At 37.9% G+C, this 72089-nt stretch overlaps 1 protein-coding gene and 1 long non-coding RNA gene across 2 annotated transcripts; both read left to right on the top strand.

Moving 5' to 3' along the window:
• Positions 1–34597: 34597 nt before the first annotated feature.
• LOC109179799 lies at positions 34598–51851 on the top strand. The gene is made up of 4 exons (XR_002053983.1): positions 34598–34676; positions 36590–36592; positions 45529–45536; positions 51841–51851. It is a non-coding gene; the product is annotated as an uncharacterized LOC109179799 (long non-coding RNA).
• Positions 51852–62098: 10247 nt separating this feature from the next.
• Positions 62099–64915, top strand: LOC109179816 (receptor like protein 30-like). Its single transcript, XM_019329296.1, has one exon. The coding sequence runs from the start codon at positions 62099–62101 to the stop codon at positions 64913–64915; it is 2817 nt and encodes a 938-aa protein (XP_019184841.1).
• The last annotated feature ends 7174 nt before the right edge of the window (positions 64916–72089 follow it).

Genomic DNA, 72089 nt, shown 5'->3' with positions numbered 1-72089 from the left:
CAGCGGCAGTGTGGGAGCAACCTCTCAAAGTGAGGGGGTTCCTTGTGCGCATTGAGTAAAAGTCTAGCCTCTGTAGTTCATGTTCAGTTGAGTTATCATGATTTACATCCTCCCAGATGCTCTGTCGGGTTGGGGTTCAGCCTTTTGAAAGAATATGACCGCATAATAATTTATTTAATAATAATTTATTTAATCAACATCTAAAAACTTAATCACTTAGAATCCAAATACTACATCACTTAGAATCAAAATATAATTAGTCTACGTTTATTAAAATTCCTACTAACCATCTACTACATACTAAAATTATTATTATTATTATTATTATTATTATTATTATTATTATTATTATTATTATTATTATTATTATTATTATTATATAGATGTTAAGAGAACATCACTGCCAATGTACTCCTCGGATTCCATCATCACTCCGGCGTCCGGTGTAGCATGCGATGTAGCCCCGGTGTCCGGGTACCACGCGGTGACCTCCGTAGCAGCGCCACGATCTCCAGCGACCGAGACGTGAGCCTGAGCCGGTGGCTGGTCAGAGTACCGTCCGTAGCTATAAATGGCGGTATGGCTGTGTGACCGGCTGAGAAATCAAACACAGTGTAGAACAAAAGGAAGAATGGAAGAAGGTCTGCCTCTCATTGCTTAACCAGACACGGTTATATACAAATTACATCCTAAAAGGAAGGAAACTCAAAGGTAATATATAACAAGAAAATATTACCAACTAAATACAAAAGGAATATTACCTAAATAAAAGATATTTACTGAATATATGTGCATGGAAATATTCTTCACAATATTCATTAATACCCTCCCTCAAGTTGGTGCATGCAGATTTTGTATGCCCAACTTGTCCACCAAGAATTTAAACTGCTTCTGCCCTAATGCCTTGGTGAATATGTCAGCGAGTTGCAATGTTGTTGAAACATAGGAGGGAGAAATAATATTCTTCATAATCTCGTCTCTTACAAAGTGACAATCGACCTCTATGTGTTTCGTACGCTCGTGAAACACGGGATTATTTGCCATATGTAACGCTGCTTGACTGTCACAATAAAGCTTAATGGGTTGAGTGTGCGAAATATCCAAACTCGACAAAATCCCTCGCAACCATTTTAACTCACAAACTGTCATAGCCATGGATCTATACTTCGCTTCAGCAGAAGAACGAGAGACTATTTGTTGCTTTTTGGTCTTCCATGAAATTGGAGACGTACCCAAGAACATCACCCATCCTGTACGTGATCGACGTGTGATAGGGCAGCTCGCCCAATCAGCTTCACACCAGCCATACAATCGTAAGTCATTATCCGCCCGCAAGAGAACACCTTGTCCCGGACTACCTTTCAAGTAGCGCACAACTCTCAAAGCTGCATCCCAATGTTCATTTCATGGTTGTTGCATAAATTGTGACAAAACATGAACAGAATATGAAATCTCAGGACGGGTGAAACATAGATAAATTAGTCGACCAACCAAACGACGATAAGGTTCCGGATCCTCCAACAACCTTCCATTAGCCAATGAGAGTTTCTGATTTTGTTCCATGGGGAAGTTGACAGGCTTCGCTCCTAAAAGTCCCACCTCTTCAAGAATATCCAAAGCGTATTTCCGTTGACATAGATAAATCCCTTTCGAACTTCTTGCAACTTCCACGCCTAAGAAATATTTTAGACATCCCAAATCCTTCATGTGAAAACATGCACTCAAGTAGTCTTTGAACACTCGTATGGCATTGCAATTATTTCCAGAGATTATTAAATCATCAACATAGACTAGTACATTGAGTCGAGTAGTACCTCGTTTTAAGGTAAACAACGAGTAGTCATTAATGATTGAATGAACCCATACCTTCACAATGCGGTTGATAGTTTCGCAAACCAACACCGAGGCGCTTCCTTAAGCCCATAGAGAGACTTCCTCAGCCTACAGACAACCCCTGACTTCTCAGTTCTAAAACCTGGAGGCATTTTCATATACACCTCTTCCTCTAGATCTCCATGAAGGAATGCATTATGGACATCCATTTGATGCAGTTCCCACCCTTTGGCAGCTGCTACTGCTAAAAACATTCTCACTGTGACCATCTTAGCTACGGGTGCAAATGTTTCTATAAAATCAACACCTTCTACTTGATGATTCCCAAGGATCACTAACCGGGCTTTATATCGCTCCACTGTGCCATCTGAATTGTATTTTATTTTGTAAACCCACTTACACCCAAGAGCTTTCTTCCCCGTAGGCAAAGTAGATAATTCCCATGTCCCATTGTTAGATAAAGCATCAATTTCTTTTCGCATGGCTTCTCTCCAACGTTTGTCTTTCATTGCAGCATTAAAAGACTCTGGTTCTTGGCCTGCAACAAGAGCTGCAAGAAACTCCCGATGTTGCAAAGAAAATTTATCACAGTTCACACTATGAGCTATTGGATAAAGCGTACCTGAGGGATGCTTTGCAACGGGTGAATCGAGAGATGGGCTCAATTTATAAGCAACGTTGGTAACAAAATCATGCAATTTCACTGAGCGATATCGAGTTCGGTGTCCACGTCCTAATTGTTCTCCAGACTCAAACATGTCCCCCGAATTATTAATTACTTCTGTGTCATCTGCAACGTCATTTGCACCCCCCCTTGCTTCTAAACTCTCATTCTCAACATCTTCCTACACTAATTCTACTTGCTGTAAATCTTGGTCAACATCTGGCTCACAATCATTTTCAGATTCTTCCACACTTAACTCTTCATGCATGGCAGTGTTCTCTCCATTAGTTCCTTCAAGTGTGCTAGGACTAAAAGGAAATTCTCCTTCACAGAAATTTACATCACGTGATATAAAATATTCCTTTGTCTCTATATCATACACTTTCCACCCTTTCTTTCCGTACGGATACCCCACAAAAATACATTTTCTACTTCGGCTAGCAAACTTATCTCCCTTCGACTTTTGGTTATGGGCATAGCACAGCGAACCAAACACCCGCAAATGATCATACCGTGGAGGTTCTCCGTACAAAGCTTCATATGGAGTCTTTCCGTTCATAAGTGGAGTTGGTGTTCTATTTATCAAGTAACAAGCACTTAACACACATTCCCCCCAAAAATCAATGGGCAAACTTCCTTGAAATCGCAAAGCACGAGCAACATTCAGGATGTGCCGGTACTTCCTTTCGACTCTCCCATTTTGTTGAGGTGTTCCTGTGCAAGAGCTTTGAAAAATAATTCCATGTTCCAAAAAATATTGCTTCAAACAAACAACCTCAGTTCCATTGTCACTCCGTACCATCTTAATCTGTTTATTAAATTGTCTTTCTACCATAGAAAAAAAAATTGAGCAACACACGAGACACTTCCTTTTTATCCACGAGCAAGAATACCCACACAGCACGAGAGTAATCATCAACCACCGTTAAAAAATAAGAAGCACCACAAGAAGATTTAATTTTGTAAGGCCCCCACAAATCACAATGTATAAGATCAAACATATTGGTTGCTTTATTATTACTCAAAGGAAATTGGTCTCTTGTTTGCTTAGCACGTTGACATACATCGCATACTTTGTGCAACAAATTATTTCCATCACTAATATCAGCTACAGGTACTAACTTTGTAACCTTTAGGGAAGGATGTCCCAAACGTTTATGCCATAGCTCCAATGAACCTCCACTATCAACTTTTGATACCCTTTGCTCGGTATTTTTCGGAAGTAATAGAGCCCATTTCTCCGTTCACCCGCTCCAATCAGCATCCTCGAAGTGCGGTCCTGTATTACACACAAATCCTTAGTAAATTGAGCAATACAATTGGAGTCATCAATCAATTGCGACACAAAAATTAAATTGCAGTTCAACTCAGGTACATATAACACATTATGCATTTTCAATCTTTCAGCAAGATTCACCAAGCCCTTCTTAGTTGCAACGGTACTACATCCGTCTGGCAACCCCACAGGACAACCAGTCATATTGCTCACATTGTGCAAAATATTCGCATTGCCCGTCATGTGATTGGATGCCCCTGTATCAATGATCCATGTATCATCTTTACCTGTCATTGTATCATTCAATCAACCTTTACATGCGTTCAAAGCTGCCAAAAGAGTCTGCCATTGTTCATTGTTCAGTCCGGTAATCCTGTTATTTTTTGCTACCACCTCGGGATTGACTTTCTGATCATTACTTCCAGAGGTGTGCATAGCATTTGCCCAAACACCGCCTCCTCTCCCACGCCCGGTAGATGCTCGCTGTGTTACTTTGCCTCGTCCACCACTTTTTCCTTCTCCTCTTGGCCTATCACCCCACCAATCTGGATACCCAATTACCTGAAAACAAGTCGAAGCTTCATGCCCTATCCTTTTACAAATTGAGCAGGTTATAGTCTTCTCCATCATGTCTCCTTTTCCTTTAAATTTATTTCCTGTCTGCACGTGTAACCCAATCGGTTCTCCTCGTTCTTCACTCACACGTGCCACAGATTTATCTTTCTCATCACGTATCACAATTCCATATGTTTTGTTTAGACTTGGGAGTGGTTCTGCCGCTAGGATATTCGAACGCACAGTACCGTACGTGATCTCATCCAAACCCATCAAAAATTTATGTAACTTCTCCTCATCTCTGCGCTTATCAAGTTTTGCTGAGATGTTGCATTTGCATCCTCCACACTCACATATAGGCATCTGTTCATAGCTAGCCAAGTCATCCCACAACCCCTTCAACTTTCCAAAGTACCCGGCTATGGTCATTCCATGTTGTTTGCATTCACTCAGCTCAGTCTTTATTTGATGTATTCGCGGTCCATTCGGGACCGAGAATCATTCGTTGATGTCATTCCATAGGTCTTTCGCATCTTCCATATGCGATATTGTAGACCTCAGTTCCGGTTCAATCGTGTTCCGAATCCATGATACAAGCATGGACTGCACAGTCCACCAATCCTCGTACTCGACAGATCCTGGTTTCAGTTCTAAAATCGTTCCCTCCACGAAACCCCATTTGCGGCGAGCTCGTAGGGAAGTTTTCATCGCCCATGCCCATTCATCATAATTTTCGTCACCTCGAAGTCGAACTTGCGTGATAACATTCCCTGGGTTGTCATTCGAGTTCAACTCGTAAGGGGAGACAACCCTTTTCAATGGTTCTGTTTTCTTTATGTCACCCTCTCTATTCTCTGTGTGTAAGTCTGACTCTGATGCCATGAGAAATCAAACACAGTGTAGAACACAAGGAAGAATGGAAGAAGGTCTGCCTCTCATTGCTTAACCAGACACGGTTATATACAAATTACATCCTAAAAGGAAGGAAACTCAAAGGTAATATATAACCAGAAAATATTACCAACTAAATACAAAAGGAATATTACCTAAATAAAAGATATTTACTGAATATATGTGCATGGAAATATTCTTCACAATATTCGTTAATACCGGCAGATCTGGCATCGCGGTGTTCCACCATGGCCGCGCCCTTGGTCGCTGCGACCTCGCTGGTTCCCGCGTCCCTAGCTGCCAAAAGATTGCTGGCCGGATCCACCATCTCCATTTTGTCGCTGCCCACGTCCAGCAAACATCGACGTAGGTGATCCACTCGGCAACACCGCTGCCCCCAATGGGAACTCATCGGAGTAGATAAACTGTTGGGCTTATAAATAATCAGACAATTGTGGGATGGAGACAGGGTTACATGAGACGGCGAGGGAGGCTGCCATGGCTCGGAACTCTAGTCGCAGCCCCCGGAAAACATAGAGATTTTACTCGTCCAGCGACATGGGGCGACCGGCGAGCGCAAGATCCTCCACTAGCAGCTGGGCTCGACTTAGGTACTTCGATGGCGTGATATCTCCTTGTCGAAGGGCTTGGAACTGCCCAAGAAGGTTGAGGCAGCGTATGCGAGTCGACGAGCCGAGAGCTGTTTCAATGGCTAGCCAGACATCTCGGGCAGTGGTTTTGCCTACCGTAAGGTACATGACTTCCTCAGATAAGGAAGAGATGAGGAGAGACAGGATTGACGCGTCCTATTGGACCTAGATAGCGAAAGTCGGATTCGTGGTCGAGGAGGCGGCTTCATCAGAGATGTCGCCGGCAGTAGCTTCAAGGATCGGCGACGAGCATGGTCGACCACCATCAACATATCCTAAAAGGCCTTGGCCACAAAGGAAGGGAATGATTTGGGTACGCCAGAAAAGGTAATTGCGGGATGTTAGCTTGATTGAGACAAAGTGGTGGGCAAAGTTGAGGGAGTTGGGGGGTGGCTGTCGGCGAAGAGATGGTGGTTGCCGTAAGAGTGCGTTTCGATGCACTAGTCGACATTGTCGAATGGAGGAGAGAGAGAGGATAGGCATGGCTAACTGATACCAGATGAGTGATGGAAGTCTGTTTCAATTGAATAATCAGAATACAAAAAGGATAATACAAAATAATAGTAACGTAGTTATTTCCTATACAATAGGCTATAGATGAGATCAACTAATCGTAACCATACATATAATCCTAACTACACTAACAATTAGGTGCACCGATGTTAAAAAGGTAAATCATTTGCTCTTAAGTAAAAATGGTTGCATTTTTAAGTGATTTTAATTACACACGTACATTAGTTACTTGCACCAGTTACTTGTGCTATATAGGAGACGGATCAAGATAGAACTAACTGCCCAAGAGAGAATTAAAAATTAATCGTAACAATTCAAGTTCACGTGTCCAGATTTAACGATTTAAATCTAACGGTTCCGATCGCCATTAGGCCAATCTAACGTGTCCAAGAAATAAGGATAATGCTGGACTAATCACCATAACGTGTCATTATTATATATAGGAATAAGGGTTAAATAGGCCATCCAACTGCACACAATAATTCAATTAGGCCACTGAACCTAAAAAAGCAACAATTAGATCCCTAAACTAATCATTTTTTTGCAATTAGTCTAATTTGTAAGTTTTCTAGGTTGTTAGCAGGTCACCTTGGATTTAAAATATTTTTTTAAATTTAAAATATTTTTTAAAATATTTATTATTTAAAATAATTATTTAAAACTTAAAAAAAAAAAAAAAAAAAAAAAAAAAAAACGAAACAGATCGTCTCCGGCCATGGATTCGTCTCCATGGCCGGAGACATCTTCGTCTCTGGCCGGCCGGAGACGAAGAGTCTCTTCGTCTCCGGCCATGGAGACGAAGAGTCTCTTTGTCTCCACTGCCGGAGACGAAGAGACTCTTCGTCTCCATGGCCGAAGACGATGAAGTTATCTTCGTCTCCATGGCCGGAGACGAAGAGTCTCTTCTCTCCGGTCATGGAGACGAAGATAACTTCTTCGTCTCCGGCCGGCCAGAGACGAAGAGGTCTCCGGCCATGGAGACGAATCCATGGCCAGAGACAAAGAGGTCTCCGGCCATGGAGACGAATCCATGGCCGGAGACGATCTTCTTTTTTTTAAAAAAAAAAATTTAAATAATTATTTTGAATAATAAAATTTTAAAAAATACTTTAAATTTAAAAAAATAATATTTTAAATTAAAAGGTGACCTGCTAGCAACCTAGAAAACTTATAAATTAGACCAATTGCAAGAAAATTGTTAGTTTAGGGATCTAATTGTTGCTTTTTTAGGTTCAGTGGCCTAATTGCATTATTGTGTGCAGTTGGATGGCCTATTTGACCCTTATTCCTTATATATATGATTTTTGTTAACCTTTGATTTAATTTTATGAACTTATCAACGTAACTGTTTAAATTTAAAGTGTTTTTTTTTTTTTTTTAAACTTATACATAAATTCAAGTTTGAAACAATTTTAGTAGGAAAAAATAATAAATTAAAATGTAGTGCAGTTACTAATATTTGTAAAAAATTAAGGTGAGATCTCCAACTGGGTGGAAATTGAGAAATGATTTGAGTTTGAACCGTGTGTACGGAAAGGAGAACTATATCCCGCAAATTTTTATGTGAAGATAATTCATATAGTTGTATGAACCATGAATATAAAATACATTTTTAATATACTAAAAATATATTATTTGTGTACTGAATATATAATATTATTTAATAATATATAAAATAATGTAATTTGAGTACCTTTTTTTAATGTTACTGACTCTATTACATTATAGTATATGTTCAAATACTTTCAGTACTTAAATAGTGCACTTTTAATATGTCAAAAATGTATTTTTTTTTATTTATAATTCATGAAATAATGATAGAAATTGTTAGGGAGGGACTAGCTGATACTGACTGTTGGACGTATTCCTCATCATTATTTCCCATGTTTTGAGACAGAATACATTCATATTTCATGTATTGTTTTGACTAAAAAGAAAAAAAATTCAAACCACAAATATCTAAGATAGAGTTTGAAGTTAAGGTGTCAAATGCCATCTCATAATTTTGGTTAAATGCACAAAACATATTAAGGGGTGTTTGGTAAATACGGAGTAACTGTTAGTCATTATATTACAAATGACTGTTTGAAAAGCTTATCGAAAAAGTTATTTTGAACAGCTTTTTGAATTTTAACATTTTAGATTAATACATTTTTTTTGAAAAGAAAAAGCTAATTAATCAAACACTCATATTGATTGTTTAACCAAATTAAACAACTAATAGTGGTCAAATACGTCAAAATTGATTGAAAAGCTAACTATTTTACCAAACATGATCAATATTAGATGTTGTTGGAAAAATAGCATTAAAATGACATTTTGAGTGATTATTTTTTGGTACAAATATATGTGGGATCCACTTCCGGTTTAGGTCGGGTCAATGTGGATTCGGGTTCTTCGTAGTGAGACGAAGAATTTGATATAATGTACGCTCAAAATGGGTAATAGGTGAATGAGAAATTGATTCTCAAAGTGAACTTATTTGAGAGAAGTCAAAATTTAAGCGTAAGCTAATCAAGATTAGCATTAGATTCGTGCTACTTATGTTTCGTTGTAGCACTTTCGTGTTGTGCCAATCAGGCATGCTAGTATTTAAATTGTTAAAACACTATGCATGTGCTGGCAGCACATCTCGTGCAACTTAAATTTGATAGGCTTGAGAAAGCTTAAATTGGGAATTAAAGCACAAATGTTGGCTTATGAGCACTGATTCGTGTTTGGAGATTTGGGCTCCTTTCGTGTGAGCTCCTTTTGTGCAGCACGAGTTGGTGCTTTATGCATTGATTCGTGCTGCATCGTTTCGGTGCTTGCGGACCACTCGGGTGTAGTTTCCGGTCTCAATTCGTTAACCTTTCGGATTTGTACAGACTTCTCGGTCACTCAGATATTTTTGAAACGGGTCGTTATGGTCGTTACGAATTAATCGGATATTAAGTTCGTGACCGTTGATATTATTTCGATAATAAGTACGATCGTTTCAAACGTTATAATTCAATTATTAAATTGAATTTATGTTGGTTAATGTGTCATGATGGTGTTTTTTTTTGAACAAAACCGGAAAACTTCATTAATAATTCACCAAATTCGAAATACAAGGCGGCGGGATAAAGTCCCACGTACTAGAGACAGTCGAAGAATCGGTTGCCCGTGCTAACTCGTGAGCTATACGATTCGCTGGTCTCTTGACATGGCAAACACGGATGTTACCTATGTCATTCGCAATACATCGACATTGCTTAATAATCAAACCTACATACGAATAATCAAAATTACACGAATTGAAAGCATTACAGAACAGACTCAAAGATAATGTTGTCATATTGAAGACTCTTGATCCATGTTAGAGCTTCCTTAGCCGCAATAGCCTCCGCCATTAGAGGATCGGTGGTGTCCGGTATATACCATTCGTCGCTGCCACAAACCGTCCACCGTGGTCTCTCAACACAGCCCCAAAGCCTGCTCTGCTCGAAAATACCGCCGCGTCCACGTTGCATTTTAGCATGGGAGTTGGAGGGGGTTTCCACATAGCCGTACTGCTTGTGTGACCATCCATTCTCGTTACCCTGCGGCATAACGTGTTCCAGCTCACAACATACTCATCAATTCGTAAACGCATACCCATTCCATTTGGCGAAATATTCCGCCACACCGCATCGTTCCTCATCTCCCATAGGACCCAGAAAATGGCAGCAAATTTACCTGCTTGATCCGCAGTAATCAGGCCGAGTCTCTGATCCATAAATTGTTGCATGCTTCTACCTTGCAAGACATCATCTTCTTCCCACGCCTCCCTCGCATACACGCACTCCCCAAATAAATGTTCAGCAGATTCGGAGACAAAGCCGCACAATGGACAGCCTCCGCCAATCCACACTTGCTTTACTTTCAAGTTCTCGCGCACTGGCAACACCCCGCGAGCGCAACGCCAAAGCAGGTTCTTTACCTTTGGAGGGACCGGCAGCGACCATAGCTTCTTCCAGGCCGTAGAACTCATAATGGTATCTTCGTGCCCTTCCGTATCCGTGATAAGACGGTATCCATGCTTAACCGTATATATCCCCCGCAAGTCTCCTAGCCATCGCCATGCGTCTTTGAACTGTGTATTAACCGGAGTGGTTAGAATATGATGGACATCTTCGGCATGAAATAGGTCATTCACAATTTCAAAATCCCAGCAGCTGTGCTCAGTAAGTAGCCCACTCACCTTGGCTTCCTGTAAACCAGCTGCGCATGGAGTACTGATCGCCGGGTTGGAAGGATTAGCAAGCCAAGGCCATCCCCAGATTTTGGTGTCCATACCGTTGCCAATTCGTCTGGCTAATCCTAACTTCAACACTTCCTGCCCAGCGAGAATACTGCGCCAGATATAGCTTGGGTTACCTCCAATTTTTGCCTCCATGAAACCGCATTTCGGAAAATACTTGGCTTTCATTAACCTGCTCACCAATGAATCGGGTTGAATCAGAATGCGCCATCCTTGTTTCGCGAGCAGTGCGAGATTAAATTCATGCATTCTTTTGAATCCCATTCCACCACTCAGTTTCGGGCGACACAACTTTTTCCAGCTTGTCCAATGAATTCCCCTGCCACCTGTGCCTCCGCCACCCCACCAAAACCGATTGAATAACTTCTCCAGTATATCACAAGTACGGAGCGGTAACAGATAAGTGGACATAGTAAAAATGGGCATAGATTGCGCAATGCTTTTAAGCAGGACCTCCTTACCTGCTCTGGATAGAAAGTGATTCTGCCACGATCCAATGCGTTCCCGTACCTTCGCTTCGATATACCGAAACGTGGCGGTCTTATTTCTGCCAAGTACAGAAGGGAGGCCCAAATACCGGCCTAAATCAGCGGCCTGACGCACCCCAAGGCACGACGAAATTATAGATCGCATTGAATCATCCGTGTTTAAGCTGAATACTGCGGTTGATTTATCATAGTTAACCCGTTGTCCTGATGCCTCACTGTATCGGTCCAAACACTCCTTAATAACCCGAACTTCCTGTTGATTGGTCCTGAAAAATAGTAAACTGTCATCAGCAAAGAAAAGATGCGTGATGGCCGGAGCCCCCCTAGACACACGCACGCCATGAATATCCCCCCTTGCCTCCGCCTGTTGGAGGAGGATGGATAGACCCTCGGCGCATAAAATGAATAGATAAGGGGACAGCGGGTCCCCTTGTCTAATGCCCCGAGTGGGACACACCGTACCTACGGCCTCCCCATTCACCTGTATAGAATAGCTTACTGTTGATACACATAGCATCAGTAACTCTATCCAGCTGTCATCAAACCCCAGTGCCCCGAGCATCCCCTTTAGAAACACCCATTCCATGCGGTCGTACGCTTTAGCCATGTCTAGCTTAAGCGCCACCCATCCCATAGCTCCATTTGTCTTTCTCCTTAGATAATGACCAATTTCACTTGCCAAAATGACATTATCGGTTAAAAGTCTCTCTGGCACGAATGCACTTTGAGACTGAGACACGACTTGTGACAAACACCCCTTCATTCTATTGGCCAACATCTTGGCCAATATTTTGTATATCACATTGCACAGAGCAATCGGACGTAAGTCCGATACTCTTTCCAGGACTTTCTTTTTGGGCAGCAGCACTATATTGGAGTCATTAAGACCCTCCGGCAAACTCTTATGCAGCACACAATTGATAATATAAATAGCCAGATCATGTCCCAAGATAGCCCAGAAATGTTGGTAGAAGGCTGGTGACATGCCATCCGGCCCAGGAGCTTTCTCCGGGGCCATGGAAAACAGAGCTGCCTTTACCTCATCAATCGTGAACGGTTGCAGTAATGCACCATTCATTTCGTCAGTTACCCGGCGCTGGACACAGTGAAACAGCCCCGGGTTACTATTTTCGGTGCAAAAAATCTCATTAAAATACCTCAGTATTTCCGTGTGCATATCCGTTCCTTCTTTCCACGTCCCTCCCGGGTCTTTCACACGCATCAAATGGTTCCGGCGCCGACGAGCCGAGGCAGATTTATGAAAATACTTGGTGTTTGAATCACCATGCTGCATCCATAATTGCTTCGATCGTTGTCTCCAAAAGACTTCTTCCTGTTGTAAAAGCGTCTCTAACTCCCCGCGGGCCAATAAGAACTCAGCAGAGGCCTGTGGATTTCGGTCTTCTTTCAATCGTTCCATCAACCCACGCAAGTCCTTAATTCGGCTCCCGAAACGTTGATGGTGTTCCCCTCCCCAACGCCAGAGTCGCCGGCCACACAACGCAATGCACTGTCGAAAATCCATTCCCGTTGATTGTCGCCAGGCCTCGCCAACAACCTTGGCACAGCCCTCCTCTAACAGCCATGCGGATTCAAACCGAAAAGCACGCAAAGCCGCCCGAACTGGGCGAGAATCCGTATCAATGAAAATCGCAGCGTGGTCGGAATTATATGTGAATATATTACAGACCTCTGCGTCTTCATATATTTCCATCCACTCCGCCGTTGCTACCGCTCTGTCTAGGCGTTCCTCCACCCATGAATCTGTTCCCCGGCCCTTGACCCATGTGAAATTTCCACCCACCATCCCAAGATCATGTAAACGGCAATCTCCCAAAGTGTCGTTGAAGCCCTCTATCAGTGAATTCGGGTGAGGATGAACCCCCCGTTTCTCCGATGGACAGGATATGTCGTTGAAATCGCCAACAACAATCCACGGCAGCGTCGATTCTCTGCTCAGTTGTCAGAGTAAATCCCAAGTTTCCTGTCTCTGCGCCCTCTTTGGACTGCCATAAAATCTGGTGAGCCTCCATGAAATCTTACCGGGTATAGATACTTCCATATCTATGTGGTGATCCGAGTAACTCAATAAAGAAGCCGCCTCAGAATCCCTCCAGAACAATGCTAATCCGCCTCCTTGTATCCCCTGTCTGTCCACTGTAACCACTCCTTCGAACCCCAACTTCACACGCACCTCTTCCACAAGATCTCCTTTTGCCTTCGTCTCGATTAAAAAGACGAAGAAGGGTCGCTGTTTGGACACCAGGCCCAAAAGTTCCTGAACTGTCCGGGTGCCACCCAAACCCCGGCAGTTCCAGCTCAAAATGCTCATTTGGCTTGGCGAACCTGGTCCACCAGGCCCGCCGTCATTGAGTTTTTTGTGGTTTCCCCCATCATCACATCCTCCTCGTGCGTTTCTCTAGATGTACCTGTTTCCTCTCTGCGCCGTTTTAGATCTCCCTGCAATCCCCCATTCTCCTCCATAGCCATCACTGCCTGCGGAAGCGGCCCTGTAACAACAGTGGACGTTTCCATCGTTTGCAGTGAAGAGGATGCCAACAGCCATTTGGCCCCCACAGGCTTCACTTGTCTTCTCTGTCCCGCCCTCAGCCACGCACCGAACGGGAACGCCTCAGGTAGGATGCCATCTTCATAAACGCGCCTGCAGAACTTATCCGAATGCCCGATGATCCCGCAGCAGAAACAGAATGTACTGAGACGTTCGTATCGGAATTGGATCCAGTGTATCGAGCCATCCTTGCGAATCAATTTCATTCGCCTCTTCAATGGGGATGCAACATTCATACGGACCCTGATTCTCAAAAAACTTCTCCATGATCCGCCGAAGTTGAGCGGATCGATTGTAACAAAATCCCCCACATAGTTTCCAATCTGCGCCAAGAAATCTGGAGATGCATACACTGACGGCAGTCCGTGCACCTGGATCCAGAAGGGGATAAACTCCAATTTGACCTCCTCCGGCCTAGTTTCCGGAAGAACCTGCTCACAGACGAAAGTGTGATTCTCGAAGGTCCACGGGCCATCGTCCAACACGCGCTGCATATCCTTCGGATGCAGGAACTGGAATAGGAACAACTCCTCCGTCAAAGGTATCACATGCATGCCCATCACCGGCCTCCAGACGGAGGCCATCACTTGTTGCATATATTTGAATTTGATCTGCCTCTCCGGCAGAAATCATCCCACCAGATTGTGACGAATCACCGCATCAGGGATCGGCTGATGATCCGGAGCCTCCATACCCCCGGATTCCTCTTCCGCGAGCGTCAGTTCTGCACATCGATCCTCAATTTGCCGGACATCCATATCGTAGCAAGGAAATCGATTTGTGAATACTAACAGAATCGTCAATGTGTACGTCAAAGAATCCATCGCTCCACGCTTAAAAAACAACCCTAGAACGCTAGGGAGACACCCTCTTTGGCACTACCAAGAGAGAAAGCCACACTCAGATCACGATCGGCGATCACGATCGGAAAGTTGCATAGAATGCGGAGCGTTTTTTCCCTTGATCACAATTTACATATTAAATGTTCACAATTTACGTGTCATGATGGTGTTATTTAGTACCAATCTCCTATATAAACATGTTGTTGGAACAACTTTTTTTTTTTGAAGTGAACGTGAGGGAAGAACAAGAGAGACACAACACACAAAGATAAGCACATTTTCTTCTCAAAACTCTTCTCCTACTTCTTTCTAGCTACTGTGTTTTGCCCGTGCTCTTGTTCGCCGGGTTCGTTCGTTTGTGTGCTCAAACGTCGAACCGTTGTACGTTTTATCCTGGGAAACCTAGGCCACAACGCTCCTAGCACTTTTGGGAGGTGGCAAATAAGGTTTTAAGGAAAGACAGACACTTTGCCTAACTCGTACTACTCTTTCTTCCTTCTCCTTCTTTCTTGTTTTGGATTATGCTCTAAGCAAAAATCCGTTCTTTCTTGTTGACTTGGAATTATAATCTAAGAATTATAAGTTCCAATTTTGGTTAATATATACTGGTATATCTTTTTCGTAGATATATATGTATATATAACCTTTGGATCCGTTATATATATATTTGTGTGTATATATACATTTCGGATATATATCCAATAATATTTTATGTATATTTCGTGTGTATATATATAAATATTATTTTACGGATATTAAATCGATTTTGATTCATTATCACCAACAATCTTAAAACCTTATTATTTTGATAATGAACAAATCGATGGATTCCAAGTGTGTTGGATCCGTGAATGTTGCCAAAGGTGCACATTCAAATGGTCGAAACGGCAACGTTGTTGCACATTCCGTGATGCCAGTTGATGGAAGCAACGTTGGAAATGTTTTTTCCATGAGAGTTGCAAAGACACACGATGGTGCTCCAGAGAACGTTGGTTCACGAACCGGTAGACCTGTGGCTAATGGCACACAATTGGTACCTATTGTGTTGTCTAGTGGATCGACTAAAAGCCACGAAGGATCCTATGATGGTGTAATGACTACATGGTCTGAGGACTATTGTAGTGTGACCAATGACTTCAACGGTAATCAATGGAAAGGCAAGCGGAAGCTTAGCTTTCAAGAAGATTATGAGAAGAAGGAGAAATGTCACTACGAAGCGAACCATCATCCTGGTGAGAAGGTTGAGGACAACTTCGCTATGTTTAAAACATGTGGATGGTTGGACGAGTGAGGTCACAACCGAGGTACCGGATGTGTGCTATGGACCACCCTTCGTGGAGTGGACGGTTGGAAAATGGAACAAGGCACACGGGTTGAAGGACTACTACGAGATAGGAATAAGGAATTTGTTTCCAATGTAGTTTTTCCTATTTATTTATTTTGAATAAATATTGTAGTATCCTTGTAATATTTTTATTTGAATAAAAATATAATTGTTCCATTGAGTTGAGTTTTGGTACATACGAATTATTTGTTAGAATAATGTCAAATGTATGAAATAATTCAACATTGGTGCGTAATGCACCACGGAGCATTATGTGGAAAATGCTAAAATGGCTTAACGGCCGGAACAAAATGTAACAAGCGTGTTACATGTTTGAAATCTCATAAAAGGACTTCGGTTCTAGTTCATGTTGAATGATACAGATTTCAAAGTAGGATCAATTTGTCAAAAATTGGGATAACTATATAATCGTGAGCGTCACAGCTCAATTATTGAATATTTTAAATAATATTCTAAGAACGATTATATGAGTTTGATTCAACTAGTCGGAATTTTGGTTGATTTGATAATGTTAATTATGTTAAAATTAACTTGATCAAAAAATCCAAATTATACTAGTATGAAATTTAATTTGAGACAAATTGTGTTTTGGTAAATAGTGCTTTTGTAGCACTAATGGAAAGTGCAATTTAATTTGGCACTTTGAAGTGCAAATTAAAACATTGTAACAGTGCTATTAAGCACTAGGTAGAGTGCCTAATTAGGCACTTTCAGCCACTTGGTGGCTGCACCTTTAGGTGTTGAAAACTTAAGCATTTGGTGCTTTGGTAATAGCAATAAAGGTGCTAGATTATGATTGGTCTTAATGCTAATCTACTTAGCTTAAACCTTTTTGTATGTGGCTAATTAAATTTAGCATTGTAAAAGTGCAATGTGATTAGCACGAAAGGAAGTTTGGCTAATTGTGTAATTAGCTAATAATCCTAGTTCTAGGTAGCACTGAAATTATAAATTAAGCAACCGAATGTTGCTATGAGTTTATAATTTAAAGCAATATAATTTTGCTTTGGAATCGGTGCGTTAGTTTGGCAGCAATGATTCGTGCTTTATGTATCATGTTTCATGCTTCACAACTAAGCACTGATTCGTGCTTCAATTTCGGAAGCACCGATTCGGGTTTGTGGCCTTTCGGTCAAAACCGAATGGATTCGTAAGTGCTGATCTGTTCGCACCTACGAGATGTGCTAACGTGTAGCACATGTTTATTCTTTATAAGAATAAAATGAATAACCAAATTAATCATGGATTAATGCAGTTGCGAATAATCGATATGGTGAACATGAAACACCTATTGGTGATTTCAGCGCAAGCGTTGGTAGTGTACTCGAGAGTACGGTACGGTGTTCACCTCAATCGAACGTTGTTGCCGAACATAAATATCAAGACATTGATAAGTTCGGGTTTACCTCAAGGTATGTGGGGTGAGACAATACTTTGGACAAGTAGGTACCTTTTTAATAAGGTTACCCGCATGAAATTCTTACGAATTGTGGGTACATAGGAAGTTTTCCTACTAATGCCTGAAATGTGGGGGTGTCTTGCCAAATGGGTGTATTGGTTCTTAGTAAACGAGTCCTATAGTTTTGATGTACATAAGAACACAATAAATTGAATCAAGAAATTCATCGTTCCTTGAAGATGTATTTCTGTGAAGGTTCAATATCGGACCTAGCACATTGACATGAACTTTCGACGTAGCTATGGTTGGAGGGTATGAAAGAGAACCCGAGCTCAAAGCTAGACGTAGCAAGAGAGCTAGGATTGGAAAATCCTTTGGTCCAGATTTTCTGACGTACATGCTAGAATGTGACGCGCATATTCTAACTTGTTTACTAGAAAATAATTTGGATTTTCTAACATGGTTGTTAGAAAATGAGCCTCGAACGCATGTAGAAGTGGTGACTTTTACAGGTGGACCAACCCGAGAGAGGCTACCGAGAGTGAAATAGATTCTATCTTAGAGAATCATACTTGAAACTGGTTGTTCTTCCTCCGGGTTGTAAAACCTCGGGATCCTAAGTGGATCACTAGTCGGAAGACAAAACCTGTTGGTTATTGAAGTAAAATGGTCGGGCCTGTAATTGTAGATTATATGCAACACGAGTGCCACGGTTACTTTGATATATATATTCTCTCATGATGAGAATAAAATCCATTAGTATGATACTTTCCATAGCCGTTTAGCGAGACTTGGTGTAACACCCCGAAATTTTGATAAAGGTAATTGATAGGCACATTTTACACTCATATTTTAGCTACATATTTATAATAATTTTGCATTAGTTATTTAATATTATCTTATAATTAGTTCTTTTTATATATAATATTTAATATATATAATATATAATATATAATATATAATATATAATTTATATAATTTATAATACCTATTACGTACTACTACTATATATATGCATTTTATATATATATATATCTATATATTATATATTATTTAAATAAATTAAGTGACCCACGTCTTAGTAAAAAAAAAACAAAACTAAGCTATAATTATGTTATTTGTTTTGGTCTTAAAATCGTGTGGTATGCAGCAATGTAGCGGACAAATTCATGCGGCAATAGGGAAGCTTCATCGTACGTGCAGCACAAAAGTAGGAATTGGGTGGTGGAAATTGATCTAGCCTATTTTTAGAATGCTATAAATAGTAGGAGTTTCCTATTGTAAAATGTTGATTCTTCCCCTCTCGATTATTCTTTAAAGTTGTTACCAATGTCCATTCGTGGCTAATTTCTTCTTGCTTGGCTTAGTGAATTGATGCCCCGGAATTGATTATGCTGTAAGATTATTTATTTATTTTTATTATATATGTTTCTATGCATTTGAGTATTAAATATTCTGCTAAAATTATTTGAATAGTTGTATCATTTAATTGCTAGGGAGACTTACTAGTTATTTATTTGATATAATTATTTGCTATATTAGATAATGTTGTGCTACAAATTATTCTAATATTCAGTAGCAACTGAGGTTAATTATTGACGGCTTAGTGATAATTGGTCTTGGGTAGAATATTTTCCTAAATTAAATGCAACCGCTTGTGCTTGTGTTATTTAGTTTGTCGGTTTTCCTAGTTCCTATTGCTGCTATTAAATTAAATCTATAGCGCTTGTCTTAGATTATTTAGTAGTTAGAGGTAATTAAACCGCTTGTGCTTTATTTACCTACAACTAAGGGAAAACAGAAACGGAATAATTTCACGACAAATATTCAATTGCATATTAATTACTTTATTAATCAATGATCAGTGTTGAATTCCGGCGGTGGATCTTTACTAACCAAGGTCTCCTATTATAAGTGTTTTCGATATATTATTTTCATTGCTCTATTCGTTTAATTAAATTTCTTGTTTATTTAAATTCTCTTTTATTTTATCTTTATTCTCGATATATTCCAAACCCCCCTACCTTCAATTTGAGCACAAAAGTTAAACTAGTTACTCCTCGTGGGATTGATCCTTACTCCCGCTACTACGTTTGTAAGGTTTTAATTTGAGAGCCTACGACAGCTCACCAAATTTTGGCGCCGTTGCCAGGGAGCTTTTCTAGCTTATTTTGTGTTCATTTAATTATTTATTTGTTCATCTGTTTTTCTCGTTAATTTGTCCCATAAAAATTTTAAAAAAAAACATTTTCTTTCGTTACCTTTACATAATTGCAAATCAAAATATATTTTCTTTTTGTTTATGCCTATAACTCGATCTGCTAATCAAGAACTCTTGCCGTACTATCCGGAAATTGAAAGAACTATACGCAGGTGGAAGAAACAAGCTTTGAGAAAATTGGAGTTTAGTGATCTGGTTACCGATTCTACCGATTCTACCAATTCTGATTTAGAAGAGGAACCCATGGCTCAAAATCGGACTTTAAAAGAGCTTGGAGCTCCAAATTTGGATCAGCAACCTTTGTGCATTACTTTTCCCGCTCTGGATGCTAATATACAATTTGAACCAAAATCTGGGTTAATTCATCTTTTGCCTTCTTTTCATGGACTTGCAGGTGAAGATCCGCACAAACACTTAAAGGAATTTCATGTGGTGTGTTCGAGTATGAAACCCACAGGGGTTACTGAAGAATAAATCAAGTTGAGAGCCTTTCCCTTTTCGTTGAAAGATTCAGCGAAGGATTGGCTATACTATCTACCTTCTGGGAGCATCACCACATGGAATAACTTAAAGACATCATTCCTTGAAAAATATTTCCCAGCTTCAAGGGCGGCCAACATTAGGAAAGAAATCTGTGGTATAAGGCAAAACAATGGAGAGTCCCTGTATGAATATTGGGAGCGTTTCAAGAAACTATGTGCAAGCTGCCCACACCATCAAATTAGTGATCAATTACTCATTCAATACTTTTATGAAGGACTTTTTCCAATGGATAGAAGCATGATTGATGCCGCAAGCGGTGGTGCTTTAGTTAACAAGACACCGGACGCTGCAAGAACTCTAATTACAAACATGGCTGCAAATTCTCAACAGTTTGGCAATAGACTTGTCCAACCGTCTAAGCAAGTGAATGAGGTAAATATTTCTGCTCTTGAACAACAAATTACTGGTTTAACTACTCTTGTTCGTCAATTAGCAGTAGGCAATATGCAAACTGTAAAAGCATGTGGAATTTGCTCGGTAGTTGGGCATCAAACTGATGCCTGCCCAACTCTTCAAGAAGTTGAACAAGTCAACATGGCTGGAGGTTTTCCTGGACAACCTCAAGGTAAGTATGATCCATTTTCTAATAAATATAATCCTGGATGGAGGGATCACCCGAACCTTAACTATGGGAACTCACAAGGGAACCAGTTTGTTCCGAATCGTTCCAACTTTCAAACGTATAGACAACAATTTCCTTCCAGCCACCAACCAGCCCAAAGCTCTAGCTCAGGTATGAATCTAGAAGATATTGTTAAATCTCTTGCTACTAACACTTTGCAGTTTCAACAAGAAACACAACTATTCCAACAAGAGACAAGAGCTAGTATTCAAGAAACAAAGGTTAGTATTCAAAACTTAGAAAGGCAAGTGGGCCAACTAGCAACTACGGTAAGTCGGTTGGAAGCACAGAGTTCTGGCAAATTACCCTCTCAAACGATCGTTAATCCTAAAGAGAATGTAAGTGCAATTACTGTGGGAAGTATGTCGCTGGAAAAGAATGTTGATTTAGACAAGGAAATAAGTGCAGGTAACATTGCCAATAAAGAGAAGTCCCAAGGTAACCTTTCTTCTTTTTCTGATTATGAACCAGTACCCCCTTTTCCTCAAGCTCTTTTGGAACCAATAAGAGGAAACTCAAATAATGATTTATATGAGACATTTCGTGAACGTGAGGCTAATAAACCATTTTTAGATTCTATGAAAAAGATACCTCGCTATGAAAATTTTCTAAAAGAGGTATGCACATTGAAAAAGAAACAAAATAAAGGAATTGATGAAGTGAAAGTGCACGAGAATGTCTCTATGGCTAGTCAAGGCAATCTTCCTGAAAAGTGCAAAGATCCAGGTATGTTTACTATTCCGTGCATGATAAGTGGTGTGAAACTTGAAAATGTTATGTTAGATTTAGGAGCTTCTATTAATGTCATGCCATATTCTGTGTATGCTTCTTTAAATCTTGGACCCCTGAATAAATCTAGTATAGTAATTCAATTGGCTGATGGATCTACTACATATCCTAGGGGTGTGATTGAAGATTTGCTTGTTGAAGTTAATAACTTGGTTTTTCCTGCTGATTTTTATGTGCTTGATATGAAAAATAATAATCATATTTTGTTAGGAAGGCCATTCTTAAAAACTGCAAAAACAAAAATTGATATTCATAGTGGTATGCTTACTATGGAGTCTAATGGTAAACTTGTGACTTTTAATATTTATGATACCATGAAATCTCCTATTGATGATAATTTTGCAATTTTTGTTGATTCTTTGAACTTTGTTACATTTGATGAAATTGCTTCGAATGAAAAAGAAAGAAATAATAAATCATCTTTGAGTACTAGTCTGCATGACGGGACTATTTCTTTGAATACTCATAATCATCGAAGGTACTCAAAAAGACGGTGGAAATTTAAAGAAATATCATAAGTCGAGCCAACGACGATAAACAAAGGCGCTGCTTAGGAGGCAACCTAAGGTGTGTTTGTTCCATTTTTTTTTTCTTTTTTCTTTTATTCCATATTCTCATTCAATAACCCTTTTTCTGTAATTTTTATTCAACATTGGGGACAATGTTGATAATAAGTGTGGGGGAGGGGATTTAGTCTTATTATTTATTTGCTTATGTAAATAAAAAAAAGTTTTATTATTTATTTTCTTATTTCAGAATTTTCAAAAATATTTTACTACTATTTTATGTAAAAAAAAAAATATTATTTTGAAAAAAAAAAATTATTTTCCTTTCTTGAAATTCATAACATGATTGAATAAATAGTTTGGCAAGTTGTGATTAGTTTGTTAGCATTTCCTGTTTGATGTGTATTGGCTAGATTGAGTAAGCAATAAACCTGTGAGATTTTGAGCCATTGACAGACACTTCGGTCTTATTTTCTTTCTATTGTGCGATTTCTTCCATAATTTTGTTTCTCTAGAACTTGCCTTGATTCTCTTTTAAAGCTAATTAGACCATGCATGATTCAAATGTGATTAAGGCCATTATTTGACTTTGAGCCTCACTAGCCAAATAACCGGTTTGTCCTATGATTTATTTCCCTTTGTTAACCACTTTGAGCTTTATGGACATTCCTTTCTTTATTTTGGACCACATTACAAGCCTTTTATATCTAAAATAATGTCTTCACCCAGCTGAATAACTAGTGGAGCAAATTTTGGATTATTTTTGTAATCTACGTGAGGTTGGGAAGGATAAGTGTGGGGGAGATCACTTACTCTTATTAATATGATTGAGGGTGAGGTGAGTTGTATCTTCGTTGCCAATATGTCGTTGGTCTTCTATGAAAAAAAGAAAAGAGGAAGCAGTTCACGATTCAAAAAAAAAAAAAAAAAAAAGCATGAAAAATTGAAAAAAATGAAATGGAAAAATGGAGAATATACGGTTGAAAAAGAAGAATATTGCTGAAATTTTATGAGAAAATGAAAAAGAATCAGCAATTGATTTTTAGTTGAAGTTACTTCTAAATAAATGAAGTAAGGGGAAATTCTGGTAATACTGAGGAAGCATTCTGTACCTCAATGGGATGTGTTTTTGGATTGGAAATTGAGGGTGTTGGATTACTTGTATTTATTTGTTCCTCTAGTTTGAAGCTTTTGTTTAAGCTAATTTCCTAAAAATTCCCTACCTTAACCCTAGCCCCATTACAACCTGTGAAAAGTCCTTATGATTTGTGTCATGCATGACTCTTGTAGTGGTGATTGAGAAGATATGCAAGCCTATGGTAGATCAATTTTATAGGAATGAACTTGAGTGAAATTTATACCCATCAAACACTTGAGTGATGAGTGATATTCCTGTGAGGGCTTACTTATTTAGTTTTCTCCATTTTCAAACAGGGTGCTAACTTATTAATTGCAGGGTGCTTCAGATTGTTGTTCATGATATGTTATGAGTTTTGGGAATTTCATTTCTATTTACTTCGCAAATAATATTTTTGCTTGGGGACAAGCAAACGTTTTAGTGTGGGGGAGTTTGATAGGCACATTTTACACTCATATTTTAGCTACATATTTATAATAATTTTGCATTAGTTATTTAATATTATCTTATAATTAGTTCTTTTTATATATAATATTTAATATATATAATATATAATATATAATATATAATTTATATAATTTATAATACCTATTACGTACTTACTACTATATATATGCATTTTATATATATATATCTATATATATTATATATTATTTAAATAAATTAAGTGACCCACGTCTTAGTAAAAAAAAAAAACAAAACTAAGCTATAATTATGTTGTTTGTTTTGGTCTTAAAATCGTGTGGTATGCAGCAATGTAGCGGACAAATTCATGCGGCAATAGCGAAGCTTCATCGTACGTGCAGCACAAAAGTAGGAATTGGGTGGTGGAAATTGATCTAGCCTATTTTTAGAATGCTATAAATAGTAGGAGTTTCCTATTGTAAAATGTTGATTCTTCCCCTCTCGATTATTCTTTAAAGTTGTTACCAATGTCCATTCGTGGCTAATTTCTTCTAGCTTGGCTTAGTGAATTGATGCCCCGGAATTGATTATGCTGTAAGATTATTTATTTATTTTTATTATATATATTTCTATGCATTTGAGTATTAAATATTCTGCTAAAATTATTTGAATAGTTGTATCATTTAATTGCTAGGGAGGCCTACTAGTTATTTATTTGATATAATTATTTGGTATATTAGATAATGTTGTGCTACAAATTATTCTAATATTCAGTAGCAACTGAGGTTAATTATTGACGGCTTAGTGATAATTGGTCTTGGGTAGAATATTTTCCTAAATTAAATGCAACCGCTTGTGCTTGTGTTATTTAGTTTGTCGGTTTTCCTAGTTCCTATTGCTGCTATTAAATTAAATCTATAGCGCTTGTCTTAGATTATTTAGTAGTTAGAGGTAATTAAACCGCTTGTGCTTTATTTACCTACAACTAAGGGAAAACAGAAACGGAATAATTTCACGACAAATATTCAATTGCATATTAATTACTTTATTAATCAATGATCAGTGTTGAATTCCGGTGGTGGATCTTTACTAACCAAGGTCTCCTATTATAAGTGTTTTCGATATATTATTTTCATTGCTCTATTCGTTCAATTAAATTTCTTGTTTATTTAAATTCTCTTTTATTTTATCTTTATTCTCGATATATTCCAAACCCCCCTACCTTCAATTTGAGCACAAAAGTTAAACTAGTTACTCCTCGTGGGATCGATCCTTACTCCCGCTACTACGTTTGTAAGGTTTTAATTTGGGAGCCTACGACAGCTCACCAAATTTTGGCGCCGTTGCCAGGGAGCTTTTCTAGCTTATTTTGTGTTCATTTAATTATTTATTTGTTCATCTGTTTTTCTCGTTAATTTGTCCCATAAAAATTTTAAAAAAAACATTTTCTTTCGTTACCTTTACATAATTGCAAATCAAAATATATTTTCTTTTTGTTTATGCCTATAACTCGATCTGCTAATCAAGAACTCTTGCCGTACTATCCGGAAATTGAAAGAACTATACGCAGGTGGAAGAAACAAGCTTTGAGAAAATTGGAGTTTAGTGATCTGGTTACCGATTCTACCGATTCTACCAATTCTGATTTAGAAGAGGAACCCATGGCTCAAAATCGGACTTTAAAAGAGCTTGGAGCTCCAAATTTGGATCAGCAACCTTTGTGCAAACTTACGTGTGATCATTCACATACTAAGAACAATCCTAAGGGCTCATACAACTTCCACCTAGGTCAACGGGTCACCAATTCAACTAGCATGCAATTCCTAAGACTCTTTTAACCTACGAATGGTACCCGAAATACCAAACTAGACTCAGGTACGACAAACGGGGTCCGTTGGGAAACCATGGGGAACGGGGAACATCAAACGGGGAAGCCAAAGACCCGGGGTGGGGTACGGACCAGCGGGTAGCCGGTGGGTGGGGGTCACCCGCCGGCTGCCCGCAGGAGGGCGCTGTTTCCGGGCAGCGGGTTGCCGGCGGGCAGTCGGCTGCCCGGTGGCTGCCCGCTGCCGGGCAGTGGCCCTTTGGGCAGCGGGTAGGTGGTGGGTTCCCCTACCCCCCACTGACTCTTTTCTCATATATTTGTCCCGGGAACCTTTGTGGAACCCGAAACCATGCTTAGACACTTTTAAACGCAAATAGCGACACCACGTAAGCAATTAACGGATCAAAAGCAAGAATCATGTAGGACTTATCCTATTATGACTTCTAAATATAAATAACACCCGAACATGCGAATTCCCACCCAATTATAAATCAAGAACATCACAATACAAATTCCCATTCCAACCTAGGGCTCTAATCCCACCCAAATCATCAAGAACATATTTTATCTTTAACATCAAGAAATATCAAGATTCGTCAAGAATCATCACATCATAATCAAGAACTTCTTTTTAACATCAAGATCATCAAGATTATCAAGAAAGCATAAAAATCATCTTATCGATCATCAAGAACATAACACAATTATTATGGAAGAATTCATCAAGACACAAGAATATAGAGGGAGGCCAAGGAAGGAGATTATAGCGAAGAAAATAGGTTTTGTTGAGACATGGGTTACCTCTTAGACTTAATTAATCCCCCCTTGGCTATTAAGGTTCTTCCCTAAGATTTCCATCCGTTTGATCTCCCTAGGCTTGGTGGTGGGGGGTTCCTTGGGAATTCTTGTTTGGTGATATCTATTGTGGTGTTACTTCTAGGTGCCTCCTACGTCCTTATATATATATCTAGGAGTCATAGTTAGGGTCTGAATGGTATGGGTTTACTAATTCTATTCCTTATAGGACTAAGGGCTTGGTTTAGGGATAAGGGTCCATGGTTCATGGTGGACCATATTAATTAATTAAAGGGAATCCTAATCATGATCTGAATAGTAAAGGCCTACTTTCTTTATTTCTAATAGATAATTAGGCCTAAGACTCCTAATTAGAATCTGATTAGTAAAAAGGTTTACTCTCTTTATTCCTAATAGGTTTAAGGCTCTAGTCTAGGCAAGGGTCCACGATCCATGGTGGACCACATTAATTAATTAAAGGGAATTCTAGCCAAATTAAATCCCTTTTTAATTATTATTAACGGAATTAATTAAATAATTAATCTGGGATTGAAGGCCGTAACACGGGGTGTTACACTTGGTAGTTCATCAAAATGGATGTATCCCTTTCTTAGTAGACATGGAACGACCCGAGGGTTTGTGGTTCCACACTGTGAAAACCAACGAGTTTAGTATAAATAAAAGTGACCAGTGGGTCTATGTATTGTGTACGATAGACGAGGTTATCACTATTTGTCTATACACGATAAACTCAACGTGGATAGTAACGATCACATGATCAATTCTACCTTGAACATGTTAAATTCGAATTTGACATGAATGCATGGGATTGACAGATTTAATCTTCGAGATTAAAATCGTGTGAAAACCGTATGGTCTCGTGGTAGGTCAATCTCATTAAGTTGATTGAATCCTTGTAAAGGAATGATAATCAAGTGGCTTGGACACTGTTAGATACTAATGTACAACTAGCCAATAATCACGAAGATTGTACTTCTCACGGAGAATACATTCATATTATTGGTGGTTTAATTGTATCAAATGGGTTGTACTAGGCCGAATATTGCCTTAGTGGTTAACGAACTCGGTAGACATACGAGTAACCCTAGTGTTACGCACTAGAAGGAAATAGTGGAAGTTATGAGATACTTATGTATGCTTGTGACTTTGGACTGCACTACGTGGGATATCTAGTCGTACTTGGAAAGTATAGCACGGATGTCAAAGGACACTAAGTCCATCAAAGGCAATGTCTGTACGTAGGCCAGTGCAGTTGGTTAGATGGAAATTCTCGAAATGATTTGTGATAGCTATGATCCGACGGGGTCTAAGCTGAGAGCCTTACACTCATGTCGTGAGCGAGTAGGCCGAATGGCTATGCCAATTTTTCGGGAATGTTCCTAGTGGTAAACTCGTACCTCCAATTTGTGTGCATTGCGATAGTCAAGCCAAAATTGGTTAAGTACAGAGTTAGATGTGGAATGGTAAGTCTAAACTTATAAGTCGTAGACATCATACCATTAAACAATTTCTCACAAGAGGGGTTATCTCTAGACTACGTGATGTCTAAAGATAACGTAGCGGCCGCTAACTCGCTAACCCGAGGGTAAGAAAATGGTTGTTGAGAAATTGGAACGAGGAATGGGACTAAAGCCCTTGGACTAAAAGTTCTATAGTGGACACCCAACCTAGCTGGCACCTAGGTTCAATGGGACAACTAAATTATGGAACGAAGCGTGTCACTGTGGGGGTCTCAGACTCCCTACCACTCCTCGTTAAGAACAATGACTCCCGCACGAGGTTAGCATGTTGATGCTTTAATGATTCGAATGTCGGTTGACATATGTGAGTATGCGGGATACTCGGAAAAGAATCACCTATGTGAGAGAGAAGTGAGGGTCGCTTCAAAGGAGAATTGAAGGGCACAATTCTTCACAAACTCTTGCAGAACCAGGACGGTGACCCACGACCAAAACGGGCACACTCATGAGAACAGAGCATGGTTGGGAGATTCCTGTGTGAGATATGTCAACGTCTACACAAACGGCTGTAGGTTCAAAGACACCGCGTTCTACCGTACAGCCAGTAGAGTAAATGTATCTTCACAAGGGAAGGTTCAAAGGGTATAGTGATCCCTACCTATTCTATGCAGGGATCGACCGTTGAACACAGTTGTTTCCGATTTCAAAATACCCTGAAAATCAATTTTCATTCATGTGGGTGGTTGTTGGAAAAATAACATTAAAATGACATTTTGAGTGATTATTTTGTGGTACAAATATATGTGGGATCCACTTCCAATTTGGATCGGGTCAATGTGGATTCGGGTTCTTCGTAGTGAGACGAAGAATTTGATATAATGTACGCTCAAAATGGGTAATAGGTGAATGAGAAATTGATTCTCAAAGTGAACCTATTTGAGAGAAGTCAAAATTTAAGCGTAATGCTAATCAAGATTAGCATTAGATTCGTGCTACTTATGTTTCGTTGTAGCACTTCCGTGTTGTGCCAATTAGACATGCTAGTATTTAAATTGTTAAAACACTATGCATGTGCTGGCAGCACATCTCGTGCAACTTAAATTTGATAAGCTTGAGAAAGCTTAAATTGGGAATTAAAGCACAAATGTGGGCTTATGAGCACTGATTCGTGTTTGGAGATTTGGGCGCCTTTCGTGGGAGCTCCTTTCATGCAGCACGAGTTGGTGCTTTATGCATTGATTCGTGCTACATCGTTTCGGTGTTTGCGGACCACTCGTGTGTGGTTTCCGGTCCCAATTCGTTAACCTTTCAGGTTTGTACAGACTTCTCGGTCACTCAGATATTTTTGAAACGGGTCGTTATGGTCGTTACGAATTAATCGGATATTAAGTTCGTGACCGTTGATATTATTTCGATAATAAGTACGATCGTTTCAAACGTTATAATTCAATTATTAAATTGAATTTATGTTGGTTAATGTGTCATGATGGTGTTATTTAGTACCAATCTCCTATATAAACATGTTGTTGGAGCAACTTATTTTTTTTGAAGTGAACGTGAGGGAAGAACAAGAGAGACACAACACACAAAGATAAGCACATTTTCTTCTCAAAACTCTGCTCCTACTTCTTTCTAGCTACTGTGTTTTGTCCGTGCTCTTGTTCGCTGGGTTCGTTCGTTTGGGTACTCAAGCATCGAACCGTTGTATGTTTTATCCTGGGAAACCTAGGCCACAACGCTCCTAGCACTTTTGGGAGGTGGCAAATAAGGTTTTAAGGAAAGACATGCACTTTGCCTAACTCGTACTACTCTTTCTTCCTTCTCCTTCTTTCTTGTTTTGGATTATGCTCTAAGCAAAAATCCGTTCTTTCTTGTTGACTTGGAATTAAAATCTAAGGATTATAAGTTCCAATTTTTGGTTAATATATACTGTATGTCTTTTTCGTAGATATATATGTATATATAACCTTTGGATCCGTTATATATATATATATATATATATATATATATATATATATATATATATATATATATATATATATATATATATATATATTTGTGTATATATATATTTTGGATATATATCTAATAATATTTTATATATATTTCGTGTGTATATATATAAATATTATTTTACGGATTTTAAATCTATTTTGGTTCATTACCACCAACAGATGTACTTTGGGTGAGGACTAAAAGTAAAGGATAGAAGCAAAGGAAATTAAAGAAGACGTTTGCAACACTACCAAATATATTAATAAACAAAATCTAATCATCTCCTAAGTTTTCATGATTTGAATTAAGATAATGCTCAACTTCAATAGTCGGTGGTGGTGCCATAGAAGTGGAAAACATCCCATTGCGGCGCAACTTATCCATCAAACTTGCAATCTGAGCCTGCATTTGATTTCTTTCAGCTTGTAGTTTAGCCTCCATCTCAGCTTGAACGACCTCTATATGTTTAGTGACCATCTCCTTCATTGCCACTTGATTAACATGTGAAGTAACAGATGAACCACAACTATTGTTGCTGATAAATGAGTATGCTTTAGTCCCTAAGCCATAAATACACTGTTTTTTTACCCCGCCAACAACATCCACATACAGATGTGACATGTTTATACTTGGCCCATTTGACCCTTCAGCTTCTTGCGTTGCAGCAGCATGTCGTGCTTGTATTTCGTCCTACAATTAAAAACATATACAAAATAAAAGAAGTATACAAAGGGATATAAAAATTTTATCTATTTAAAAATATATGATTGTTACGTTATACCTACCGCGATTCTCTTTGACCTCTCATCAACGAACATGCCATGTTTCTTTTTATGCATTTGCTCGAAACACTCAAACAGATTAGGTTTCTTTTGAAGATCATCTTGTTATTAAACAAGCACAAATAGTAAAATGATATTTAACTTGTAAAATATATACAAATAATAAATTTGTAAGTTAAATGTATTACTAATTTGTGATAATGCTCAATAGTTGATCTAAAACCTCCGGTATGCCGAGAACATCCCGTACCAGGTCGTTCCACCTCACTCATTCTATTCTAGCGTTATTGTTCAGATTTAGGTTTCACGTCTGACCTATCCCAATATGCCTCCCAAATAAGCCATGATTCTTCAGCTACACAAGCTGGCCTCCCAGTTGAAGTCCGTCTCGTCTTGAATTTGGAGACCATATCTGCATAGCGTAAGCCAGCTTGTGCTAAAAAAGCTTGGTGAACTTGTGTGTCAATCGACTCATCCCACTAACATTACAAATTCATCAAATTTAAGCAAAACAGAGCAACACCATCCATAAAATGCATTGGGCAAAGTTACTAACAAAAATTTAATAATATTCTAGCTTCAAGAATTAACCACAATATTTTCAAAATCATATCGTGATTTTACCTTAAATTCCTCAAAGTATGAATCCTTGTACTCATTAGGCGCATTCTTTCAAGTATACCCATTAGGATAGATCATTTTCATGAATATTTTTGTCATTATAGCTGAACATGTGTGAGAAGGTATCAACCTGTACATATATAAGAGATAAATAAAGATAAAAATAATATACACAAATGTTAACATAATAACACATTTTTACCTCCCAGCCTCTACATGAATAGTAGGCAAATCACAAGCAGTAGATGATCCTGTAACTGATGAGGATGTGGGTGGAGCAGTAGAGTCTAATGGTGATGGAATCGGTAAGTCAGTTGGTGGACCAATAGAAATAGGTGACACAATAGGTGGAGATACTACAGTAGGAGGAGGTGCGACAATAGGTTTCACAGGAGGTGGTGCACCCCGTCCACGTCCTCTTATGCGTTCAGCTCTACAACCACCTCGTGTCATCTAAAACAAAATATAATAAAATTAAATAACATATAAATATTACATGTTCATTTACTATTTGAACTATGCATTAACTATCAGTGTAACACTCCCGATTTTTAACAACTTTTAAAAGCTTAAACAAGAGACATACAGCTAAACATTAATCATTAAGCAACGGAAGCAACGTCTAAACACGGAGGTGTTATGCCACACCTATATCAAACATAGGTGCACAGGCAGATACTACAACTAAAGCAGTCTAACAATTCAACTACTTAGGCTCACAAGCCTCAACAACTATTAAAGGAAGAGATCTAATCTATCTACAGACCACTAGCGCGCTCTCCAAAGCTACTCAACCTGTAAAAGATAAGGGATAACACCCGGTCAGCGAATAATGCTGGTAACCCACCAACACACGTTAAGTATCATAATATACATAGATATAAGCAAAACCATTTGAGACAGAGGAATACAGTATATATCATTTTTAAAGCCGAGAGAGGAAACATCAATAGACTCATCAATCACTCACAACAAAGAACAAAGACCACCATACTCATTAAGACAATAGAACCACAAGCAACAAGCTCAACAATAAGGTACAACGTACGACCCACAAAGAAGGATTCACAAAAGACATGCTCTAAAGCAGTGAGAGGCAAGATTCACACCATAACGAGTTCCAAGTCCACATAAGACACTATCACACCAAGTCATATACCGTGGAGTCGGCACCACGTCTCGATTCATAGTGGATCAGTGTGGAGGGCTCTACATCAATAATCATGTATCACGTAGTCATCGCAACGACCCGGATCACATGCTATAGTGTCATCGCAATGACAAGGACCGCATCCCAATGGAAGCAGAGCTAGCAACTTTAAGGGGGTGTTTGGTTCAGGTTATATAACATAACCAAGGGAATGTGACATTCCAAAGCTCACATTCCTGTGTTTGGTTCATATTATCTCAGGGAATCTGACATTCCCCAGGAATGTCACATTCCCTCCACATAGGATTTTGAAGGGAATGTGATTCCCTTCAATTTCTAAGGTTATGTAAGATAACCTTGGTTATGTTAGTTTATTACACACACACACACACACACACACACACACACACACAAACACACACACACACACACACACACACACACACACACACACACACATATATATATATATATATATATATATATATATAATTATTTTTGTAATTATATACTTTTATTTTTATTATGTTAGGTTAGCATATAAAATAATTTTGTATCTCAAGTTCAATATTTTAGTTAATATTTTAAAATCGTGTAATTATATATGATAACGTTATCTTATTTATTTATTTTAATTTTTAAATTTATTAAAATATATGAAAATATGTTAAGGATATTATAGTGTGTGAATAAAAGATAACCCTAAACCAAACATGATTATATTACATACCCCAATTTTAACCAAACACAAGAATCTAACATTCCCAATAATCTAACATTCCCAGCAATCTAACATTCCCTAAGGTAATCTGACATTCCGTGAACCAAACGACCCCTAAGTGTATACACCCCCTATTGAGATTCCAAGCTCAACGAGTTAGCTACCATCTCTGGCAACTGGAATGAGTTTCCCAAGTTACCCACAAGTAAAGTATCCAACTGGCAATCTGGAGCTTTAAACCCACTACCGGATGCAATCACACATAAGTCCCCACACTATCCACTTTACCAGCTCAATCATCTCATCACATCAATCCATCATCTCATCAAGAGTCAATACACACGGAATCTAGAGATACAACAACACATAGATTCCACACAAAGTGTGTACAACAAGGGATAAGCTCAACAATAGCTTAATCAAGGAATAATGATACACACAGGATCACATTAAGGGATCCAAGTAAGGGGTTTCAATGATGGACATGAAACGATACTCAACAACAACAATGGACCTCAATCCAATATCAACATGGTTGGCAACATGAGTTGCCAATCCTCAATAGAAAGGGACAAACAATACATACTAGCATCAATGACACCAAAACTAGCATGCATATCAAACGGGTAAACCAAAATGGTTCCAATAAACCTCAAAGACTCACAATAATCCAACGAATCACAAAGTTGGACCACAAGCATAGGGACACTTAAGACATTGCTCTAGACATAAGTAACATCAAGGAGACACACAAAAGCTCAACAATCTAATCAAATGGAGGCCAAAGAATCACACACGAGTGGGCGAATCGGTGGGAAAACAACCAACACACCATTTCTCAACATGTACCCTGCGGGTGGCGCCACGGGTAGGGCTCTAACCCGTGGTTCCTCCCGCGGGGAACACTATAGCACAAAAATTCAGCTTTCGCGGTTTTTCTTCTACAAGGTCAAGTACAAGTCCAAATGACCCCAAATCTTCCATACAACAAAGTTATTACTTGAACCTATGAATAGCTCAAATAAAAGCATTTAAGAACCCTAAATACAAGCTCTAAAAATACATTATCACAAGATCATGCATCAATCACTCAAACACATAAAAAATGTCACTTGGAAGCCAATAATCATTATTAGCAATAATCATTGACGTAGTATATTATATGTTTAATGCATGTATGCGATATTAATTAGTGGCTAAATTTTTTATTTTTTTTGAAAATTTAGCGACGGATAAATATTATAGTAAATCCGTAGCTAAATATTTAATATAAAATAAAAATGGTAACGAAATAGCGACAGAACATTCCGTAGTTAAATCTAACGATGAATATTTCCATCACTAAACCGTAGCTAAATGGCATCAAATTCAAATAGTAAAAACAAACTAGTGACGACATATATCTGTCGCAACATTCTAGCGACGGACGGTAGCGACAAACATTTCTGACACTATATATAAGTAGCGACGGAATAATCCACCGCTAGTCCGTTGTAAAGTTCCGCACCAGATCATCGTGGTAGGAATCTAGCAATGGATATTCCGTCGCTAGATTTAGCGATGGATATTCTGTCATTATTCCCTCAAAAATTTTGACGTCCAAACCGTCGCCGGGATAAATACATCGACGAATTATTTTCTTCGCGACGGAACTTTCCGTCACTAAGGCTAGAGACGGAAATAAACTGCGTCGCTAAATTCTAGTGACGGACAAAATCTGTTGCTAAACACTTTAGCGACGGATTTCACCTGTTTAGCGACGGAAATTGTCCGTCGCTACTTTCGCATTTTTTGTAGTGCACTATTTACGCAGTCCATTACCTCCGTGTTTAGAGAACTTAATCAGGGGTCTTAGGGTTATAAATTTAGCCCAAAATCAATTTGAGGGAAGTATCTCAGGAGTATGCACAAAGGGACGCATCTTGGAGTATTTCAATTTGAATGACAATAACTTGGAAGGGTCACTATCACTGGGCTTGGTAAATTGTACATCTCTTAAATTTTTAGATCTTGGGAACAACAAGTTACATGATTTATTCCGTCATTGGTTGGATACTCTTCCAGATTGCGTGTTCTTGTGTAAAGATCTAATCATTTTTATGGAGAAATATGTACTTCTAATATAATACTACACTTCCATTCACAAAGCTGCACATATTTGATGTCTCACACAATGAGTTCATTGGTCCTATGCAAATATATTATATGGAAAACTTTGAAGTCATGCACCATGAAATTGATAATGAAAAGTTGTCATCTTTTGAAGCTTCAATAAGCCGAGTGTGGAAAGGGGTTGAGCTTCAAGTGGTACATTACAATATCTGCACATCTCTTGATTTATCAAATAACCACTTCCATGGTGAAATTCCAAAATCTTTTGGATGGCTTCGTGTCATTTGGCTTCTCAATTTATCACACAACCAGCTAACTGGCATTATTCCATCATCACTGGAAAATTTAACCATTCTTAAGGCACTCGATCTGTCATCAAATAAACTAGTGGGTGAGATTCCAAAACAACTTCCAAGATCACTGACATTTCTCGCTGTGCTAAATCTTTCTTATAATTATCTTTCTGGTCCGATACCTCAAGGCTTACAATTTGACACATTTAGCAACGATTCCTATTTGAGAAATGCTCCTTTATGTGGATTGCCACTAACGTTACAATACCAAAACAAGGGTAGAGGGAAAGTGCCAAATGTGAAGGATTCACAAAATTTTCGAGTTGGATTTGGCTGGAAAAGTGTTGTTGTGGGATACTTCTCTTGTGCACCTTTTGGTATTGCCATAGGATATCTCATGTTTAAGGATGGAAAACCTCGATGGTCTGTAAGGTTAATACTTGGGGACTAAAAGTGGAAGTGCAATTGTCATGAAGGATCAGTCATAGGAAGCAATTCAGCAATCTTGATGCAATATAGTATCTCTTATTATAGGGAAAATTGTAAAAAATGCCCCTCTATAATATGTCAATTATCAATGTCATCCCTGAATTATGAGTGGTGTAAATGTTGCCCCTTAATTATCAAAACGGTACACATATAACCCCTCCCGTGACGGACATGTGGTTCCCTGTTAGTGTACGACACTGTTAAGTCGGAGTAAATATGTAATTTAGTTGTTTTTTCCCTCCCTCGATTTGAAGTATCAGCGATGGACAGCGGTGGGGAACCACAAGTCCGTTACGGGAGGGGCTATATGTGCACCATTTTGATAATTGAGGGGCAACATTTACACCACTCATAATTCAGAGGTGACATTGATAATGGACATATTATAGAGGGGCATTTTTTACAATTTTCCCCTTATTATAATACTAGTTTTTTTTTACGCGCTTTGCGTGAATGCGATAATGCCCAATGATTATTTTTAAATAAGTATTTCAAAGTATATCAATGCAATATTATATAGGAGATGTTTATGCATAGGTAAATAAATGTTTAATTTGTTTATTTAAATCGGTAATTTAAAGTATATAAATTCAAGATATAATATATGAGATATTGATTAAAATTATCACTAAAATAAATGTTTGCAACTTTGTAATAATTCTAGTCTAAATACTTAGTCTTAAAGTGACAGTCTAAATAAATTCTACTTTTGGTTTAAATTTCTCTAATTCTTCTTAATTCTCTTTTGGGTAGCATTGTCATTGTTTTCATCTTCAGTACATTTTCTCTCCTTTTTTTTTTTTTATTGGTAGTGTGTCATGTGCAATTAGGTTACTGGTGGCAACATAGAGGGATTCATCATGCAATGAGATTATGGTGTAGGAAACTTTAGATTTGCCTTGCTGTGTATATGACTGAGATTTTAGTTGTAATATGAACTCTTTATCTTACAAACACCTATTGATATTTAGTAGTCGTAGTTTTTCCCCTACATGTTCATGTGTTGTGAGATATCTGTCGTAGGTTATCATGTGAAAGTATTGAACAAAATATTAATATTTATTATATTGTATAAAATACTTGGTAATAAATATATATAACATGTTTAATTTGTATTATAACTTTGATATTTAATTACAAGATAATATAAAAAGAAGACAATGAACAATGTAGTGAACATAATAAATTAATAAATTTGAAGGTAAGGAATCATTGAATGGTAGAAAATAAAGATAATATAACTAATGAAATTGTATTTCTTTTAATTTTTTTTATAATGAATAATTTGTTTTAGATAAAGCATTATAGACATCTAATTCTAAATTAATTAAATGCATATGTATTATATTTTGTTGTAGCTACTAATTTATTTAATTTAATAAGAGTAATAAAGTGTTGTACATACTTTTTAGCAACAATAATGAAATCAATGATTTTTTTTAAAAAAAATTTCCATTCCTTGTTGAGACAAATTGTATTGAGAGTTTGTCAATGACAATTGCTACAATTGTTATCAATAGTGGATGATAATAAATAATTCAAAATATATGTTTACAATAAATATTGTTATAATGATATAGTAAAAATTAAGTTACAAATTTCTTTAGAAGTAGTTTTCATGCATTGATAAAATTTTGATATGTAAACTTGTTTAATTGGAGCTAGTAGGATGTTAACATTGTTAGTTATTTGGAGAATGGCCATATCGTTTTAAAGTCCATGTGTAATTGTATGATCAATAACTTTGTAATTAGGTCGCGCATTTCTGACAATGATGTAAGAGCAATTTTATCCGATAAAAGAAATAATAGTATAATATTTTTAAAGTAATGTACAATTGTACCATTATAAAAAAAAATACAAAAAATATTATTACCATAATGACCTAAATCATTCCAATAATGCAAAAGCATAATTGAAATACTCCATATTAAGTTTTGTTCTAAATAATCAAAAGAAGATTAATTAAACGTAAAAAAAAAAAAAAAAAAAAAAAAAAAAAAAAAAACCTAACCTATATTTGTTTTTTTTTTTTAAATCAAAAAAAATCAAATGATTTTTAAAAATTCTGATTTATAACTTTGATGCTCAACTTTGAATGCTATTTATTTAGTCGGGCTAATTATTTGACCAAAGTTTATGTTTGATTTTATATTATATAATTATATTATTATTAAAATTAATATGAAAAAATGATAAATAATTTAATTATAATTATTATAAAAATTAATATAATGGTCATGTTTAACTTAATTATCATAATAATTATTAGAGAATTATACTAATATACCATAAGTATATGATTTTTCACAATGAGTTTGGGCGGGAAAACACAAATGAGTATTGTTGGAATTCCGTTGGTGAAAAATAAATAATAATCTAATAAAATAAGATTATTATTTTTCTGGAAAAGAATGGAAGGAAAGATGGAGAATTTGGCTAGTGTTTGGTGTTGGGTTTTAGCAAGAGTCAAACGACCACTCTTTCCTTAAAACTTTATTTGCTACCTCCACAAAGTGCTAGGAGCGTTGTAGCCTAGGCTTCCCAGGATAAAACTTGCTTATGATTCAATGTTTGAGCACCCAAACAAGGAATTCGGCGAACAAAGCAAGGTTATGAACACAGTATGGCTAAGAAAGAGTAGAAGCAGAGAATTTTTAGGCTGTAAAAGATACTTTCATATTCTATGTAAATCTCTACTGCATCTACCCTCTCTTATATAGGGTTGAATGATTAAGTAGCTTTTAATTTGGCATTTAAAGGCACCCCTACAACTCCTGTAACAGCAACCACTACCTTGAGTTTTAATTCAAAAATTAAAATTGGAATTAATTCAAAGAATTAACTCCGAAACAGCTGAATTAAAACCCCAACGGTCACAGCAGGAGCTTTAGTTTCGCCACAGCAGGGCCGAACTTTCGGCCACCAGGCCGAAAGGCTGAAACCTCTCAAGGTTCGACCGCACGAACTCTCGTGTATGATACCGAAGTTTGGCATAACTTAGCCCGAAAGGCCAGCCAATTTTCGGACGACATTCGTGCCCAGAGGTGGGCGCACACGAGATTAGGCTTGAGCCAAGTCTTTTCGATCTCGTTAATTAATTAATTATTAATTTTTTGGGTAGAAGAGTTTGAGCGGGAAAACACAACGGAAGATTTTATTTTCAATAATAGTATAGATATAGATTAGGGATCTTTTTCCACTTTTCATTTTTAAATCCTAGCATTATAAGTAAATTATAGATCATTTTTTTTCATACTATTATTATTATTATTATTATTATTATTATTATTATTATTATTATTATTAATGACTTACAGATCACATTCCATTTTCCTTTTTTACAGCAAACCTTAATATTATTATTATTATTATTATTATTATTATTATTATTATAATTATTATTACTATTATTATTATTATTATTATTATTATTATTATTATTATTATTATCATTATTATTATTATTATTATTATTATTATTAAGTGAATTAGGGATCCTTTTTTCATTTTTCATTTTTTACTCCTAACATTGTAAGTAAATTATAGTTCCTTTTTTATTTTTTCATTATTATTATTATTATTATTATTATTATTATTATTATTATTCTTTAATTAATTAAATATTAATTATTTTGTTTTCAATAATAGTATAGATATAGATTAGGGATCATTTTCCATTTTTCATTTTTTACTCCTAACATTATAAGTAAATTATAGATCATTTTTGTATTTTTCCATTATTATTATTATTATTATTATTATTATTATTATTATTATTATTATTAATGACTTAGAGATCATATTCCATTTTCCTTTTTTTTACTTCAAACCTTGTTATTATTATTATTATTATTATTATTATTATTATTATTATTATTATTATTATTATTATTATTGTTATTATTATTATTATTATGATTATGATTATTATTATTATTATCATTATCATTATCATTATCATTATCATTATCATTATTATTCTTATTATTATTATTATTATTATTATTATTATTATTATTATTATTATTATTATTATTATTAATAAGTGAATTAGGGATTTTTTTTTCATTTTTCATTTTTTTTTTTACTTCTAACATTATAAGTAAATTATAGTTCCTATTCTATTTTTCCATTTTATTATGAGTTAATGACTGATTTGGTCCTCTGAATATTATGAAACTACCGATTTGGTCCTCGACTATATCCCTTACCAAATTAAGGCCTCAATTATTAAAATCTTACTCGATTTAGTCCTTCGTTAAAATTTCATCGATAAAATGTTAAATGTGAGGACAAAAAGGTAATTTCACATTTCTCATTTATTCTTCAACGTCTCCAGGCCTTCTCTCCCATCGCTGCGGCAGGAAAAATCACGGACATCACCTTTTCGCAACCAATATCCTCCTCATCTCCCTAGATGATGAGACCAAACATTCTGGCTCTCAAAACCCTCATTGCAATGAGGGTGCCGTTGATTTTGTCAATAGGCCCGTTCTCGAGTCTAAAGAAGAGGAGGAGGAGGAGCTTGAAAATGAGCAGGACTTTAGTGAGAATAGAAATGAAAGCGATGGAATTGAAGAGATCATTGAGCTTCCAGAACCTCCCAAAGGCAAAAATGGGTTTGATAGGGGGGCTAATTTGGAAATTCTGGAGGAAGAAGGTATTGTTGGAATTTTTAGCTAAAAATGGCATTTTGAGTAATTATTTTGTGGTGCAAATATATGTGGGTCCACTTTCGATTTGGGTCGGGTCAAAGTGGATTCGGGTTCTTCATAGTGAGACGAAGAATTAGATATAATGTACGCTCAAAATGAGTAATAGGTGAATGAGAATTTGATTCTCAAAGTGAACCTATTTGAGAGAAGCCGAACTCTTAAGCTAAATTGCTAATTAAATTAACAATTCTAAATTTGGTTATCAAGCTTGATTCGTTGTAAGCTTGATTACGCTTAAGAGGGGTAATTAAGCTTGAAAGCTTAATTAACTAATGATTTGGGATTTAAGCACAAATTCGTGCTTTTGGAAATTGAGCTCCTTTCGTGTGATGAGCTCTTTTCGTGTAATGAGCTCCTTTCGTGCTCGGCAACATGAGTTGGCACGAGTCAATGCTATATGCATTGATTCGTGCTGCACCGTTTCGGTGCGTGTGGACCACTCGGGTGTGGTTTCCAGTCCCAATTCGTTAACCTTTCGGGTTTGTACGGACTTCTCGGTCACTCAGATATTTTGAAACGGGTCGTTATGGCCGGTACGAATTAATCGTGTATTAAGTTCATGACCGTTGATATTATTTCGATAATAAGTACGACCGTTTCAAACGTTATAATTCAATTTTTAAATTGAATTTATGTTGGTTTATGTGCCATGAATAGGCTATTAATTTTATTTCTCCTACAAATACCTTGGGTGTTGGCAGATTGTTTACGCCCCATTTTTGAAACTCAAAAATAACCATTGCTTTTTTCTCTCTAATCTCCCTGATTTCAAAAGAGAAAGATTGTTTTGCCAACATAATTCCGTAAAACATCGGAGTGCTCAACTTGTGTTCTAGTTCGTCGGGCTTTGGGTTGGAGTGCTCGAACGCCAAAGTCGTAGTCCGTTTTATCCTGGGAGACTGACGCCACAACGATCCTAGCACCCTCGGGAGGTGGCGAATCGGTTTTAAGGAGAGTGTGTGTACACACGACTCGGGCTTCCTCTGCTTCTTCTTTCTTCTCGTTGGGTTAAAACCTCAGGTTAGAAACCTGTCTCTTGTTTATTTTTGTTCTTGGTTTCGAACCAAGTGGTGGGATTAATCTCGGAAAAATTAAATCCTTGTACTAGTTTCGTACTAGTTGTGGTGGGATTAATTTCGTGGAAATTAAGTCCCGTGTACTAGTTTCGTACTAGTTGTAGTGGGATTATTTTGATAAAATAAATCCCTAGTTGGTTAATATATATACGAGGTATATATATGTAATTTTGGTTTCGTACCAAAATTGGTTGGAATTAATTTTCTATAAATTAAATTCTTTTTTTTTTCCGGGACAATATATTATATATATATATATATATATATATATATATATATATATATATATATATATTATCGTTTTATTCACCATTTCCAACAATCTTAAAACCGGTTAATTTTTGGTGAATAAAGTTGATGGATTCCACGAGTGGTGGAACCGTGAATGTTGCTCGTGGTGCACATTCAATTGGTCGGATCGGCAACGTAGTTGCACAATCCGAAACCCCGGTGAACTTTTGTTCGGAGACCGGTGATGGCATCAAAGGGTATATCCCTACGATGAAGGTACTTGGGACGATACCTTGTGGATTGGTCGAAAGATCATGGAAATTCAAGATGTTGAATTTCGAAGGGTTACAACTTAAAATGTTGTACATACTAATGATTCTCGGCATGTCATGGGTCTTGATCGAGATGGTTCCTAGTGGAAAGGAACATGAGTCTAACGCTCAAACCATTAGCATAGTGAGGATTTGGAAGTATGTTGTTTTCCTATGCCTAAACTATGTTTTGAATGGTTTGTGTGGCTCGTTGTGGGAATCTTTGGACCTGAAGTATAAGAGTGATGACGCTAAGGCAAAAATATTTGTCATTAGCCGATTACTTGAATACAAGATGGTGGATTCTGGGATCGTCGTCCTAAGTCAAGTTGACGAAGGAACGATCGTGAGTGAAGGCTTTCAAGTGGAACCTAGTATCCATTTGTTGCCTTTAGGCAGAAAGGACTTCAAGAAGCAATTCTACGGAAGATGCGTTATTTGTGGCATTATGGGCCACAAGTGGGCTGATTGTAAACCACTTAAGAGGAAGAATTGTAATTCTGAATCTAACGTGGTGCGGGTCAATCAGAATATGTCTAAAATCATCCTCTCGGCAATGGTGACCGAGGTAAACCTGGTTGGTTCAAACCAAACGGAGTGGTTCATTGATACGAGTGCAACCCGACATATGTGTTCCAACCGTGAGTTGTTTACTACCTTCGAGACGGAAAATAGTGGGAAGGTATGGATGGGAAACTCTGCTCAGTCTGTTGTGGTAGGCATGGGCAAAGTAGTTCTCAGAATGACCTCTGGGAAAGAGCTGATTCTGAACAACGTCTTGTACGTACCGGAGCTATGGAAGAACTTAGTTTCTGGTTCATTGTTGAACAAGAATGGCTTCCGGTTAGTGTTTGAGTCAGATAAAGTTGTTTTGTCGAAATCAGGAATGTACGTAGGCAAGGGTTATGTGCTAGATGAGATTTTTAAGCTTGATGCAATAACCGCGATTAATAAATGTATTATTAATTCAGCCTACTTACTTGAGTCTTCGTGCTTGTGGCACGGTAGACTGGGTCATGTTAATTTTAATTCTATATGTAAATTCATTAACTTGGACCATATTCCTGCATTTCAAGTTGATAAGCACAAATGTGAGATTTGTGTTGAGGCAAAACAAACGAAAATTCCTTTTAAATCGATTGAAAGGAAAAAGGAACCACTTGAGTTGGTTCATAGCGATATATGTGATTTTAGATCCATACAATCACGCGGTGGTAATAAATATTTTATCACGTTTATCGACGATAACAAACGATACTGCTATGTGTATTTGCTTAAGAGCAAAGACGAGGCCGTCGATAAATTCATTCTTTATAAGAATGAAGTGGAAAACCAACTTAATCGGAGGATTAAGAAGGTTAGAAGCGATCGAGGTGGTGAGTACGAAGCACCTATTGGTGACTTCTGTGCAAGTGTAGGTATCATACACGAGCGTACGGCACCTTACGCACCTCAATCGAACGGTGTTGCCCGAACGGAAAAATCGCACATTGAAAGAGATGATGAATGCGATGTTGATAAGTTCGGGCCTACCTCAAAGTATGTGGGGTGAGGCGATTTTGACAAGTAACTACCTTTTAAATAAGGTTCCCCGCAAGAAGCTCGATAAGACTCCTTATGAGTTATGGAATGGTAGGAAACCTTCCTACCAGTACCTGAAAGTGTGGGGGTGTCTTGCCAAAGTTTTGGTGCCAACACCTAAGAAAATAAAGATAGGTCCTAAGATGGTGGACTGTATCTTTATTGGCTATGCACATAACAGTAGTGCGTATCGGTTCTTAGTACACGAGTCCCATAATCCGGACGTACATAAGAACACGATAATTAAATCAAGGAATGCATCATTCTTTGAAGATGTATTTCCGTGTAGGTCCAGTGAAGTACCTAGTACGTCGAAACGAACATTCGACGAGGCTGTGGATGACGGCAGTGGAGGGTCTGAAATAGAACCCGAGCTTGAAGCTAGACGTAGCAAGCGAGTTAGGATTGAAAAATCCTTTGGTCCAGATTTTCTGACGTACATGTTAGAATGTGATACGCATTTTCTAACTTGTTTACTAGAAAATGAACCGGATTTTCTGACATGTTTGTTAGAAAACGAGCCTCAAACGTATGTAGAAGCTGTGACTTCTACGAAAGGACCAATGTGGAAAGAGGCTATAAAGAGTGAAGTGGATTCTATCCTACAGAATCACACTTGGGAACTGGTTGATCTTCCTCCGGGTAGTAAGCCCTTGGGATCCAAGTGGGTCTTTAGACGGAAGTTGAAACCTGATGGTTCCATTGAGAAGTATAAGGTTAGACTTGTAATTTAGGGTTACAGGCAATGCGAGGGTTTTGATTACTTCGACACGTATTCTCCCGTAACGAGAATAAATTCCATAAGGATAATACATGCCATAGCCGCACTGCGGAATACGGAAGTTCATCAAATGGATGTGAAAACAGCTTTCTTGAATGGCGAGTTAGATGAAGAAATCTATATGGAACAGCCTGAGGGTTTTGCGGTTCCGGGCCAAGAAAAGAAAGTCTGTAAATTGGTTAAATCGTTATATGGTTTAAAACAAGCGCCTAAGCAGTGGCACGAGAAGTTTGACCATGCGATGTTAACCAATGGGTTCAATATAAATGAAAGTGACAAGTGTGTCTACGGTAAGGAAACGATAGACGGTTATGTCATTCTTTGTTTATATGTGGATGATATACTCATCGTGGGTAGTAACGATCGAATGATCAAATCTACCAAGGACATGTTAAATTCGAGATTTGACATGAAGGATATGGGTTTGGCAGATTTAATCCTTGGGATTAGAATCGTGAGAAGACCTGGTGGTCTCGTGTTAAGCCAATCTCATTATGTTGATAAAATCCTTGCAAAGTTTAACAAGGATGATTATCAAGTGGCTAGGACTCCATTAGATACTAACGTTCATCTATCCAAAAATCGCGGAAAGTGTATCTCTCAAGTAGAATACGCTAGGATTATTGGAAGTTTGATGTATCTAATGAGCTGTACCAGGCCTGATATTGCCTTTGCGGTTAGCAAACTCAGTAGATATACGAGTAACCCCAGTGATGCACACTGGAAGGCAATAGTGAGAGTTATGAGATACTTGAGATATACTCGTGACTGGGGACTGCACTATACACGATATCCTGTTGTACTTGAAGGGTATAGCAACGCTAACTTGATATCGAATATGAAGGACTCTAAGTCCACGAGTGGCTATGTGTTTACGTTAGCGGGTGCAGCCATTTCTTGGAAATCCTCGAAACAAACCTTGATAGCTAGATCCACGATGGAATCTGAGCTGATAGCCTTAGACAAATGTTGTGTTGTGGAGGATATTCCTTGTTGGGATAGACCTGTACCTCCAATTAGTGTGCATTATGATAATCAAGCAACAATTGGAAGAGTGCAAAGTCGTATGTATAATGGCAAGTCTAGACATATACGTCGAAGACATAATACCATTAAACAACTACTCACAACGGGTGTTGTCTCTATTGACTATGTGAAGTCAAAGGACAATATAGCGGATCCGCTAACCAAAGGGTTGAGCAAAGATATTGTTGAGAAGTTGGCACGAGGAATGAGTTTGAAGCCCATGGAATAAAATTTCTATAGTGGACACCCAACCTACCTGGCACCTAGGTTCAATGGGACAACTAAATTATGGAACGAAGCATGTCACTGTGGGGGTCTCGGACTCCCTACCATTCCTTGTTAGAACAGTGACTCCCGCATGAGGCTAGCATGTTGATGCTTTAATGATTCGAATGTCGGTTGACATGTGTGAGTATGCGGGATACTCGATAAAGAATCACCTATGTTAGAGAGAAGTGGGGTCGCTTCAAAGGAGAATTGATGGGCTCAATTCTTTAGAAACTCTCGCAGAACCAGGAAAGTGACCCATGACCAAAACGGGCACACCCATGAGAACAGAACAAAGGTTGGAAGGTTCCTGTGTGGGATATGTCATCGTCTACACAAACGGCAGTTGGTTCAAAGACATCAAGTTCTACCATACAGCCAGTAGAGTAAACATATTTTCACAAGGCAAGGTTCAAAGGGTAACACCTACCTATGCTATGCCGGGATCGACCGTTGAGCACGTTCGTGTCGATTTTTCCTCGTCCCGAAAATCAATTTTCATTCATGTGGGGGATTGTTGGAATTTTTAGCTAAAAATGGCATTTTGAGTGATTATTTTGTGGTGCAAATATATGTGGGTCCACTTCCGATTTGGGTCGGGTCAAAGTGGATTCGGGTTCTTCGTAGTGAGACGAAGAATTAGATATAATGTACGCTCAAAATGAGTAATAGGTGAATGAGAATTTGATTCTCAAAATGAACCTATTTGAGAGAAGCCGAACTCTTAAGCTAAATTGCTAATTAAATTAGCAATTCGTAATTTGGTTATCAAGCTTGATTCGTTGTAAGCTTGATTAAGCTTAAGAGGGGTAATTAAGCTTGAAAGCTTAATTAACTAATGATTTGGGATTTAAGGACAAATTCGTGCTTTTGGAAATTGAGCTCCTTTCGTGTGATGACCTCCTTTCGTGTAATGAGCTCCTTTCGTGCTCAGCAACATGAGTTGGCACGAGTCAATGCTATATGCATTGATTCGTGCTGCACCGTTTCAGTGCGTGTGGACCACTCGGGTGTGGTTTCCAGTCCCAATTCGTTAACCTTTCGGGTTTGTACGGACTTCTCGGTCACTCAGATATTTTGAAACGGGTCGTTATGGTCGGTACGAATTAATCGTGTATTAAGTTCGTAACCTTTGATATTATTTCGATAATAAGTACAACCGTTTCAAACGTTATAATTCAATTTTTAAATTGAATTTATGTTGGTTTATGTGCCATGAATAGGCTATTAATTCTATTTCTCCTACAAATACCTTGGGTGTTAGCAGATTGTTTACGCCATTTTTGAAACTCAAAAATAACCATTGCTTTTTTATCTCTAATCTCCCTAATTTCAAAAGAGAGATTGTTTTGCCAACATAATTCCGTAAAACATCGGAGTGCTCAACTTGTGTTCTAGTTCGTCGGGCTTTGGGTTGGAGTGCTCGAACGCCAAAGTCGTAGTCCGTTTTATCCTGGGAGACTGACGCCACAACGATCCTAGCACCCCCGGGAGGTGGCGAATCGATTTTAAGGAGAGTGTGTGTACACACGACTCGGGCTTCCTCTGCTTCTTCTTTCTTCTCGTTGGGTTAAAACCTCAGGTTAGAAACCCGTCTCTTGTTTATTTTTGTTCTTGGTTTTGGACCAAGTGGTGGGATTAATCTCGGAAAGATTAAATCCTTGTACTCATTTCGTACTAGTTGTGGTGGGATTAATTTCGTGGAAATTAAGTCTCGTGTACTAGTTTCGTACTAGTTGTAGTGGGATTATTTTGATAAAATAAATCCCTAGTTGATTAATATATATACGAGGTATATATATGTATTTTGGTTTCGTACCAAAATTGGTTGGAATTAATTTTTTATAAATTAAATTCCTTTTTTTTTTCGGGACAATATTATATATATATATATATATATATATATATATATATATATATATATATATATATATTGTGTATCGTTTTATTCACCATTTCCAACAGGTATGAACGAGGAGGATAAATTGAAACCTATGAAGGATCATATAGATCTTGATTCCCAGGTAAAGAAGCCAGGAGGAAGGGACTTGAAGAAAATTGCACGGAGCTTTTGGTTTGCAGCTTTGGTTTTCAGCAAGAAATGGCACAAGTGGAGACGAAAACAGAAGCTCAAGAAGCAAAACAATGGCGAAAGGTCGGCTCCCTTTCCTGCAAAGAAGCCCCTTTCGAGGCAATACAGGGAGACCCAATCGGAGATTGCAGATTATGGGTTTGGAAGGAGGTCTTGTGACACTGACCCCTAGTTTTCGCTGGATGCAAAGGCTCACCGGAGAAACAAAGCAACAACAAGAAAAGAGCGAGGAAGGTGGCGGAGTCTAGATGCGGCGGCATAATTCAAACCAAGAAAATGGAGGTAAGAGCTGGTGGGCTCTAAGTCCAACCCACAAGTAGCTTGAGAGACAAGATCAAAGATCGATGAAAACGAGATTTGGCAGGGCCGGTTCAAAGATTTTTTAGGCCCGATGGGAACTCCGGCAGCAGTTTGCCGGAGTTTGACGGTTTCATGGAAGAGCTTAACAGTTCCGTTCCCAATACTCCCTTTGGATGTTATGATCTATAATCCGGCAGACAACATCGCCACCCGATTCTAAACTTTGGGTCAGCTGAATTAATGGTGTGGATTAAGATCATCATGGCCATTGATTAATTATTATGATTCTGAAGTTTTTTTTTTTTTTTTTTTTGAAAGGGATTTTGTAGTTAGTTACGTTGTTAATCACTAGTTGATTCAGTTGGAGTTGGTGAATGGTGGACGGAGCCAGAAATTCGGTTGAGGGGAGTGAAGAAGTAGGGATGGATTCATAATTTTTTCCAGGGCGAAACATTAAAACAAAAAAAGATAATTTAAAAAAATAAATAAATTACCTAAGAAATGCAGTTAGTTGTAAATATTGTTGGATATGAGCGAAAAATAAAACACATTGAAACTTTATAAAAGTATTTTTAACAAAATATGAAACATAATTAATTTGATAAAATAATTTGAATAGAAAACACAAGATATTTAAAATGTGACTATGTTGAAGCCATAGTGGAAGGAGTCAAAATAAACTGTAAAACTATGTTAATGCCAAAAGATTCAAAACCTTGACCTTTACTACTGCCAAACATGTGTTTTGTCAATTAATCTAACTCATTTCTTATTGACATTTAAGAGTGTTTTTATAATATTACTGAAACATGTATTATATATACATATATACATACAAAGGTTATATATGGGTGGGGTGGGGTGAGGGGGGCAGCTGCCACCCCTCCCCCCCTTTGGCTCCGTCTCTGGTGGCTACTGTTCCATCCGCGCAAGGTGATGTCCGCAATTTTTCCGGCCGCAGCGATGGGAGGGAAGACCGAAAGACGAGGAAGAAGAAAACATGAAAGTGAAGACGGAGGACCAAATCGGGGAAGAAGACGGAGGACCAAATCGGTCATTAACTCATATTGTTATTATTATTATTATTATTATTATTATTATTATTATTATTATTATTATTATTGTTGTTGTTGTTGTTGTTGTTGTTATTGTTGCTGTTCTTTAATTAATTGTTAATTATTAATTATTTGGGTGGAAGAGTTTGGGCGAGAAAATACAAAGGATGATTTTGTTTTTAATAATAGTATATATAGTAGATATTAAGTGAATTAGGGGTCATTTTCCATTTTTCCCTTTTTACTCCTAACATTATAAATAAATTATAGATCCTTTTTGTATTTTTCTATTTATTATTATTATTATTATTATTATTATAATTATTATTATTATTATTATTATTATTATTATTATTATTATTATTATTATTATTATTATTATTATTATTATTACTCTTTAATTAATTAGTTATTAATTATTTGGGTGGAAGAGTTTGGGCGGGAAAACACAAAGAAGGATTTTATTTTTAATAATAGTATAGATTAAGTAAATTAGGGAAATGGGTAGTCAATACCATACACTAGAAAGCGCTCCGCAATAATCGGTACACTCCGATCCTGATTCCGATCTCCGTCTTTGATCGTGGACATCTCTCTCGGTCGTGGGCTGAGGGAGCGATCTCCCTAATGGTCTAGGGCGTTTATAACGGTGGTTTCTGATTGCGAGATTTACACTCCCGATATTCTTCTACGTTCTGTTCTGGCATTCTCATTGCATCCCGATTCTCTGAATGGATATCCGACAGCTAGAGCGTCGTTGTGCCGACCTTGCAATAGCCGAGGAGGAGGGTGGCGGCCTCGATGCACCGGAGGCAAGGGCGATCCCGGACGCGACAATCCAAAATAATATTGTCGGTCGACTCCTGACCGATCATCCGATTCGCTTTGAACACATGCAACATGTCCTAGCAGCGGTGTGGCGCCCGGTGATGGGGATGTATGCTTTCCCGTTGGCGGACAACTTATTTCTATTCCAGTTTCCGCACCCAAAAGACATGCAGAGGATCCTCGACGACGGACCTTGGTCCTTCGAAAACCATCACTTGATCTGCGAACAGGTACCTGGGGGGACTCTGCCGGAGGATGTTCTGCTTGATTTTGTTCCTTTTTGGATCCAGATTCATGGGCTGCCCTCTATGTATGCATCCCCGGATTTCATTGCTAAAATTGGGGATTACATCGGGTCGTTCGTAGTAGCCGATCCTTTCAATTTTGGAGGGGCATGGAAGAGTTTCTATCGAATCTGCGTAAGGTTGGCTATGTCATCTCCGATCAAGAGGAGAATGAGACTGATTCAGAGGGATGGTGCGACGCGGTGGATCACGTTTAAGTACGAGAGGCTGAGCACTTTCTGCTACTGTTGTGGATTGTTAGGCCACTCCGACAAATACTGTAAAGTAGCGTACGAAGAAGGTCTCTTACCCGACGATTTCCCGTTTGGCGCTTGGTTACGGGCAGGGCCAAGACGCCAAGTGCGACCAATTGGCGCAAAATGGCTACTGTCTACCGACACGCAGGCAGCGTCCTCTGAGAAGGGATCGCCAAGTCGATCTACTGCCTTGACTCCGGCTGTGATCATGGCAATGGAAGAAGTGGGGGAGTTGCACGACAATCTAAAACGTAGAAGAGAGGACAGCGTGGGGATCGTGGAACCAATCAGAGAGGACGTGCGGATGGCAGACACTCAACACCAAGATGAATTGGCGGGTCTGGCGGACCAGACTCGCCGGGTCCAATGAGTCTACTGAGCTGGAACTGCCGGGGTATGGGGGGCGACCGGTCAGTTCGAGAGCTAATGGGCATAGTGTCCAAGCAGAAGCCCCAGTTCGTCTTCTTAATGGAGGCAAAGGCTACAGAAAGTAAGATAGAGGAGGTACGGATTAAATTAGGCTTTGAAGGTAAATTGTGTGCGGATCGTGTGGGTTTTGGAGGAGGCCTGGCTTTCCTCTGGAGAGACAAGAACACGGCAACGTTACGGAGTTATTCCAATAATCATATCGATATGGATATAACTCTGCCGGGTCGGCCGGGGTGGCGAATGACGGGTTTTTATGGTGAATCTGACCGAAGTAGAAGGCATGTCACATGGGATTTATTAAGGAATCTGAAAGGGGAATCTCAATCTCCTTGGGTTGTTGCAGGTGACTTCAATGACATCACTAGTCTTGCGGAGAAGAAAGGATTACACTCACATCCATCGGCCCTTATGGAGGGATTTAACGACGTTTTAGAGGAGTGTGGGCTGATTGACTTGGGTATGACAGGGGGGCATTTCACTTGGGTAAAGGGAAGAGGTACGAAGTCGTGGGTGGAGGAGCGCTTAGACAGAGCGGTGGCGACGATGGATTGGGTGGAACTGCATGAGGGAGCGGTAGTACGTAACATATATGCTCATACTTCCGATCACTGTGCAATCTACCTGGATATTAGCACTGAGCATGTGCGTACAGCAATTCGGCAATTCAGATTTGAATCAGCGTGGATGTTAGAAGCTGGTTGTACGAGGGTGGTTGATGAAGCATGGCGCATGTCTGTAGGATTGCCATTCCCGGACCGTCTAGCTGTTTGTGGGGATCGGTTATGGAAGTGGGGAGGTGAACATCACCGAACATTTGGATTCCGAAGTACTCAACTCCGACGTACTCTGGACCAATTAAAGGAAGATCGCTCACCATCTGCCGTGAGGCGTTTCATGGATGCCGAGAAGGAGCTGGATGTTGTCCTCAAAGCCGAAGAATTATTCTGGAAGCAACGATCCAAACAACTTTGGCTAAGGCATGGGGATGCGAACACTAAATATTTTCACAAAATGGCAACCGCTCGACGTAAGCACAATCGGTTGTCCCAGCTCAAAACCCAGAATGGCGAATGGGTGGAGGGTACGGAAATGAATCGGGAAATAATCAGGTACTATGAACATATTTTCTGTTCCGGCACTTGTGACGCCAATTTTTTTGACCGAGTGCGGGGGAAAGTAACGGCAGAAATGGTGAATGTGCTGTCCAGCCCATTCACCATGGACGATGTCAAGTTGGCCCTTTTAGCTATGCAACCTGAAAAAGCACCGGGTCCCCGGCTTTTTTCCAACATTTTTGGCCGATCATTGGGCATGATTTATCTGTGTTCATCATCAAATGTGTTGAACAGAGATATTTCCCCCCGGGTTTGAACGATTCAAACATCGTTCTCATCCCAAAGAAACCGATCCCTGAAAAGGTCGCGGACCTGCGTCCGATTGCGCTTTGTAAAGTCGTTTATAAAATCCTGGCTAAATTGCTGGCTAATAGACTTAAAACATGTCTTGAACACGTTGTGTCCATGTCACAAAGTGCTTTCGTACCCGATCGGTTGCTCACTGATAATGTTATTGTGGCCGGCGAGGTTGGTCATTTCCTACGTAGGAAAACGGGGGGAAATCAGGGGTGGGCGGCGCTGAAGCTAGACATGGCTAAGGCATACGATAGGATGGAATGGCCATTCTTGAAGGGCATGTTGGATGCGTTGGGGTTTCCAAGTGATTGGGTGGAAATGTTGATGTTGTGCGTTTCCTCGGTGAATTTTTCAATTTTAGTAAATGGTGAGATGGCAGGCCAAGTTCGTCCCACTCGGGGTATCCGACAAGGGGACCCTTTGTCGCCCTACCTCTTTATAATCTGTTCCGAAGGCCTATCCATTCTTCTGCAACAGGCGGAGGCAAGGGGTGACATTCATGGTGTACGGGTGGCCCGGGGTGCACCGGCCATCACGCACCTATTTTTTGCTGACGATAGTTTATTATTTTTCAGGGCTGATGATCGTGAAGCTATAAAAGTCAAAGATTGTCTTGAGCTATATTGCTTGGCCTCGGGACAATTAATTAATTACGAGAAATCATTGGCAGTGTTCAGCAGCAACACACCATCGGTAGTCAGGGACCGGGTCTCGGGTCTCATTGGGGTGCCTGAAGCGGCAGACTTGGGACGCTATCTGGGCCTTCCGTCTGCTTTGGGGCGCAACAAAACGGAAATATTTAAATATATCGAAGGAAATATTCAGACTAGAATTGGGGCTTGGCAGAATAAACTTTTATCCCGAGCAGGTAAAGAAGTCCTTATTAAGAGCATTGCACAGTCAATGCCTATTTTCACTATGTCGGTCTTTTTACTTCCCCTGCGTGTATGTGACTCGTTGGAAAAAATGCTCAACCGTTTCTGGTGGGGTAGTGGGAGGGGAGGTGGCAAAGGGATTCACTGGCTCTGTTGGGATCGCATGTGTATGTCTAAGGCGAAGGGGGGGCTTGGTTTTAAAAAGTTGCACGACTTTAATATTGCTTTATTGGCTAAACAAGGGTGGCGTCTATTAATCCACCCGACTTCATTGGCTAGCAGAATTTTGAAAGCTAAGTATTATCCCAGGACAGATTTCATGGATGCACAATTGGGAGGGAATCCGAGCTATATCTGGCGGAGCATCCTCGCTGGCCGGAAGGTGCTAAATCTGGGTCTAGCTAGGCGCATTGGGGACGGGAACGATACGAAAATTTGGGGCTGGAATTGGATTGCATCTGCTTCCAATGCCCGCCTTGTTACCCCATGTGCTGATCATCTCCAGGTGGCGACGGTCCGTGGGCTGATGGACGAGCAAGGTAGGTGGGACGAGGTACTACTCCAGGACTTATTTCTTCCCGCTGATGTACAGAGAATTCTGGCCACTCCTATGAATTCTCAGGTCCGAGATTGTTGGAGATGGATTGGGGATATTCGTGGCTGTTACTCAGTCAAGCAGGGTTTTCAATTACTCGTGAAGGACGCAGTGTGGAACGGGAATACTGGTGTTTTCCAGGCATGGACGAAGCTATGGGGGTTACCAGTACCGCCGAAAGTGAAGAATCTATTATGGAGGTGTGCGCGGGAAGTGTTGCCGGTGCGGGAAAACTTGCACTCCAGGAGGGTCTGGGTAGGGGGTGGATGTCCGATCTGTGGTTTCTACGCGGAAACGACTGAACATCTGTTATGTGATTGCAGCTTTGCTCAGAGTCTCTGGGGTCATACGGATGTGCGCCGGGGACGGGATCTGCCAAGCTTCATAGAGGATTGGTTCAGCATACCAAATGGTGATGATGTGGTGAAACTTGCTGTCATTTTCTGGATCATTTGGACAGCACGTAATGAGGTGGTGTGGCGAAATAATAATCCCTCCGCCGGATGGGCTTGTGCGCAACTGGGCAGTATGCAAGAAGACTGCAAAGCGGCATATTCGGGTAAAAGCCATCCACTGGGATCTGATTCTTCTTCTTCTGGGTGGACTCCACCGCCAAGAAATACATGCAAATTTAACGTGGATGCTTCTGTTTCGAGTACTGGTGCTGGTTTTGGCGCTGCGGTGCGTGACCATGAAGGTTCGTTTGTTGCAGTCAAGTGCGGTCCTTTAGTAGGTGAGGAGGATCCTTTTATGGCAGAGGTACTGGGAGTCAAGGAGGCTTTGGCTTGGATCAAGACACAAGGTTACAATAATATTATCTTAGAATCAGACTGTTTGAATTTTTGTACTGCTTTCAATTCGAGTTTTTCTGATTTTTCTTATGCTGGTTTGATTGTAAAGCAATGTAAGTCGATTGCTAGGGATGTTGGGAATGTTACTGTATCCCATATTAGGAGGTCAGCGAATCGTGTGGCTCATGAGCTTGCTCGGGCGACCGTTTCTAAGGCTGTCTCAGGAATGTGGACTGGTGTTCCACGTGATTGTATTACGCATTTATTCTGATTAGTAATGGATTCATCGTTTTTGCGTTCAAAAAAAGTAAATTAGGGATCCTTTTCCATTTTCCCTTTTTTTACTCCTAACATTATAAGAATTATAGATCCTTTTGTCTTTTTCCATATTATTATTATTATTATTATTATTATTATTATTATTGTTGTTGTTGTTGTTGTTGTTGTTGTTGTTGTTGTTGTTTGGGTCGAAGAGTTTGTGCAGGAAAACACAAAGTAGGATTTTGTTTTTAATAATAGTATAGAGTTTTCCATTTTATTATTATTATTATTATTATTATTATTATTATTATTATTATTATTATTATTTAATTAATTAAGTATTACTTATTACTTATTAATTGTTTGGGTGGAAGAGTTTGAGCGCGAAAACACAAAGGATGATTTTGTTTTTAATAATAGTATAGATAGATTAAGTAAATTAGGGATCATTTTTCATTTTTCTTTTCTTACTCCTAACATTATAAGCAATTCTTTTGTATTTTCCCATATTATTATTATTATTATTATTATTATTATTATTATTATTATTATTATTATTATTATTATTATTTAAATAATTATTAATTGTTTGGTTGGAAGTGTTTGGGCGGGAAAACACAAAGTAAGATTTTATTTTTATAATAATAGTATAGATAGATTCCAAGAATGGTCCATTAACTATTGTCATTAACCAATTTTTATTCTTTGACTTTCAATTGGAACATAAATGGTCCATTCACTATGATCTTTATCAATTTTCGTCCTTAACTTTCAATATGACCATAACTAGTCCATTGACTATTGATTTTGTTCAAAATTTGGTCCTTTAATTAAATATCCATTTAATAAACATTAAATTAAATTAAATTTAAAAATAATAATGTAAAATTTTGCTTATTGTTGAGATGAACAAATTGAGTTCATAAATTTAATACATTAAGTTCATCATTGTGAAGACTAAAAATATTACATTATTACCCTTAGATTTAATGTTTATTAAAATGATATTAAATTAAAGGGCCAAATTTAGAAGAAAAAAAAATCAATAGTCAAAGGACCACTTATGATTAAATTGAAAGTCGATGTCAAAAATTAATAAAAATTAATAATCAAAGAACCATTTATGATTCAATTAAAAGTCAAATAATAAAAATTGATAAATGACAATAATCAATCAATTATTCCTGAAATTAATTCTTTCTTATTATTATTATCTCGTAGCTAGTCTAACTCAGCTAGTCTAACTTAAGTTTTAATATAGCGGTCTTCTCACCACTATGAAGAAAAGGACAGAAAGAGAAAGAGATTAGATATTTCCCGTATTCATCGGAGATGTTATCCAATTGTTGAATAGCTTATACAATGTTTGTGGTTTTCCTTCATGGCCAGGATTTCCCGTATTCATCGGAGATGTTATCCAATTGTTGAATAGCTTATACAATGTTTGTGGTTTTCCTTCATGGCCAGGACAAGTGAAAAAGAAAGAACGTAAAGGTCCAAGTATTTATAAGAAAAAATAACTTTATTCAATTCCTGAGTTCGACATCTATCAAATATTTTTATTTTTATTTTCTTCCATAGGCATCTTAGATTTCTTATTTCCCGCACGCACAAGATTAGTTCAGTGGTACAGTAGGTAATATTTGGGAGAAGAGATCAATGTTCAAATTTTGGAAGTGGCAGTGTGGGGATTATGCCAAAGTGGACAGATCCCTTGTGTGCACCGGTATTTGGCTTTGTCTGCTGAGCCATTGAGTCACCATGATTTACATCCTCCCAAATACTTCGTCAGGCCGAGGTGTTCGGGACATCCCAAATACTCTGTCGGGCCGAGATGTGGGGGCCATTGAGTCACCTGATTTACATCCTCTCAAATACTCCGTCAGGCCGAGGTGTGGGGCTCTTGGGTTGGCAATTTATATCATGCACCAGGGCACGCATTGCATTGTGCACCCTGGTGCAAAACGACGTCGTTTCATATTTTTTTTTTAAATTCCGCTTTCCTGTGTTGGCTGTTAATTTTCTTTACAAAAAAATCCCATGTTTCGAAAATGTACATAATTGTATACTAGGATGTATATAGTTGTATAAAAGAAAGTACATAATTGTATAACAAAATACACATACTTTTTTTTGAAAAAATAATACACATAATATAACACAATACATAATACATAATACACATAAACTCTTAACATAATACACATAAACTCTTAACATAATACACATAAATTTCATGTTTCAGATGTACATAATTGTACAAAAAAAAAATGTACATAATTGTATAAAAAAAATGTACATAATTGTATATCATAATGTACATATATAATCGCGTCAACTCCCTACATAACTTACCAAAACGACGTTGTTTTGGGAGACGCAGAGTACATAGTGCTATGTGCGTCGTGGTGCAGGGTATAACGATTGCTTGGAGTTAGGGATTCAACCTTTTTGGGAGAAGATTCTATATTTCCACAATCTAAACTTGGATTCTAATTAATTCGAATTTAAACTCAAAAATGAATTGGTGTAAACTAAAAAATTTAAGACATGTAATACCTTCCTAAAGTATAATACTTTTCCATAAGTTCCTAAAAATTATTATATTTTAGTTAAAATAAATATTACACATCTCTACTTTCAAAAAAAAAATATTACACATCTCTCAATTAATGGTCTCACATAAGATCTACTCTAAGAAAATTATAGAAAGCAAAAGGGAGAGTGTGGACGACCAGGTCAGCTGAAAAATAAGGAAATAAGTAATTCAATTCCAATTAGTATTTATCTCTATTATTTTCTAACCCATTAATAGGTCATCTTTGAAATTTCAGGACCCGTTTACTAACAAAAAATTGTTTTCTATTTTTTGTTTTTTAATTTTTCAGTTTTCAGTCCTTGTTTTCTGTTTAGAAAACTTGTTTACTAACACTTAATTTTTCAAATTTATTTTTTAGATTAATGTTATAAAATTAACACAAGTTTTATTTTGATTAATTTTTAGATCTTATATTTAAAATATTTTTACATATGTTTAGTTTAAATGGAATAAATTTAATTTTTTTTTTTACTTTATTTTAAGATTTTTACATTTGATATCAGAACAAAATTTATATATGTATATAACATAAAAACTAAAAAATATATCCGAACCAATAGCATACTAAGTTCACCAAAAATTTAGTTTAAATAATATTAATATTTTTTTTTGCTAATATTTAAATATTTTTTTGAATATATTCATTTGAATGACATGTATATGAATATATATAACTTTTACTTTGAATTCTAATATATGTGAGATTTCAATATCCGATATCCGGACTGAACTTGTATTACGATCATGGTTGCAATAGGCGCTAGGCGCTAGTCGGGCGGTAAAGTAGCGCCTAGTGCCTAGACGGCCTAGGCGGGGCCTAAGCGGCTTAGGCAGTCGCCTAGGCGGCTAACTGAAAAAATGAAAAACAGTGCACGTGTTAAGGTGTATATATGTCATATTATACATACATACATACATACATACATACATACATACATACATACATACATACATACATATATATATATATATATATATATATATATATATATATATATATATATATATATAAATGAAAAAAATTAGCAAGGTCGAGTTGGCTGGGTTAACTCGGCTAACTCGACAGAAATTGACGAGTTAACTCGACGTAATTGGCCGAGTTAGGCGCTAGGCGACCAAATTAGGCGCCGATTACTCGGTGGCTAGGCGGGATTTTTGCAACCCTGATTACGATATAACATAACTAAAAATATCCGAACTAATAATCTATTGAGTTCAATCAAAATCTAAAAATTGTATAGAGTTCAATGCTTAATTTTGATAATGTAAATAATGTCTAAGTTTAAAAACCTCAACATGGCTTCCTAAAATTGAATGTAGATGCAGCTATTGATAAACAGGGAGCCCGTATGGGATTTGGGTGTGTTCTTAGGAATGATCAAGGCCTTTTTGTGGCAGCTAGAGGCACCCAATGGAAAGGAACTTGCACATCAAAAGAGGCCGAGGCAATTGCGATAAGAGAATCTCTTAGCTGGCTGAAAACTATCAACATGGACCGAGTGATCATCGAGACCGATTCTCTCCTAGTGGTACAAGGGCTCAATGCAAACATGGGAAACTCTTCTTTTCATCTTGTTTGGCGGGAAATTAAAAACTTACTGAGTGTCTTTACTCACAATAGTTTAGTCTTTGCTAAACTATCTGCGAATCAGGCAGTCCACTTGTTGGCTAGGCAGTCTGTTTCTATGCCAAGTTGTTTGGAGTCGTTTACAAACCCTCCACCTATCGTTTGTAATGTGTTATCTACGGACTTGAATTAATCTAGTGCTTCTATTTTCCAAAAAAAAAAAAATGTAAGCAAATAAGTTATGTATAAATAAGTAAAGTAAGTAGAAAACATAGAAGATGGTGATAAGTAAAATAGATGATAATGAATGTAATTATAGTAATGTGGTTATAGTGACATATAACCAAATTGATGATAGATGATTCTGTTTTCTATTTTGAAAACAGTTTTTAAGAGTGTTCCAGTTTTTTAGAAAACTGAAAAATTATTTTCAGTTTTAAAAATTGAAAACTGTACTTTACTAGTAAACATGTTTTCTGTTTTATGTTTTTCAATTTTCGAAAGTTCGTGAAAATTTCCTGTTACTAAACGCCCCCCCAAAAGTCTAGCTTCTGTGCCAGGGCCGATCTAGTACCAAAGGACCAAAAGTTGAAATGCAAGGCAACCTAACTAAGTTGATGAGCGATTGACTTATTAATTATAATGTTATGAGTTCGACATTTCATGAGAGAAATGTTTATTTGTCTTCTTGATTTAAATTAACTAGTTAATAATGGATAATCTAAGCAAAATTTATTTAATACACATCTTAAATAGTGATTACGAATCACCCCATTTCTCAAAAAGTTTAAATGCAATAACTAAAAAGCAACGATCCAATTACGCAATCCATCAATTTTGAACAGTTTCCTTTATTATTGTATGAATGAACTATCATCTTTTATTGCTCACAAGGGGCGGATCCTGAGGGGGCAATCAGTTGTTCCCCCTCCCCAACCCACCCCACCCCACCATTTTATATATATTGTATGTATAGGTCCTTATATATATATGGAATAAGGGTCAAATAGGTCACATAACTGCACATCAAACTATAATTAGGCCATCAAACTCAAAAAAGATGCAATTAAGTCCCTGAACAACGCAAAATCGTGCAATTAGATCCAAAATAATCTGTTTACCTGAAAAAGCAGTTACTCATTTTAAAAATAATTTTAAATAAAATAATTTTTAAAAAAAACTATAATTGCTGGAGACGAATCGTCTCCGGCAGGCTTCTTCTTCATTGCCGGAGACGAAGGTCTCTTCGTCTCTATGGCCGGAGACGAGGGGATGGTCTCCGACCATGGTAGACGAAGGCCATGGCCAGGTTCGTCTCCATGGCCGGAGACTATCCCTTTGTCTCCGGCCATGGAGACGAACCCTGCCGGAGACGATTCGTCTCTGGCAATTCTAGTTTTTTTTTTAAAAAAAAAATTAATTAATTAATTATTTTATTTAAAATTATTTTTAAAATCGATAACTGCCACATCAGCACAATTTTAGATAAACAGGTCATTTTGGACCAAATAGCATGATCTTGTGTTGTTTAGAGACCTAATTGCATCTTTTTTGAGTTCAGTGTGTGTGTAAACATTTACGGGGCGTTTGGTTTGAGGCAGGGAATTACGTGGGAAAGGAATTGCAATTCCATGGGAAATGAATTACTGGGAATAAAGTGGAATTTAAATTTCAGTGTTTGTTTTACAGGAATAAAATTACTGGGAATTTCAATTTCAATGTTTGGTATACATGGGAATTGAAAATGAATAAGTAATATAAAGTCCAAAATGCCCATTGTTTTTGTCAGGCATTAATTTTAAGTTAAAAAGGGAAAGGATAATTTTGTCTCATCATTATCTTTTTTCCTATTAAAATCCCAATGGGGGAGGGGGGAGGGGGGCATGAGATTTTAATTCCATGAAAATGAGAGAATTGCAATTCCTTCTAACCAAACTAAGGAATCTAGTGGTCTTTGGAATTAGGTGGAATCAAGTTGGAATGAAATTTAAATTCCTTTCAACCAAACGCCCTGTTATATATACTAAATTAAGTATACACAAATGTTTTCCAAAGAATAAACTAGCTTAGATGGTAAAATTATTATAATATATGGTTAGTGTCTTAAATGTCATGAGTTTTACATCAGTGCTTGATCTCACTTAACCCTCCCTATATATATAAAATTTATTATTTATTATTTTGTAGTTTTCTTTATTAAAAAAAAAAAAAACTAAATTTAGAAAATTCTCCAAATAAAAGTTTTATATTAACCCCGTTCAAAATTTATTTTATATATCTACCATAGGTTGTTCATAGTTGATTGGTTCAAAGCAAAAAAATCAATAAAAAACATCATCTCGATGAACTCAGCTAGGGTTGCCCACAAAATGTTTTCTCTTGCATATATATTAAGCTATTTGCGACCATGACTATGTGGTCTAATGGTACCCGGGTTGGACTTCTATTTGGAAGATTGTGAGTTTGAGCCTCAGTGGAGGCTTTATTGGTTCTTTGTGTTTCAGTAGGTTGAGAAAGTATATGAACAGATACTACAATCTAATAGAGCCAGTAGCTTTCAGTAGCTTTCAAAAAAAAAAAACCATTTGCGTGGATGAAATCCTATCTCATTTTCAAAAGTGAACCCTATTACCAAATCACCAAATTTGTAATTAATCATTATTTACCCTAAAAAATAGTTCCACTTTCACATAACCTTAAAAACAAATTATTTTCTTATATTTACATATTATTATTATTATTATTATTTTTACAATTAATCTCTTTTATCACTATTAATGTCTCGGTCGGGTCCAATTAAGTATTTATCTTCCTATTTTCTAACCCATTAATAACTCCAATTTGAATTTTCAGAAGACTTCTCATTGCTAATTAGTGATACAACCTGTGCCTCTTATATAAATAGGCTATGGTATTGATCACACCACCCCATCACAAACAACAACATCCAAAAAGTTAGAAATTAAATATATATATAGTGATATGATGGCCACTTCTCAAATGCTGTTGTCTTTTGTTATTCATATTCTTCTTCTGTTTTCACTTCCTTTGGAGACCACAGCAACATCAGAAAGAAGAGAGGGAAGTGCCCTTCTCAAGTGGAAGAACACTTTATCCAATATCGATGTTCTTCATTCATGGTCCATTGTTAATCTTGACAACGTTTGTTGGAACTGGACAGGCATCAATTGCAGCAATGTTGGAGTTGTTTATGAGATAAAGTTGGACAATTTCAACCTTTCAGGTACACTCGAAAGCTTTGATTTTGTTTCATTTCCTAGCCTCACCCGTTTTAGTCTCTATAACAACAGCTTTACTGGATCAATTCCATATGAGATTGAATGGTTAACAAACCTCAAGTTCTTGAACCTAAGTGAAAACCATTTGTATGGTTCAATACCTCCAACAATTGGAAATCTAACTTCACTTTGTTCCCTCTATTTGTATTCCAACATGTTGCAAGGAAATGTTCCCGAAACACTCTGCAAACTTCACTCCCTTGAGAATCTCTATTTATCTAGAAATAATTTGAGTGGTCAGATTCCTCAATGTCTAGAAAATATAACCTCCTTGAGATATTTTTATCTCTCCGACAACATCATGTTGCAAGGAAATATTCTGGGAATACTTTGCAAACTTTACTTCCTTGAAGGTATTGATTTATCCAGAAATACTTTGGGTGGTGAGATTCCTCAATGTTTGGGAAATTTAACCTCATTGAGATTTCTTTTTCTCACCTCCAACAATTTGCAAGGAAATATTTCTAAAACAATTTGCAAGGTTCAATCTCTTAAGAATCTCGATTTATCTTGGAATAATTTGAGTGGTCCGGTTCCTCAATGTTTGGGAGATATCACCACACTGAAATATCTTTATCTCCACTCCAATATGTTGAAAGGAAATATCCCGGAAACACTTTGCAAACTCTATTTACTTCAAGGTCTTGTTTTATATAACAATACTTTGAGTGGATTGATTCCTGGATGTCTAGGAAATTTAACCTCATTGAGATATCTTTCTCTTTCCTCCAATAAGTTGCAAGGAAATATTCCTAGAACACTTTGCAAATTTCGCTTCCTTTGGAATTTTGATTTATCTGGCAACTATTTGAGTGGCATGGTTCCTCAATGCTTGGGAAATGTAACCTCTCTCATATTTCTTTATCTCAACTCCAACAGCATGTTGCAAGAAAATATTCCAGGAACACTTTGCAAACTTCATTCACTTGAGAATCTTGATTTATCTAACAATATTTTGGGTGGTCCTATTCCTCAATGTCTAGGGAATGTAACATCGTTGAGATATCTTTATCTCCATTCCACAAGGTTGCAAGAAAATATTCCTAGATCGCTATGCAATCTTCATTCCCTCGAGGGTCTTAATTTAGCAAACAATGCATTGGAAGGTATGATTCCTTTGTGCATGGGAAATATAACCTCAGTAAAATATCTTTCTCTCCATTCCAATCGGCTGAAAGGAGCCATTCCAGGATCACTATGCAATCTTCAGCAGTCACTTGAAGTTCTACTTCTATCCAACAATAATTTGGATGGCCCAATTCCTCAGTGCCTGGGAAAATTGAAAAAGCTGACAACTCTAATTGTTTCTAAAAGCCAGCTTCAAGGAACTATAACTCCAACTCCAACACTTAGAATTGGCACAAATCAAACAATAAATTCCAGTTTGACTTATGGAATGGATGCATGGTTGTGCAATTTGAGTTCCCTACAATTTCTTGATCTATCTGACAACTATTTACACGGTCCATTACCTCCGTGTTTAGAGAACTTCAGCAGGGGTCTTAGGGTTATAAATTTAGCCCGAAATCAATTTGAGGGAAGTATCCCAGGAGTATGCACAAAGGGAAGCATCTTGGAGTATTTGAATTTGAATGGCAATGACTTGGAAGGGTCATTACCACTGGGCTTGGTAAATTGTACATCTCTTAAATTTTTAGATCTTGGGAACAACATGTTACATGATTCATTCCCTCATTGGTTGGATACTCTTCGTGATTTGCGTGTTCTTGTGCTGAGATCTAATCATTTTTATGGAGAAATATGTACTTCTAATACTACACTTCCATTCACAAAGCTGCACATATTTGATGTCTCACACAATGAGTTCACTGGTCCTTTGCCAAGATATTATATGGAAAACTTTGAAGCCATGCAGCATGAAATTGATAATGAAAAGTTATCATCTTTTGAAACTTCAATAAGCCTAGTGTGGAAAGGGGTGGAGCAACAAGTGGTACATTACAATATCTGCACATCTCTTGATTTATCAAAAAACCACTTCCACGGTGAAATTCCAAAATCTTTAGGATGGCTTCGTGTCATCAGGCTTCTCAATTTATCACACAACCAGCTCACTGGCAATATTCCATCATCACTGGGAAATGTAACCATTCTTGAGGCACTCGATCTGTCATCAAATAAACTAGTGGGTGAGATTCCAAAACAACTTCCAAGATCACTGACATTCCTCGCTGTACTAAATCTTTCTTATAATTATCTTTCTGGTCATATACCTCAAGGCTTACAATTTGACACATTTAGCAAGGATTCCTATTTGGGAAATGCTGCTTTATGTGGATTACCACTAACGCTACAATGCCAAAACAAGGGTGGAGGGAAAGCGCCAAATGTGAAGGATTCACAAAATTTTCGAGTTGAAATTGGCTGGCAAAGTGTTGTTGTGGGATACTTCTCTTGTGCACCTTTTGGTATTGCCATAGGATATCTCATGTTTAAGCATGGAAAACCTCGATGGCTTGTAAGGTTAATACTTGGGGACTAAAAGTGGAAGTGCAATTATCAAGAAGGATCGGTCATACGAAGCAATTCAGCAGTCTTGATGCATTATAGGATCTCTTATTATTATATAGCAATTCAGCAATCTTGTGGTTTTTGTTGTCTTTTTCTATAGTTGTTATTCTGTGATTGTAGTGTTTGGTTTGTAATTCTTTGCAATCTGCTTGAAATGGAACAAATCATTACACATATATGTGAAGATGTATATGAAAGTTGTTAACATATATTTTGTCTATCTCATTTTATATGTCTGATTCCATTAATGAAATTTGACTCAAATTATTTTTTATTCAATTTTTTTGTTGAACAAGCTGTGGACTTCTATTGAATTAGAAAAATCAGGAATTATGTAAATTTTGTATTGGTTTAATTATTAGTCAAGTCAAATGTTGACGCTGTTTTAAGTAAAAGCCAAAATGAGTATAATGTTAATACTACATTCTGTGTAAAGCATACTGCCAATTGGCAACATTAACAACAACAACGTTAGACCGTAGCATTCAAATGTTCATCATATCACAATCTGGTTAATTTTTGTTCATAAGCACAACAACACAAGACACAAAAATTCATAACATAACACACAATTACTAATTTGTTCTAAGTACAGAATTAATACTATTAATGTACAAAATTTTATAGTACAAAACACAAAAAGTTAAAAAACAAAACACATACACATGAACGAGGGTCCACAGTATAGTGTGAATCCGGGTCAATGGTATAAGAATTGCCCAAAAGACTTGCCAATTTTTTATGGCAGAATTATATATATACTTTCTGCATGTCTTGCAATTTCGTATTTCATTTACAGTGCCCGGCCTGCAAGAATGTGCATTGACTTGAATTGTTGAATTGGTCAAGACCGGCAGGACTGAATTCATATATTAATTAATGATGACTAGTAAATAGTAATCATGCAAATTATATCATATATGGACCAAGATTCATTTTGCATTGTAGACCCTGATTCAAAATGACATTCAAATATATTGTTAGGAACAAATGTATTTAGATTTTGATGATACCAAACTAGGATTGTAGACCCCTCTTTTTACCTTCGTTTCGCTGCTTCATTCGTGTTAAACGAAAGCAATCTCAACTCATCTTGTGATTCGGTTAAGTAGCACATTTTCACGAATCTGTGTTGTGTTAAGTAAATTAGGTCTACCCGAAGAAGAGAAGATAAAGAGAAGGCCGAGAGAACAATTTAGACCGAAACATGGAAGGGTCTAACTCTTGTGTAAACGTCAAATGATAAGAAAGATCACTTGACTAGAAGAAAGACGAAAGAAAAGGACTATCTTTCGTTTCCGAGACAAAAAGTCTAAGTCAGACTTAAATAGGCAATTTCTATATGTGAATAATAAGAATGTTTGTCTATGTCTTACAACTAGGCAATCATCCTAGACAAAAGGAATCATAGGAATGATATTCACAAAAACCAAGAAGCATTAATTGATTAGTACATTTGTCAGTGAAAAAGGACAAAAGGAGAAACAACTTTTGCCACCAACGCCTGCACAGTACAGTCAAATTAAATGATTCATGCCCAATGGTTATTACACACTGGTTAATAGGTTTGAATCTCCATCTCCCTCCAACGGGTGGATTTTCTTCTCCTATAAATACCTCTCTTCACCACTGAAGAAGGTACTGGTTTTATAACTGATTTTATCTTAAGAAAAGCTCTTCAAACAAGTGCCATCCAAAAGCTTTCATTAACCAGCGTGTGACTGTGAAGTTTTTCAAGAAGCTCACATCCAAATTTCATACTTCACAGTCTGAAGAAATCTTGCATCTCTGATAAGCCTCAAAACATGCTAAGTTTCCAATAGCTTTTCTTAGGTTTTGCATGTGCTTCTTAATCGAAAAGTCTTATTTTTAGAGCTTATAATAGTAAAAGCACAAGTTTGTACGAAATTACCTTCCTAATTATAGTTTGTGTTTTTGGACAGTTTAGGACATAAAAAGTGGTGGAAAGGTCGAAAGAACCAAAGCCGAGGAAAGGGCGCGCAAATGGACCGTACACGCCAAGGCTACGCACGAAGAAGAAGGACGGAATGTGAATTATTTCCCATTCATGCCCCTCCTCACGCCGTGAGGGCTGCGCGAACGGGATCTTAAAGAGACCGAGAAGCTCAAACACGGAGGAAGTAATTCCCCATTCATGTCGGCGTCACGGTTGAAGTATTTAAGGCTTGGACTTCATTTTTTAGGGGGAGACAAATTTTTCCTAGAGAGATTTTTATTAGTTACAATCAGATTTTAGAGAGAGGTTTGATGGTTTAGAATAGGTTTCTAGAGAGAGATTTAGATCTACATTAGCAAACACCTTGTATTGGCTAGATTTTGCAAAGGAGCATTGAAGATTCAAAGCAATTGGCTAGTGGAATTTCATCAATGATTTGTATTTGGTGGATCTAAACAATTTAGGGTAAAATCTATTTTGTGCTTTATTGTTATATCTCTTTTTGCTCGTTGATTGTTGAGATCTTAATCATGCTTGGCTAAATCTAGTGGCTAGGGTTGAGGTGTAGATTGTTGTTGTGATGATGCTTTGACTTGTTTATCTTGTGCTATTTGATTGATTGTTGACTATGTGGATGTGTTGTTGTTGAGGATAGTCTTTGTGACATTCTTGGAGTGGGGCCCAACTCCATGGATGGTGTAGGAAACCTAGATCTAGGCAAGAGATTGCTAGATCCGGGTAGCCTTGATCCTCTTCATTTCCCCATCTTCGATCCGAGAGGGCAAGACCTGGAAAGGAGTGAGTGCAAAGTGTTTGCTTAAATGCCCCGTAGAGAATAAGAATTCTTACGGGCGGTGTTTAGACTGAATCAGCTAATGCATTAGCAATCCACTTCTCTTGACTTGTAGCGCACAATCAAATCACCACAAGCCTCTTATTTCGGGATTGACCAATCACACAACACAATCGAAACCCAATCCTAACCGCCTCTTCTCTCTCTGAGTAAATTCCTATCTCCCGATCTAGCTTTCCTAGTTTCAAGTTCTTTGCCAACCAGCAACGTCAAAACCAACTTCGTCAAACAACTTCTCTCACTCGAGTCTTCAAGTGTTTCGATAACCTCACCCTTCTCTATAGCCCAACTTCCAAGTTGTCATTCGCCGAGGGAACGACACTCGGGGTGGTTCTAACTCCCCGTTTTACCATCTATCCATAGCAATCACAACCATACTACTTCAATATTTTGACCACGCTTTCAAGAATCACAACCATAAGCGGAGAAATTAAAGGGTCAAAATGGCGCCGTTGCCGGGGAATGGCAAACGGTGCATAGCTTGACCTTGTGAGTACGTGAGGAAGGACAACCTTGAAATTCGATTGAGTTTTCTTTTTCTCTGCTCATTTCTTTCATTATACCCTACAGTGTAGCTACGTTTAGCAACATTGCTTTCAAGACCAAATTTGAAGTTGATGCACACCAGATCAGACTGAACAGAAGGGTTGATTCCATTAAATCTAGAAATTCAAAGAACTTCAAAAAGAAGGCTAAGAGCCGAAGCAAATCAGGAGCTAACAAGAAATATGGCATCCACAAGTACAGGTACCAACCAACTATCTCAGCCAGGAGTAAATATTTTTTACGGTTCTCCACGAAGAGAAAACTTGAACAACGATTTAGGACGAGATGAAGAAGCACCAGGATATGTGGACGACCGAAATAGAGCTGAGCAACCAGGAGAAAGACATATGAGAACAATCGCGGAGTATATGACTTCCGAGTTCTCTATGCACAATTCAATCTATATCCAGCCCATGGAGGGATTAATTTCACCATCCATCCTTCGGTTATCAACATGATCCAGAGTAATCCATTCAGTGGATTACCATCGGAAGATCCACATACCCACTTGACAAGATTTGTAAGAGCCTGTAGTATGTTTAGACCCAATTGTAACACCCCCGTGTTACGGCCTTTAATCCTAGATTAATTATTTAATTAATCCTGTTAATAATACTTAAAAAGGATTTAATTTGGTTAGGATTCCCTTTAATTAATGAATGTGGTCCACCATGGATTGGGGACCCTTGCCTAAACTAGAGTCTTAAGCCTATTAGGAATAAAGAGAGTGGACCTTCCACTATTCAGATTCTAAATAGGAATCCTAGACCTATTAGGAATAAAGATAGTAGGCCTTTACTACTCAGATTCTAATTAGGAATCCTAGACCTATATACATGTTAGTAATAGAATATAGGTCTTTACTATTCAGACTCTGATTAGGATTCCTAACTCTATAAATAGGGGATTAGAAAGCAATTAGAACCCTTACCACCCATAGTTATATTACACGAAATTATTCCCAGGAGATTCCCCACCACCAAGCCTAGGGAGATCAATCGGATGGAAATCTTAGAGAAGAACCTTAATGCCAAGGTGGGATTAATTAAGGCTAAGAGGTAACCCATGTCTTGACAAAACCTATTTTCCTTGCAATATCTTATTCATTGGCTCCTTTGATAATTGTATGTGTAATTCTGTGATTGAGTCTTGATAGAGCCTTGCTTAGGGTTTATATTGTGTTTATGTGATAATCTTGATGTTCTTGATACTATGATTGATTATATGAATGATCTTGTATTTTGATCATGTCTAGAGCCCTAGGGTTATATCGTGAATTTCGTATTATGTCGTTTTGGGTATATTTGGGTGGGGTTATGCATGACCGGGTGTTGAGTCTAGCCTAGGACTTGTGTTTAGGACTTTGCATATAGATTTCTTGATATTCTTGTGGTTCCGGATGCTCCTGAACCGTTATATGATTAATGTAGAGTCTTGGCATGTTTAGGAATCGTGTTAGAATGTATTTGGTATAATTCTTGATTTAATCCCATTAATTGAATCCGTGGTGTTGTCGTTATGTGTTTGAATGTGTCTGGACATGGTTTCGGGTTCCACGAGAGATCCCGGGGCCGAAAGTTGCCTGTGTATCAGTGGGGGGTAGGTGGGTGGATTGACCACCCACCACCTACCCGTTGCCCGAGGCGCTGTTTCCAGCAGGCAGTCGGCGGGTGGTGGTCTGCCCACCGGCCACCCGCTGGAATGGCGAGTGGCCGCCGGCGGGTGGTCACCCACCCGTCACCTACCCGCTGGAAATCAGTCGAGGTTCTTGGTGTTTTCACCCATTTGTTGTTTCCTCGTGTTCCGTTGTGTCCTGTTGTACCTCGTTTGTTGTGTATGAGTCTCGTTTGGTATTTTGAGTATCGTTCTAGGAATTTATGTGTAATGCATGTCGTTGTTGTTATGTCTTGATTGTTATTGATTGATTATGTGTCGATTGATTGAATGGTGATGAGTATCGTGGTCATTGTGCGATGGCCGGTGTGACTGATGATGATAATGATGATGAGATTGTGATTGGTGGAAATGAATTGTTGGAGATTGGCACCACTTGTGCCCGATCATTGTACTAAAGGTACAGGCCATAGCGGTGACTGTGCTGAAGGCACACACCCACCTTAGACTTGCTTGCCGTTGAGCCTGGCTCAGGTTATAAGTGGTGCGGTGTCATGTTAAAACTATATGCGCTAACCCCTTGATATTGGCACTAGAGGTGCGGATCATGTGAATGGCACTGCGCCACCATCTTGATATGTGGGTGGTTGATAGGTGTTTTGTCGGTGGGGGCATGTAGTTTCCCGGAGGAATAAGGGGTGGTGATATAAGGGTGGCCTGGAGGTAGAGGTTGGAACTGATATAAGGACGGAGGGGAGCTACAAGGTTGGAACTTGGTATAAGGTTGGAGGATGAATTGTGTGCTTTGATGACTACTTGTTAATTCATTGTATTGAATGTCTTCGTTGCCTATAATTGTTGTTTATATGCTTACATGTTTGTTATGTCTTGTATTGCATTCTTAGGATGCATGTTAGTCTTTATGATTATTCTATACTGTTGGGTCTGTTAATGTGCCTTGAGTCTAGATCTTGGATTTAAATTAGTCTCGTAATTATATATGTATTCCAGTTTCAAAATGAGTTTCTTATATATACCTATATTGTACTTAACGCGTTGGAGTGGGTTACCAGCATAATTTGCTGACGGTTGTTACACCGAATGTTTTTCAGGGACAGTTGAGTACCTTCGGAACACGCTAGTTGGATTCGTGGACTTAGTTTAGCTAGTTCTAGCTTTGTTGAGATGGCCTGCGTGCCTTGATTTGTATTTGGGTATTAATTCTGATTTATGCTTTGTTAGTAAGTTTAGCCTGTGCATCTGAGTTCTCTAGCTCAGATGTGGCATAACACCCCGACTACTATGCTTAGTTTATGCTCTATTTGGGAATTAATAATAGATTTGCCTTTATTTTATAGGCTTTAAATATTTTAAAATTTAGGGGTGCTACAGTTGGTATCAGAGCCTAAGTTCAACCCTAGGACATTGCCTTTAGGATAAGACTTTGGGACATTAAGCTTGAACTCTAGCTACTTACCTACTTGGGATGTTAAGAGCTAGACTTTAAGAATCTTGGTTGCATCGAGGATAATACTCTAAGTTTGAGACTTTAAGATGTTAAGCTTAACTCTAGGTGTTTAAATACTTAAGACTTATGAATTTTAGGACGCGCGGTGAGGCTGTGAGTTTATCCATCATTGTCTGCTTAACTTATCCTTACTTTATTCTGTGCTTAGCTTAAGAGTTCCCCATAATTATAGCATCAAGGTAAGGATGCAAACCCCTAACTTACCGTTATGATCGGTACTGATCCCGTAAACACCGGAATGGCGCCAACGAGGAACCAGTCGAGAACCCCCGAGCCTCCTACCCAAGATTCGTTAACCCAGAACCTACAACAGTTGACTCAGGTCACCCAGCCGTTGAACAAAGCCATCCTTAATAACAACAACAGACCACCCCCGAATGGGAATCTGATAGGAATATTTTTGTAAGTTTTGATGAGCCAAATGTACTATAGATCCCCTTGGTTTTTAGGTCTTTTAGTACAAGCATCATAAATCAGAATATCGAGTCAAAAGGAATCTACCATAGGAAGAACAAAATTAATTTGGGAAATTAATTTTGGTCCTACGAGTATTCATCCGAGAAAGAAGCATAAAGGAATGGCCTTGCAAGAAATGACTGGATGAGCCTAACGGCGAAATGGTAGAAGTCCTTATTTAAAACGATCAC

The sequence above is a fragment of the Ipomoea nil genome, unplaced genomic scaffold, assembly GCF_001879475.1.
Source record: "Ipomoea nil cultivar Tokyo-kokei standard unplaced genomic scaffold, Asagao_1.1 scaffold0980, whole genome shotgun sequence".
Classification (NCBI taxonomy): domain Eukaryota; kingdom Viridiplantae; phylum Streptophyta; class Magnoliopsida; order Solanales; family Convolvulaceae; genus Ipomoea; species Ipomoea nil.
The sequence above is the reverse complement of the archived record's forward strand: the minus strand, read 5'-3'. Positions and strand labels throughout refer to the sequence as shown.

Excerpts from the sequence above, each read along its gene's own strand:
- LOC109179816 (XM_019329296.1), top strand. The coding sequence starts at position 62,099 with ATGGCCACTTCTCAAATGCTGTTGTCTTTTGTTATTCATATTCTTCTT.